Here is a 72,089-nt window from a genome sequence, read left to right as displayed (position 1 = left end):
TCCAATAAAGATGTTAAAAAAAAAGTAATCATAGGGTCCCAAACTCAGAGATTCTAATTTCGTTTGTTATAATTATATTAAATAACTTGTTTGTGTCATGTTTCACAGAATATTCAAAGGTAAGTAGCCATTTTCTCCAAAGGGAAGATTGACAGAGACTATCCAGGAGAATTCTAATAGAAAAGTTGGTAAGAAGAACATGAGAATACTTATGAACACCCAGTGGGTGGACTGCAAGTAGCCCTTCTAGAACTGGGGACAAGAATGAAAACTAGGAGGTAGAGGCATAGAAAACACATTCTTCCTATGCCTCTTTTTTGCCAAAGGCAGTTAAGGGTGTTCCTGGCAATGAGCCCTGGTAGAAGGGCAACGATGATGACAATGATAATGACGATGAATATAAAGAGGAGAGTTAACAATGATCAAGTTCCCTCTCTATAGTGGGAACTGGAGTTGTTCTTATTCAATTCTTACAACATTTCTAAGAAACAGATATCGAATGAGCATATCTAGTTTCCGGTACATACTAGTCACTATAATTTTTCTCCTCTCCCTTGTAGAAACAATTTGGGATACTTTGGTCTTTAATAACTGTTGAAACCAGGAGTCAACCAGATGAAAAATTAATGGACTTTCTTGGGAACTTAAAAGCTGGTTCAATTATAAAAATTATTTTTCTAACTACATTTCCTTGATGCTCCAGAAGACATGACTGAAAGACAGATACACACACACACAGACGCACACGCACACATACCCCTCTCTTGTGAACTATTGACATTGTTATTTATGAAAGCCCTCAGGAAGAAGTCGAAGAATTCTTTTTCTAGTTGCCTGGATTCCAGGTGCTCTCAAAATTAGAAAGATGTTCAGCTACACCAGGCATGTGAGGCACTGACCCCATATCACGTGGAACCCGGTGGTCAACCAGAACACCTGAAGTGAGGTTTGAATCCAGATGGCCAGAATGATTCACTTTAGGGAAAGGCATTCTGGCTTATGTCTAATTGTTAATGTCTTTATATAGTTATCATAGTAGTTAAAAGTTCTCAATTATTTTCTGAAAACTTTGTGTGAAGGGAGCCATGCCTGAAAGTTTGTTCATTTTGCCTCTGAACCACACAGACCTTCCAGACAATCCATTTAGGAAACGTCTCTTAATTTTCTCACTTACCACTTTTGAATAATATAAAATAAATCTGTGCTCAGCTTTTGCCAAGACAAGGCACTGAGGGCTACCAGTGTTCCCTGGGAATCATTACTTTGTTTTGGTTTGCTTGGGTTCAGACCCCTTGAGATGGCCCTTGAGTTTCAGGTTCATTTAAACTGCTGAGTTGGGCCTGGTTTCCATCTGCAACCATAAAATTTATTTGAATTTCTCCAAACTCAGCCCGGGTTTGCTGAAAACTCATCTAAGCGTTGGCTAGGGTTCATTGAGAGGTTTGCAGATCTCCTTGATTAGTTAGCTGTTCAGAGCCCCAATTTTCAAATTGCCAGGTGAGAACTTTACCTGGTTGGAAATACTGTCATCTGGAGTCACTTGCTTGCTATTCAAGCCCAAGTCTAAAAGCTGCCTTTTTTTAAGTGTTAAGATATCTGAAAGGCAAATACATGTCTCCAAATCTCAGAATGCTTCTTGGATTTTTCCCCAAATGAATAGTAAAAACATGCATTTATTAAATCCTCCTTGTATACAGCATGTGCCTTTATTCCCTGCTAGGGTCTCCTTTTTCATTGGAAATTACTGAGATATGCTTTCCATCTGACTCATGTGAATTACAATTTAGCAAATGTGAATGAGGTGGAAAATGTCCTGATTTCAAAATCATTTAGAGACTAAAGAGTGGGTGGAGACAGTGGTACACGTGGAAGTATATGTGTGCCAGTATGGGTGGACGGATGCAGCTTTATGATTAAAGGCAGAAGGATGGATAATGGAATACATTTTTGAGTTATGGAGGGACATGCAGGGCAGTTTCTAGTGAAGTGCTGTGTCATAGATGAAAAAAATTTAGTTCCAAAATTTCAGAAGATTTAATACAATTTAAAAATTTGTCTTTTCAGATAAATTTTAGGAACAGTGGCTGATTTTATTTTTTCTCCCCCTCCTTCCTCCAACAAGCCTTGCTAAATCTAACTTAAACTCAGATACTTCAGAATGACTTATATCCAACACATTGTCATTATTTTAAAACATGTTCTTTACTTGTAATAACTTTTGGAATACTGCTAATCAGCTACTGTTTCTCCATATCCAGAGCGATACATATGGCTAAAATGAAAACTATAAGATTTAAAATTAGTTTGAGGGGCTTCCCTGGTGGCGCAGTGGTTGAGAGTCTGCCTGCCCGATGCAGGGGACACGGGTTCGTGCCCCGGTCCAGGAGGATCCCACATGCCGCGGAGCGGCTGGGCCCGTGAGCCATGGCCGCCGAGCCTGCGCGTCCGGAGCCTGTGCTCCGCAAAGGAAGAGGCCACGGCAGTGAGAGGCCCGCGTACCACACACACAAAAAATTAGTTTGAAATGATTATAGCTAACATTTTAAAAGATCATTTTGATGGATCTCTAGTAAAATTCAGGTTTGATGGTGCCAATATCTAATTTTACTTTGTCACTAAAAATTCCAATTAGGTATCATTGCTATAAATTTCACAGTCCAATAATAATTATATGAAAACAATTAGAAAATAAGGCAAAAATTAGAAGGTAAGGTAATGAGTTACATGGATAATAGATTATTTTATTTAATTATTTTCTGGTACAGAGAAACCGTTTCTCTAAATGTGCTTATAACACAAAACTGGCATATATACACATTGTTGCAATTTTACACAGTGCATCCTGGTGAATATTCCAGATACCGTTAGAGACACCTTTTAGAAGTTTCATAATTCTGCTATTTTTGTTTTTGTTGTTGTTCTTTTGTGGTACGCGGGCCTCTCACTGCTGTGGCCTCTCCCGTTGCGGAGCACAGGCTCCGGACGCGCAGGCTCAGCGGCCATGGCCCACGGGCCCAGCCGCTCCGCGGCATGGGGGATCCTCCCGGACCGGGGCACGAACCCGTGTTGCCTGCATCGGCAGGCGGACTCCCAACCACTGCACCACCAGGGAAGCCCAATTCTGCTAATTTTTATCTTCTCTATGAAACTTAAAAATGTTTGCTACTTACAAAGTGCATATTAGTCCCAATGATTCACACATAAAAATTCACTATTAAATCAGGGCATACTCTATGAAGCCTGTCTTCAATGGTAGTTCTGATTCTAGAGAAAAGGTATTTTTCGTGGCATAATTATTTTCATCTATTTAGCCTCACTATCCACAGTTGGTGGAAGCATCCACAGCTAGATTCCATGCCTTTGCCGTAGACCAGATTAATCCACTGATTTCCTTGGGCACTTTGGAAATTAATGGCGTTGTCTAACATTTTCATTCCTGATGTGGCTTGTAATCATTGCCCTCCTGGTTTGTGTGATGCTCCCCAAATGAATGCAGACCTCAGGTCATTTAACCCTTTCCCAGCTTAGCCATCTCTGGATGCTTGCCACCCACAGTCTACCCCCAAGACAGGGACCTACAGTGCTCCATTTTTTAAGCTAGTTTAAATGTGAACTCACTTGCACCAAAAGAGATTAGGGAGGAGATGTCTGAGATTAAAAATGTCAAAGGCGTTATCTTTGTCTCAAAACGTGTATAACTGCTAAAGGACCTAGCTGGAAAGTATTTAAGCAAAGAGGAAAACAATTCACAATATTTGTGTCTGGTCCTTTAATCTTGTCTTTATCATTCCAGGAAAAAAAATAAATAAGAATTATATGTTAAGAAATCTGTGTGTAAAATTCAGGGTTACTGAATATGCTTATCTCATAAAGATAATTCTAGAAGTTCTAAACACAAAAGTAGATGTTTCCTCTGAAACAAAAGTTTTAATTTACAAGTTTTTTAAGGTTATAAAAATTTATTTGCATATTTAAAAGCCTCTAGTTTGGCCGACCTTTTAAGGAGTTATATACATTCTGTATTCATCAAACATTTATTCATTCCATCCATGATTTAGTCAATGTTATGGGTTAAATTATGTGTGTCCCCCCTGCCACCCCACTCAAAATTCATGTGTTGAACATCCTAACCCCCATTTCCTCAGAATGTGACTGTATTTGGAGACAGCCTTTTTACAGAAGTACTAAGTTAATATGAGGTTGTTAGGGTGGACCCTATTCTAATCTGAGTGGTGTCCTTATAATAAGAAGAGGTACGGACGCAGACATTCATAGTAGGACGATGGTGTGAAGAGACAAAGGAAGAAGATGGCCGTCTATAAGCCAAGGAGAGAGGTCTGGAACATGTCTTCCCTCACAGCCCTTGGAAGGAACCAAACCTCCTGCCACCGTGGTCTCAGACTTCTGGCCTCCAGAACTGTGAGAAAATCAATTTCTGTTATTTAAGCCACTCAGTCCACAGTAGTTTGTATAGCAGCCCTAGCAAATTAATACAATCAATGAAACTGCATTGGGCAATCAACCATACGGAAGGTGTGCTAGGTCAAGTTGTAAAAAGAATGCCAAGAAGATTTTAAGAGCTAGGGATACTAAACACTGACACACAAAAATGAGACAGTGAAGGGGAAAGTGATGTGGTGGGGAATGGAAGGGAAGCAACATTTGTGGAATAGCTGTAGATGGCAGCCCTCTGCAAATTGTTTGACACGGGTAACCCAATATAGAACATACCAACGACCCAAGGAGGCTAAATGGTCCTAATGATAGTGGTGAATACAGAAGGTCTCTTGGCCAACCCCACACAGAAATACAGGAATTCTTTTTAAATCTCTCTCTTTCATTTCCTTAAGGAGGAAAGAAGATCCGGGGTGAGGAGGGAGCAGCTGACACGAACTTGCCGTTTCGGTCCTTGTGATTTCTGTACAGCAGCATCTTCCAAGTTGATGGAAGGGCTGGGTGGCCTTGAAGATTCTCTCATTTTTTATGATGTACAGGGTGTGTCCAGAGATGATTTCTTTTCTAATAATTAAGTAATAATGTTTTCCTTTGGCCACAGAGTATTTCCTCCTTTTACTGCTGTATTTGCCCCCAAAGGCCATTTCAACAAAGAAGGGAGGTGACATCTTTCATCACCTGCATGGACTAGGTGTTCTCCTGACAAATCCACTTATAGTATGGATGCAGTCTGGCCTCTTCTCTAGTACCTTCAGCAGTCAAGTTGTCTTAGTTAATTCTCTCTGCAGCCTTCTAAAAATTGTTCAGTCTCTCTTTTATAGGCAAGATTAAGATCATATTTTAAGTAAATAGCAGAATCTGGATTTGAACTCAGAATTCTGTGAATTCCCAACACCTATCCTCTGTCCACTCTCTGCAGTGGTGGAAAGTGGGTAGAATTCTGGCCATTTAAATGAGCATAAGGCTATTGGTCCCACAACAATATTTTAATCGAATAGGATTCAACTTCACTGTGCGTTAGAATCACCTGAAGAACTTTTAAAAGCACAGATGACCAGGACCACGTCCCCAAAGATTTGGTTTCAGCTGGTGTGAGGTGAGCCAAGCATCAACACTTTTATAGGTTCCTAGAAAATTCTAATAAACTTTCAGTGTTGAGAACTTCTACCATAAACAGAAGCTCTACACTATTGGGGGAAGATAGGAAAAGGATATTTCCTTAAATTTTCAAAGCAAATGAAATCTGTTAAATAGAACTTTTATAATTAGCTGAAGAGTTTCAACTGATTTAATAGAAATATACAAGGAAGGGACTTCCCTGGTGGCGCAGTGGTTAAGAATCTGCCTGCCAATTTAGGGGACACGGGTTCAAGCCCCCTGGGAAGATCCCACATGCCATGGAGCAACTAAACCTGTGCACCACAACTACTGAAGCCCCTGCACCGCAACTACTGAAGCCCGTGCGCCTAAACCCGTGCTCCACAGCAAGAGAAGTCACCGCGGTGAGAGGCCTGTGCACCTCAATGAAGAGTAGGAGCCGCTTGCCGCAACTAGAGAAAGGCTGCACACAGCAACGAAGACCCAATGCAGCCAAAAATAAATTAAAAAAAAAAAAGAAATATACAAGGAAGTAAAAGACAGAAATCAACACACAACTGGACATTTTTTCTCAGAATATTCAATTTGTAGACATTACTAATCATTGTTACTAATTTTTAAAAATATTTATATCTTTGTCAAACCCCAGAAAAAATACTTAGAAAATCAAAACCCAGATATGTATGATCCGTAGCTAAAATATATGTCTTTGTTCCTATAAATTTTACTTCTTCAGAAATAATTAGAAACGTTTTGCTGAGAAATTTGTACAGCCTGTCTTAAGGTCCTTCATCAAGACACAGTCCATCCTACTGCACAGTTCTTTCTCATTGTTCCAGATCCAGACTATTCATCTAATGCTTCGCTGAGAACTAAATGTTTTCTTTCTTCCTTAGGCTTCAAAATGGAAGTCATGGTTTCACTATTTGAAAAATGCTAAATTCAAGCTGAACATGGATTTTAGTTCCACTGCCATGTTTAAACATTTTTTGATAGAAAAAGCTTTATTGCCACTGATTCAAAGCCACAAACATGCTTTGAATCCAATTCAATATACTTCTTATTTGTTTCTGATTTTCTTTTTTTTCCCTTTTAATTATTATTAGAAGGTATAAATTTCCAGAAAAGCTTGGTCCTGACAAGGCTCCATTATTTGCACATGACAAGGTTTATCAAAAACAGTTGGATTTTTCTAAGAAGGCTTTTATGTTTCCTCCATAAAATATAAATAAATGAAAAGGATTAGACTGAGGAAACGGAATAATTCATCACCAATGTGAAACAGTCAACCGGTTGCAGATGGATAAACTGAAGAACTTGGGACACTGCTCCAGGCAAGTGGTTTTGTGATGTCATTTTAATTTATTAACCTTCTTTTGTTTTTTAGCATTTAGTATATACGTCTAAAGCTGGTTTTGACTCTTTAAAATCTATCGTATTCTAACATTGACTCAAAGCTATAGTAGTTTCCTCTCTCTCCCCTGCCCCTTTTTTCCCTCCTCTCCTTCCCACCCCCAAAAAACGAAAAAATAAAACAATACGAAAACATACAAAACACTGGCCACTGCAAAGCCTGTGGCTCTGAGCTGCCTAAAACACCATGTTTAGCAGAGTTTGTATTTCAAAACCAATAATTACTAATTTAAGAAAACATTCACTTTTATGTACACAAATGTTATTTCTCCCTACCCAGACAAAATCACATATTTTAGCTAGTTTAACCTAAAATATAATACAATTACTTTGGTTTATAGATCTGTCTGTAATATTGTCTGCACTGCTCACCATGCAGCCTCATTCTTGGTGAAATAGAGATTCATGGCACAATTTCCCCTTAAAATCTGTCTGAACTTTCGGAAATAAGAGACTTTTCAAGTCCCATATTCTTTCCCTGCACTTCCATTCATATCTAATAATAATAGAGTGCTTTATAGTATATAAATCATATTTCTGTTTAAAAGCGACCTTCTCCATGACCTTTTTGTCTCTGCCTGTCAGCACGTATTCTTCTAGTAATAATAAGCTCTAGCCAGGAACGAGGACTCAAAATTAGACTGATTCCAGGAACCGCCCTTATGAAGGCTGGGATATGGCTTATTCTGAAGTGAAATAATTTACCAATTTTCCCCCAAAGTAGACGTGAACAGGATGAGTCATTTTAAAAAGAGAAAATTTTACTGATAGTTTTGAAAAGGAGAAGAAAAAGCCAATAGTTTGCAGTTTCAGACAGCCCCCTGAAAATAACGAAGTACATTTACATCATTTTTTGTTACAACCAAATTGGGAATCTATTATTTCCTTTTAATTCTAGCACGGTTCTTAGAAGCCAAAGACATTAGAACCTTAGTCGGCTATCTTTTCACCTGGAGTTCTTTTGGTCCTAGAATTCTTCAAAATTTAAAATACTATACTATAATGATTCATTTTAGCAGGACACATTATACACTGAGCTGGCACTTTTTCAAGGTGTATTAACATTCAATTACCAAGCTTAATACAAACACCCTAGGCACACAAGTTTCTAATTTTAATATCTTCCTCCAAAAAAGGTTCTCCTTATGGCTGTCACAACTATATTATTTATTTAGAGAAAAAGGATACAAGCGAGACCCCCAGAAACATTTGAAACTGACTATCTGATAATAGATTGAGAGACCTTTTTTTTCCCTTTCAAGTAAATGATTTCATTTTAAATCACTGATGTAAATTTTACACAAACTTTATTTTGGAATGAATCATAATAAAAAATGCAGCTTTCTTCCATTAGGTTAATTTATATTTCAACTTATTCTACATTCAATGTTGGCTTGTAACTGTGAGTTAATTTGTTTTACCTAAATACACAGTTAGGAAGGCACGGGAGACCAGGGATGCAGTGTCACAGAATATAAAGGACCTCCCCACCACTGAAGCTTTTTAGGACAGTTCTATCAAGGAAGAAATAAAGGAGGAATATGGGTTGCCTCCAAGATCACAGAATCAAGAAATGTCAGCCCAGTCACAAATCTTGCAGATCATCCTCAAGAGCATCCCTCAGCTTGAACCAGGAGATGTGGCTTTATCTACCACAGTCAGGGGCAACCTTGGTCAAGGATCTGGGGAGATCCAAAAAGCTGTGTCTTTTCTTGGATATTCACCTTCCAAACTGACACGTAATAAACACTGAAATGTTTTGAAGGAAAGTAGCCCATTTACCTGTCTTGAATCCCATGTTCACCCCACTCAATTGAACATGAAAAGCTTTGTACATGGTGAACCCTCACATCTTTTCCTTGTATTAACACTCGATTTCCTAGAACAGTGTTTGGTGGGACAATAATTTGAAATTCATCATTTTAAGAATAATGAAATGAAGTCCAGAAAAATTAAATATTAGCCCCAAGTCTCACAGGGAGCAACTTTATAACCCCAGCTTCATAACTCTCACATACCCTTAATGAACACTTTCAACAAAGAGACTAATTTATATACTACCTGAACACAGGTGAGTTCATTGCTCGTGATCCACCCATATTCTCATTTTGACTAATTGATACTTCCTCATGAGAGGAAGTTTATCTGGGTACCCACTGACTCTGGGCTCCATGAATGGTCATGGCAATTGTCAAAACATGAGCCTTTTAATAACATCCTATCCGATCACACACAAAGACACATGGCTATACTCACTGGTAAGCTGAGTGCGATAGAAGATAAAAGACCCTAACTCATATGCTTAGACCCTGCCTTTAATAAATATCATCCTGACATCTGTTTCATTGGCTGAGTTCCCCTCGGTATCTTCAAGTGGACCCGGCATCTCATTTTCTTTCCCTGGACTTAAGGTGGTTTGGGAAGCAGAGACTGTGGGGAAGTTTCTTTCTTCTTCTCTTACTCACATCTGTGTATAACTTTAATTTCTCTCAAATAATAGTGAATGAGCTCACAAGTCAACCCCATTGCTCAAAGTGTTGTAGAGTACTGAGATCTAGAGATACTAACTACTCTGGCATGGGATTTTTCTGTGAGCCCAAGATCAAAAGGAACCCTTGATGGATTGGAAGAACCCTTAATGGTAAGCAGAAAGAAGGTGCCAACAATTGCTGGGCCATGATACTCATCACTGTCCTGACTGCCCCTATGAACAACTTTCATCCTAGTCCTTTGAATGTCCACCAGGGACCAGGTGGGAGAGAGTCAGGATCTGTGGAGTCTTCAGGGTTGAGTTTAAAAGGAGGATCAGTTGGGAGGTGGCAGTTGAATTATTGAGCTGTGCTCTCTTGTTTGTGTCAGCAGCAAGCTATTCTTCTTTGTCTCTGTCTCAGAGACAAACTGCAGGCCCCAGGCCTATCAAAAACAGTGACGTGAACCACAAAGAACTCTGTGGAGGAAAGAGAAGTGGTGCTTCTTTTTCTTATGGAAGTGATTGTTGATCACATCACCATGTTTAAATACCAAGGCAAAACAACACAGATGCAGAAACATCTATGGATCCTTAATCATTTGTGGTGCTGTTTCTCTTCAATGCCAACTCTAAATTTCTGCAGGGTGTGTTATTTTTCTTTATTATTTTCCTTTTAAGTCAAAACTTTAGTTCAGTGTTTCTCAGAGTTTAATGTGCATAGTAGCCACCTGGGGATCTTGGTAAAAAGATCCTGATTCAAGAGGCCTGGGCTGGGGTCTGAAAGATGCATTTCTGGCAAGCTCCCATGTGGTGCTGATGCTGCTTTTCCACCACACATTTGAGGCATCAAGTTTCCAGTATATTATAACCATGGCTGAGTTGCTGCTACTGTTAGGGTTACATACTTGTAAGCCAATCATGGAGCAGCAGGTTGACTTCCCAAATAGTTGTTTTGAGTTGGTATTAAAAGTAGGGAAGCTTACTCTTCTAAAGTAGAAAGGATCTTATTGAGAATAAATGAATGAAATGAGGACATTTCAATTCAACTCCTTTCATTTATCATCTTAGCTCATGAGCTTCACAACTTTTCATTTAAAAATGAATTGTAAAACACCACCATCGCAGGCAAGTTTCAAGCGCCACTTGCCTGAACTTTTGCTCTCCTCTAAAAACCAATACTGATATTATATCCCAAGGGCACCTCAGAATTCTCTTTTTGTCAACGTTACCTTTGCCAGAAGGGGGCAATTAAGTCAATAGTCCAATGAGTTTTGTATATTTTTGAAATTTGATCCATTTTTATTCACTTCCGACAATATAAAGGTTAAACTCTGCACCTGAAAAATACAGTTGAATCGTGATTACTTATCCCAGGAGGTCATCCTGTAGATGTATTCTAAGGCGCTCACTCAACCTCTTCATTTTGAACAGGTAAGCACAGTTTTCAGAAACCAAACAATGCTTCTGGCTAATTAAGTCACTGAATTAGTCAGACGTTTTTGTAACTTTTGTAAGAAAGAATAGGAACGGTGATGGAAAACCTCAGAACTTCTAAGGATTCCTGATAAATATGGCCTTAGTCATTGCCAAGAAGTAGCATAAGACCCAAGACCTCTTTCACATGTGTCAAGGCAAACATAATGATCCCAATCCAAGATAATTTTCAAAACCTATTTTCATAATGTTCCTGATCATCCTGGGTGGCATCAATCTTGCCTTCCTACTATTACAGCATTTTTTATCTTTTGTAAGAAAGAATAGGAACGGTGATGGAAAACCTCAGAACTTCTAAGGATTCCTGATAAATATGGCCTTAGTCATTGCCAAGAAGTAGCATAAGACCCAAGACCTCTTTCACATGTGTCAAGGCAAACATAATGATCCCAATCCAAGATAATTTTCAAAACCTATTTTCATAATGTTCCTGATCACCCTGGGTGGCATCAATCTTGCCTTCCTACTATCACAGCATTTTAAAAATTTTATTTATTTATTTATTTATTTTTGGTTGCGTTGGGTCTTTGTTGCTGCACGCGGGCTTTCTTTAGTTGCAGTGAGCAGGGGCTACTCTTCGTTGCGGTGTGCGGGCTTCTCATTGCAGTGGCTTTTCTTGTTGCGGAACACGGGTTCTAGGTGTGCAGGCTTCAGTAGTTGTGGCACACAGGCTCAGTAGTTGTGGCTCACAGGCTCTAGAGTGCAGGCTCAGTAGTTGTGGCGCATGGGCTTAGTTGCTCCGTGGCATGTGGGATCTTCCCGGACCAGGGCTCGAACCCATGTCCCATTCATTGGCAGACGCATTCTTAACCACTGCGCCACCAGGGAAGCCCATATTACAGCATTTTTGAGTTGAGTTGTTATGAATGTTTCTGCCTCTTTTTCTAGACTGTACGTTGTTCAAGGTCAGTAAATTAATCCTCTTAATCCAGGCATCTCAGAGAACCTAGAATGAAATCTTAACATAAAGAAAGGGCTCCACAAATGTTTATTGAATTGAAGCTTATCCCAAAAGATATTTTTAAAATAATCTTTCTGATTTGTTAGAGGGAGAAATGACTTTGAGTTAAACTAAATACAAAGCAAGATAAATCTGCAACAGTATTCTTTACATAGAATTCTATTTCTTCTCTACTTTAGAAAGATCTTGGGAAAACTTTTGGTCAGGACAAAACACTTCCCAAACTGACCTGAAGTGACTGAGACACCATTAAATAGGGGACTGAAGGATGAGAATCTTCCTAGGAAAGGAGAGCAGGGATAGGACTTCGAATTTGTTGGGAGGCCTTGAGTACTTAAAGCTAGACCAATGATTATTAAACGACGCTATATCAACAAGACAATATCTTCTATGTATCTAATTAGAAGGTATGGTGGTTTTACTTTTTATTTTCATTGGCATTTTTATTAGAATGCTAAATACATAGTGAGAAAAGGTAAAAATGCCCGTGACTTTGTTTCCCTTGTTACTTTTCAATTGCAATCCAAATAGAAGAGTCTTACTGTTATCAATGTGAGCTCTGTTTAAAAATCAAAATTTGTTCAAATACAAAATTGCATGGTGAGTATTGGGTTCCAACAGTAGGGTACAGTAGGGTGTGTTAATTTGTTTTAATCAAAAAGTAACAATCACATTGCGGGTATTTTAAACATAAATGTTTAAGTCCTTCCCTCCTCTTCTCTTGAGCTCTGCTACCATGAACGACCAATTCCCCACCTGCTCCCCTCGCTTTGATCACCCCCTGAGCCCCTTCCCTCCTCTGTCCTCTCTTCTCCCACTCCTTCCCTCTTTCTCTTTATCAAATAGAGATACTCTTCCATCATCTCCTTTTTTATTTCAGGAGAGACCTCTCAATGGGACATTTGATCAATTTGGGATTCTTTACCATGGAGCCTTCTTAGGAGCCCCATTGTAGAAACATAAATTGTAATGAGATCGAAGAAAGATTTAGATAAAAGTGATAATTGATAAACTGAGAAGCACAAAATGCTATCAATTAACTTTATTATCTTGAGCATTTAAAAAAATGCATTGTACTTTTTGTGTTTGCATTTGTAGAACACTGTTGGAAAAACAGGCCAATGTTACTGTTTTTGTTGACAGATTCTTTGCAGTTTATCAAAACACATATATACAGAGAGGATCCAACAGTTTAAATAGCATGTTCCTCGTGTGTTTATGTTGGATGCAAACTCTGTTCTTCACGTATCTGGAGACTAGAGTTTATATTTGTTCAATCTCAAGCTTTATTGACTACCTTCTCTAATTCTATTGATGGTTTAATGAAGGACTAATCTGTTATATGCATATAATTTCTTTAATTCACTACTAAAATGGAGCAGTTTTCTTAATATAGTTTTTTGAAACTAGAACATAATTTGTCTTTACTTTTCCTCATACTCTTGACATCACTGGGGTGTTTGACATGGATAGAGACACAAAGTGGCATGAATTATTTCAAATGTCCTAAAAAATTAAAACAAGCAAACCTTTAATAATCCACAAGTCAGATATCATAAGGAAACTTACTTCTTGGTAAAGGTATGACCTCAGAGCTATAAACCCTTAGCTTCCAAGGGTGTAAAACAAATTATAAAAGGACTAGGCCTAAATTCTCAAGGGGTTAAAACAAGTTTATGTCCTAAGAATTGATTTTATTTCTGCACTGAGTCATTAATTCAGTCTTGTTTTACCTACTGAGATAGTTCCTCAGTATGAATTGTTTAATGACATCATCATTAACTTGGTCTTCATTTAGTCTTTTCATTATGTTAGTTTTTATAGAGTAAAAGTTATATTTAGAAACTTGTTAATGTCAGAATCCACTGATATTCTTTTTTGGACAAACCTCATGGTAAATTTTTCTTTCTATTGGGAGAATTGCATTCCTCTTTTTACTTTACCTTTTCCCTCTAAGTCTGGAGAGAAGAAACAGCTGTCATTTCCACAAATTTGTAATATTAAAGTCTATGAAACATGCCTTATAAGTAAATTCATTGAAAAATCTTTGAGAAGCAGTAAAGCTTTGCTCTGATTCTTGAGTCTAAACCAAGAAACTGGATGATTTACAGCTGACCTCAGTTGAAAGCCACTGCAGTTTTGTTGTTTCTCTTTCAATCATTTTGTAAAGCTCATATTCATATTCAGAGTTGAATAACAAAGCTCGTTAAGATCCTTACATGTCTATTTCCCTAGCAGTTGTACTGAATAACTTATTTAAGTCACTGCCCATATTTATTGCACGACTGAAAGCCTGGCATTTGTAAATATTTCTTATTTTTATGGGGTGATTATAAGGTGCTATGCCTTACAGAAAATTCTCTTACAAGATTTTTCTATTCGTTGGCTAATACGTAAAGTGTTTGGCATCCTCATTTTTTTAAAAAAATTCAAAAGATCAAAATTAAATTAAAGAGGAACACAAGGACATTTCCAAACTAATAATACATTAATAAATGAAAGTTGCTGTGCTTTCTTAATACTAAAGTTGACTAAATTCTCTTAAAACTGTCCAGATCTCTAGTCCCTCTCAATTGAGAAAAAAAATCCACAAAATAGTTCAAATTTACCCAAGTTAAAATTCAGTCACATCATAAAGAATTACATACTATCTACTGCAAAATGCTGCCTAGAATTTCAATAGCTACAGACACAACCAGAGCCTTGACCTCATCTCAAAGACAAAGTTTCTAAAAGCATGATCTTCAAACTGAAAGACACGTCCTAAATAACCAGCATTAATAATGACTTTAGCAATTTAAGATATTCTGTCCTATGGATCAAGCACAGATCAAGCTAAAATGCATTTATAACATGCTGCAGTTATCCTTTAAAAATATTTTTTATCTTTTAAAAAGATTTTTCTGGTTATTTATTTTTTAATATATCTTTTTCCTTCTGAGATAATAGTCATAAAATATTCTTTCCTTGTAGTTTATATATTCACAATTATGTATTCATTTTAATTTGTTCAGTTATATTGATTGTGCTATACTTATTTTTATATAAATAAATTTATTTATTGTTATATAAAATTATTTATTTAAAAATTTTTAAAATGTATTTAAAAATTTTTTTAACTTTTATTGGAGTGCAGTTAATTTAAAATGTGTTAGTTTCTGCTGTACAGCAAAGTTAATCAGTTATACATACACATATATCTACTCGTTTTTAGATTCTTTTCCCATATAGGTCATTACAGAGTATTGAGAAGAGTCCCCTGTGCTATACAGTAGGTCCTTATTAGTTATTTATTTTATATATAGTAGTGTGTATATTGGGATTGACATATACAAACTTATTTATTTTTGATATTTACACTACATGTATTATGTATGTGTGTATGCTGGACATTTTTCAGGCTCAGTGTGAAGAGAAAGTACCAAGTCAGGATTGGAAGGTGAAATCAAAGAGGGCTAAATGAAAAATACTCTACAAACAGGAATCAAATTATGTACAGAAAGCAAAACACCTGTAATTAGATTTCATTTTTAAATAAATTTACACCATAACTCTTTGTTTACCGTCCCCTCATCCTCAGCTTCCCTGTTATCTGCCTTTCTTGAAGAAATGATACACTTCTCAAGTCCTCGTATTTTTAATATGGCTTCTCAATGGTGAATGATAATAATAATTAAAAAGAAAATGCTCATGATAAATCAAGTTAGTGTATCAGCCAAGTTATTGTATCAGTCAGTGTTCCACAGGGAAACAGCCCACTCAAATGGGCCAACTGAAGAATAGTTTCTTAATGAAGGAAATGTTTATGAATGTGTGGGCTGGGTTCAAAGACATCAAAAGGGAGGGTGAAACTAAAACCAGGAAGCAACTACCACATGGCAGAGGCCTAAAGAGAGAAGGGAAGGACAGAACGGGTACTGGGATCTGGAGAGATAATTTAGCTGGGCGAGAGACATCTGGGACAGAAGTCTTGGCCCTGGATAGAGGAACACAGCCATGGTCAGTGTGACCCACATCCAGGAAGGCAAGAAGCTGAGGAAACAAATGCTTCTCCTATTCGCCAAAGTTTGTGCAGTGCTTCTTGAGAACCACAGCCAAGCAGAAGCCAGAGGGGAGGGGCACCCCATGAGTGTAGTCCATGGACATTCATTTTCTGAGGTCCAGAGCTGAATAGAGAAGAGTGAAGAATGGATCCTGAAGGGCAAAGACTTTTCAGCACAGTTAGACTAAAAATAGTAGTTAGCAATAAATAAGTCCTGGGATATAATGTACAGCTTGGTGACTACAGTGAATAATGCTATCTCATATATTTGAATGTTACTTAGTAGATCTTAAACATTCTCATCACAAGGGAAAAAAATGTAACGTGTGTGTGGTGATGGATATTATTAGACTTATTGTGGTGATCATTTTGCAATATATACAAATATTGTATCATTATGTTGTACACCTGAAACTAATATAAGGTTATATGTCAATTGTGCGTCAATTTACAAAAAAAAAGAATAGTCCCTAGCCACAGTAGGCAAATCTATAGGGAAAGAAAGCAGATAGGTAGTTACCACAGTTTGGGGAAAGGGACAATGGGCAGTAACAGCTTAATGGTGTTTTCTTTGGGGATAATACTAAAGTTCTGGAAATAGATAGCAGTTCCAGTGATGATTGCAAAATATTGTACATATTGAACTCGTTAAAATGGTAAGTTTTATGTGTATTTTGAAATAAAAGAAAATAATAATTCCTATAGGACAATTTGCAAAAAAAAAAGTGAATCTTTCTACCTCAAATATAAGACAATTCTATTTTGTATTTGTCTTGAAAATTGAAAATTAGGATTTTCTATTTTAAGTGGATCAAGCAAATCCAATTAAAAACTGCTGCTTAAATTGACACAAACCCCCAAACAATCTCATTGACCTAGTTAAAAACATTTGCAAATTTGTGTACTCTTTACAAAAAGTTCATGTGCACATCTCAAGCTTAGAGATTTTGTTTAAGAAGATAGCTCTTCATCATAATCTGTACTTTCTTTACTGATTTTCACTGGTAGTAAAAACAATCATATCACTGAAGTGTCCTTTTAAAAGCCTTAGAATTCAGTAGCTGGTTCCAGCATGGGAATAGAGAGATTAGACATATTTGAGAGCTAAGCTCCAATTTACATGAACTCAATTGTGGTTAAAGCAACTAAATAAAAGTACCCAAGTATAAGACTTTTTATGGCTCACATGAGGAAACGATTCCAAACCACTGTTTTCTCTAACAAGGAATTCCTTTAGTGTATTTTGGAAACAATTCTATAAACGTCAGTATGTTTTATGCTAATTCTTCATATACAATGCATTAATTTTATAGGGATTTAAATCACCAGGGGTTTTATTATTCCTTTTACACTGTGTGTTTCTTTGAGAAGAAACATGACTCCTTGATTTACCTTTATACCATGCTTTAATTGTTGAATGGTATAGAGCTTTTAATAATGGGTCAGGTTCCTTCAGAATCGAGTTTGCTGATAACTTTTGTAGAGGTGTCAAACCTCGGATCTCCAAGTGTGTATGCCTTCATTAGATGAATAGTTTCCTCTTGATTGGGAGATGGTTGTAAATGGCTTTAAGTTCCCTTCCAGGGCTAACATTCTATTTTTGACTTATAACTTTACATTTTTAATGCATACAGACATACACACACCATCTCATTGGATATTGAATCCTTGAAACACTCCTACCCGCAGGGCAAGTGTTTTCCCTGTTTTGCATTTGAGGAAACGAAGGTTTAGAGGGATTATGCAACTTGCTCAACATGAAGACAGGACTCAAGTTTCCTTCTGATTCTAAAACTAACACACCATCAAATCTAGAATTGTATCCTGTAGGGATGGATAAACATTCTCTACCTGTATTCCAGGGCGGATAAGCCTATCATACATAAAAGTTTCACTTTTTGGATCAACAAGTTAATTTAATCTAACTTATTGGACAAAATTAAAGGAGACTATCAAATGTCATTTTCATTTTGCCAGCATCTGTTCCTTACAGATGAACAAATATTAACTTCAGTGAATTATGGAAGCTACTATCTTCTAACAGTCTTTATACTAAGATGATTTATTGTTTGTTAATAACTGCAAAAACCAAACGTTACCACTGCTTAGATTTTAGTGTATGTCCTTTGAATGTTGTATCATTTTCTTTTTTACAAAATGTAGAATTTTGTTTTCACAGAAGAAATATATTGTGAACATTTCCCTTAGACAATATATATTCTAGTGATGTAGTTTATAATATATATTTTTTATATTGTTTATTTCAAAAGTGTGGTGTAATTTTCTTAGCCAATTTCTTCTTGCTTATCCTTTCAGATGTTTTCTTCACTTTTTTTTCAGAGAAACAAATTCTGTTATCAAAATCTTTATATGGTTTAGATAACTTCCTTAAGCTACAGTCCTACAAAGGAAATTACTGGTGAAAGAGTTTGTACATTTTTAAGACTTTTAAAAGACTTTGGCCATGAGAGTCATGGACATATACACACTAACAAACGTAAGGTAGATAGCTAGTGGGAAGCAGCAGCATGGCACAGGGATATCGGCTCGGTGCTTTGTGACCGCCTGGAGGGGTGGGATAGGGAAGGTGGGAGGGAGGGAGATGCAAGAGGGAAGAGATATGGGAACATATGTATATGTATAACTGATTCACTTTGTTATAAAGCAGAAACTAACACACCATTGTAAAGCAATTATAGCCAATAAAGATGTTAAAAAAAAAAAGACTTTGGCCATGTTTTTCCCCAGAAGTTCTATGAAAATTTATACTCTGAAATACAGGGCCTGAGGTTTCTTAATTCCCAATCTCTGTCAATATTTTTGAATTTTTAATACTTGCCTATTTGATCATTGAAAATGGTTTGTTTTTATTGGCATAATTTTGAGTGACTGTGATAATGAACATTTTCCCTGTATTTATATTTTTCCTAGTTTTATATATGTATATTTATATATGTATATCTGTATATGGTATATATTTTATATGTGTATATATATTATATATGTGTATGCTGGTTGTGTTTGTTTTTTGGGTATACATTTATTTCATTTCCTTTGTGAAAAATTTGGTTTTATGTTTAGAAAGGTCTTCCCTAGTCAATATTATATAAATATTCATGTACATTTCTTTTAGTTCTATGATTTTAATTTGATGTACATATAATTTTAATACTGCTGGAATACACGTTGTTGTATGATATAGTTCTCATTTTTCTTTCTTTTTAAATGTATTTTATAGATTGCAATGCCAGCATCATTTATTAAAAAAACCATTTCCCCGGAATTCAAAATGCTATATTTATCATATATTAAATACTTATAAGTAATTTGTTGGAGTGGATATCTATTCTTTCCCATTAATCTCAGTTATAATTCTGGATCTACTTCCACACTCTTTATAGTTGCTTTATAATGTATTTTCTTCCTAATGGTAAAAGTCTTGCAGCATTATTTTGCTTTTTAATCACTTTTAGTTTTATTTTCATATGAAATTCAAAACCATTTTGTCAAGTTTCAAAAAAGCTCCTTTGGGATATTAGTCTGAATGACATTAAAGCTAAAATTTGATTTGAGAAGCTTGATAATCCTCTAGTTAATTAGTACTAACTTAGTCATATTATTTGTTCATTTATTCATCTATTCATTCAACAAATATTAATTGGTCTTTTTTCTATTCTTCCAGGGCTATATCTGACATCACAAAGGGCAGCAGCCTGGGAAAACAGGCTAGTCAGCCAAGAATTTTAGGATAGCCCCTCACATCCATCAGTAGTGCTCTGATGGAGTCCCAGTAGTCCACAAACTTCTGTGGGCATCAGATCCCTCAAGGAACTGGATGAAAATACCAGTGCCGGGGCTCGTTCAGTTTCAGTGAGCTTGGACCTCTCTGTTACTTTATCTCTCTGGGTGCTTCTTAAACATACCGAAGTTTAGGGCTTCCCTGGTGGCACAGTGGTTGAGAGTCCGCCTGCTGATGCAGCAGGACATGGGTTCGTGCCCCGGTCCGGGAAGATCCCACATGCCGCGGAGCGGCTGGGCCCGTGAGCCATGGCCGCTAAGCCTGCGCGTCCGGAGCCTGTGCTCCGCAACGGGAGAGGCCACAACAGTAAGAGGCCCGCGTACCACACACACACACACACACACACACACACACACAAACACCCAAGTTTAGAACTACTGCCCTAAACAATCTCTAAAATAAATTTCAGGTGGTTTTAAGTTAGTTTCAGGTAACTTAATAAGGGTGATAATTAATAATATTTATTAAGCACTTTTATAAGTGCTTTTTCAGAAAATAAATAATTTAATTCTCACAACCAAATTATGTGGTGGCCACTATTATTGTCCCTATTTTACAGGTGAGGGCCGGCAGGCTCAGCAAGGGGAATGCCTGGGGCATTTGGCTGGGGAATATCACATGCAGGATGGAAACCCATGTCATCACCTCATTCACCTTAATCTCTCTGCTATCCCATATCATCTCTACACTTCTTCATTTAAAGTTTTATATGAATACACTTTTTAGAGTTTAAATACATTTATTTATTTATTTTGTGGTACGCGGGCCTCTCACTGTCGTGGCCTCTCCCGTTGCGGAGCACAGGCTCCGGACGTGCAGGCTCAGCGGCCATGGCTCACAGGCCTAGCCGCTCCGCGGCATGTGGTATCTTCCCGGACCGGGGCACGAACCCGTGTCCCCTGCATCGGCAGGCGGACTCTCAACCACTGCGCCACCAGGGAAACGCTAAATCCATTTATTTTTATAAAAAGCTTTATATCACTTTCTAAATATAGAAAGTGCTTGTAAAAATAAATTCCACACATGAAGCAATGATTCTTAATGTAGCTTGATGCTATTGTTTGGACTTTGAGCCCAAGGCCTCCAGTTTGTTTTTTAAAGGAGATTAGCATGTGTGTAAAAAGTTTCAAAGACTCACTAACCTCCGTCTTAGACTTTCTCCTTGATTTAATTGCAAGGGTTAAAAGAAAACTAAAAGAATAAATGTATCCCTATATTGTTCAGGGAAATTTAACTGTGTACCTGTATCTGAAATTATATTTATATGTGATATAGGAACCACACCGCATGATAACAATGAATCAGTGAGCTAACTAAAACAGTCACAAAATAGAAAATGTGGTGAATATTTGTCTAACATTGGATCAAGCAAGGACTTTATAAACATGAAAACAATAAAACTAATCATAGAGGGAAAAAAGTCAGTCTTATAATTACAAAAAGTTTTAAATAGTATGTACCAAAAACAAAAGTAAATAAGCTGGTGACACAATTAGAAAATATTTGCAAAACATATAACAGATAAAATGCTGGCAACTTCTAACGGAATGACCTCATACAAATAATTTCAAAAGTACTAAATAAATGGAGAAATGAGCAAATCAAAATATCAACAGTGCTTTTTCTCTGGATCATGGCTGATTTATTTTTCTTTTGCTATATTTCTATATTTTCCAGCTTATTATCTGTTAGCCTGTATTGTATCTATGTTCTGGGAAAAAAAACTTCTCTAATAAACAGAATTTTTAAGAGTAGAAATATAAATTAGCTTATAAATAGAAAACCGCAGAAATAAGATTTATCTTATTTATCTTATCTGAGCACAAGGTGCTCAGACTAGCTGGAAAAACATGTATCACATATTACATCTATCAAGTATGGTTTTAAAATATCCATTAACAGTATTTTGTTCTGCATGAAAAATAAGGCAAATCCACAGAAAAGAAATGACAACCAAATTGATGAATAGCTCTCCCTGTCTCTCTGTGACTCTGTGTCTGTCACACACACACACACACACACACACACACACACACACACACACACTGCAGCACTCTTATAGAGCACCACTTGGGTCACTAAAGCAATTTAACAGAGCTGAAAGGCCTAGCATTGAAAGCTGACATAACACATGTATATATCTCATTTGAGCCTCCTAAAAACCCCGAGAAATTGGTTAGGTAGTAATTAACATCATCCCATTTTGCAGAAGAGAATTCAGCATCCGGAACTTGACCTAGTGTTGTGTTTCTCAGAGTATGCATCTAGAATTGCCTCCGTTGAGGGTGTGGGAGCGGTGCTTGAACAAAGCAGCCCAAACGTCACCGATTAATTCTGCATCCTGGGAGGGTGCCCAGGGAACTGATATGTCTTAACAGTGTCTCAGATGATTCGAATGTGCAGCCAGGATTATAAGTAAAACAGCCAAATTTTGAAACATGGCTTTCTGACTTCGGTTTCTGTGCTAATTTTACTGCACGTGTCCACAATGGCTATACACATATACAAGTCTTAAAGTATGTAGTTTTTTATAGGTATCTGATATTTGTCATCTTTAAGATATTTTCTCATGTCTGTAGTGGTACAGATTTAAGAACTTATGTTTCTTGTTATGAATCTCTTAAGAAAGTACCTGTTTATGTATAAGGCTAATAAAGGGGTAAGTCTAGCATCTCTACTTTATGCAACAGATATAAAATCTGATCAAGAATTTTCATTGTAGCCCTTCTGTCCAGACTCGGAAAATAAAAACTTTTGACAATTTAGGAGTTAAGAGAAATAAAAATATTTGCTAAAGTTTACTTAAATATGTTGCTTTAATATGCTTTATGTATTCCATACTCAATTTGAAGACATTTATTACTTCAAAGCAAAAATATTTGATGATTGTTTACTATCCTGACTTAGGGTTAAATTTTCAAAAATTTCAATAGTTTTCAGATGTTAATTTTTAATAAGTATATTAACAATGAGTTAATGACCATGGTTAATAATTAATATATTTAATTATACATTCAAGCAAGTTTCTTTATACATTTATTGGGCAAGTAATAGTAATATTCACATTATCTTAACGTATGTCTTGCCTGACTAAATTCATGAAGCCCATTTCTGTGTCATTTGGAAGCTTTCTGTGGAAGAGTTGATGTTTGCCCATGGTGCTTCATTTCGTTAAATGTTCTGTAGTACCAATTAACTAGTCTCAGAGGGTAGAGACCATAGAATTTATTATAGATGCTTGGAAGACTTTCATTTCATCAGCAAAATATTAAAGATGCAACCAATGTCTTGTTTATGTTGCTAAAAATGTTTAATATGTACTGGCACTTGCAACAGAATTTTGTGTAGTGAAAAGATGAGTTAAAAATACTTTACATAGCTGATTCACTTTGTTATAAAGCAGAAACTAACACACCATTGTAAAGCAATTATACCCAATAAAGATGTTAAAAATAAATAAATAAATAGTTAGTGTTATGTAATACTTTACATAACAGATATAGGTGGAAAATGTAATCTCAGTACAAAAGTTTAACAATAGTAAATTGATATAGTACCAAATAGAATTTTTTCTTTTATTTTTCCTATTAAAAATATAATCTCATATCCAAATTTCACAAAGAACCACTATAATATAGGGAGGATTCCTAAGAGAAGGAGGGAATTTTGCTTGGTGGAAAGTATCTGGATTCTGAGGTGAGCAAGAGCTACGTTCAAATCTGAATCAAATGTTTGGCAGGTGAGGGAAGTTTAACCAAGTTTCTTCAAGGCTCTAGACTTCAGTTCCTTAGTTGCCAAATGAAGATACAAATATCTACTTTATGTGTTTGTTGAGGATTACAAGAGATGAAAAATTTAGAGCAACTAACATAGGGCTCATAACATGATGCCACAAAATCGTGTAGAACTTAGATTATAGTCACTTATCACCTTGCATTATATGTTACTTATTTCCCATTTTTCTAAATATGTTGAGAGCAGAAGCCATGTTTTAATATATTTTTAGTGTATAACACAATAAATATGATAAACAATACTGAGCTAATAAAGAGGTGAATGTACTTAGTGATGTATTTATGTAAAGGATTCTCTCTGTATGATATTATTGAGGGCAATACAGTAGAAATAAGTTTTAAACTGTAGTAAAATCTTGAACTTATTAGGAAACTATGATATGAATTTTGACTTCAAATGGAGAGACTTTTTTGCATCTATACACTGTTTTAGTTTTTTATTGAAGTATAGTTGATTTACAATGTTGTGTTAGTTTCAGGTGTACAGCAAAGTGATTCAGTTGTGCATATATGTATACATGTATATATATATTTAGATTGTTGTCCATTATAGGTTATTACAAGATATTGAATATAGTTCCCTGTGCTATATAGTGGGTCCTCGTTGTTTATTTATTTTATATATATGCATCTCTACCCTCTTAATTAGATTCTTAGCTTTGGATAGTGATTGCCATTGATCCAATTAACTCTAAGTAGACGATAGGAGAGACATATTTAACTGTTGCTTCCAGGGACCCATTCTCATGGACGGGAGCCATGCTGTTGTGATAGATTGCAATGCTAGCCCAGTTTCTTTCCTTGTCCCCATACCCACACCCTGTGACAAGGAACTTTGCTGTACAACCTTTTTTACCAGGGTCAACTACGTGCATGACTTGCTTTGGCTAATGCAATATTAACAGATAGGATCCAAGCAAAGGCTTGAAGTACACTTGCATTCAGGCTTACTCTCTTGTGCCTCTGCCATTGCCATGAAAACATGTCAGATCCAGCTAGAAGAGGATAAGAGAAATGTGGAGCAGAGTAACCCCAGATGCTTGAGTTGGCAGCTGACGGACACCCAAACACCTGAGAAAGCCCCGCTAGCCCCGCTAGACACCCAGCCAATCTTCAGCTTTCCCAGACATGTGAACACAAATTAATTGTTGTATGCCATTGATGTTTTGTGGCTTTTAACATACGTGGCATTATTATGGCAACAGGTAACTGTGATAGTCATTCTTAGAAATATTTTTTTTTAAAAAACGTGGTGTGTAATCTACAAAGAAATGTGTTATATGCCTGCTGGGTTTTTTTTACAAAAGATTATAAAATAAGTATAATAATGCCAGATTTTAATTTACAGTTATTTCAATAGAGGTATAGAAGGATGGCTCCTGAGAGGAACATCCATCCGATGTGCAAGGTTAATTATCTCCACCTGGAACCAGAGCAAGATGCTCCCCAGTGCCCCAATAATCTCACGGTCGTAAGATGAGCCTTTGTGTAAGAGCTAAATAAATATTTTCAAAGGATTAAGTCACATACAGTTAAACTTATGGACATGAAACTCTTGAACAGATATCGATGCCAAAGGCATTTTTCTTTTACCCACCTTTTGTAGGTTTGTCTCCTTTTCTAAAAATAGCAACATATCAATCCATTAACATTCACATTCTCTCATTACTTTAAATACCTCCATTCCCCACAACTGCAAGTCCTGACCACAGTCTTGAACACCAGACAAATATATTCTACTGCCTGTTAGACATTTCCAACTAAAGGTCTGTCGGGCACCTCCTACTCAACATATCCAAAGAGAAATCCACTATTTTTCACTGAAAACTGACACTTGGATTTCCTGTCTCTCTCAATGACTCCACCCATCATGAAGCCAAGACTTGAGAGTCATACTTCATCCTTTTTTTTCCTTCAGCTCCCCTCCCCCAAACCTTATAATGACTAAAGTGGTCCACACACTCCCAAAAACTATCCATCACAATTTGCTTGGCCTGCAGGAGCCCTGCTATTTGTATTTTAGTAATCCATATTGATCACTAAAATATCAGAGTCATTCATTTCCCATAATAAGCTGGCTGGGGTTACAACACAGCCCCAAGGTAGAAAAATGTGGGGTCCTATTTTTGAACAATAATGCCAAAGCCATTGATTGTTTTAATGTTCCTGAAGCCATGTAGGGTTTTGAGAAGAGCCTTCCAGAGAACCCCAAGAAAGAAAGATTTCCCATCTTCTCTAACAACTGATCAATCCTTTTGAAAATCAAGTTTTTCAATGCAAGGGTTAAGGAGAAGAAAGGGGCTTTAAAAGTTAAAACACACCAGCAGTTATCTGGCACGAGACTCTTGAAGAAATTGTTAATGCCTAAATGTTCCATGCTTTTCAGTGGCCTGGTGCCTGAACTTAAACAGAACTTCAATAAAAGTCATACAGAAAAAATAAATGGAATGGAATCTAAGGAGCTCAGCAATTATGTTAGAAATGTTTATCTAAGGAGAAAAAGCTAAACATCAATTTTTAAATCCTTTTTTATTATAAAATATAAAGGGATTGAAAATTTATCTCTAGATAGTGCACTGGGCAAATGAAATTCATATGTGTTGAATATACACAAATTTTTCCCAAATAATGAATCTGCCATGTGGGTTTATTCAACTCTGCTCTTGGTGTGAAATCTTGAGTGCACAGTCTGTATAGCCTTGAAAAACCCAGGAAGCTGGGCATGATGGTCTTGAGAGTGATATACCTTTTTCCAAACAGTTACCCGTCTGCACATGAAAAAATCTTGAAGAAGCAACTAATAGAACTAACATACTTAGTTTAACAGATTTACTTTGGGTTTATAATGAGCATCGAGCATTCAAACAGAACATCCTGATCTAGGGGGTGGGTGTGTGGGTGTGTGTGTGTTGGGGGGCTACATAATGAATGATGACATGGCCATTATTAGTATGTGGGAAGAGGAATCTAATTTTAGCCTGCATGCTAATCAAGAAGGTGAAGTTTGTACACATCAAACCCTGTGGCTCCATCATCAGCAACGCACAGAGGATGAAGTATAGAAATAGTCAAAACCTTGCAGAGACATAACAACAATAAAAGGAACTTGCCCCCCAAAATAAGTGATCTGAAGCAAGAGACATTTGTTCAGAAGATATTACAAAAAGTAAGCTGTAGATTCTGTATCTAAAGTACAATGTGAATTCAAAAAAGCAAAGACTGATCATTTTCTTAATGTGATATTGGTCCTAGTAAAAATAAGAGAAATATCAAGGCAGTGTGGGACCACCAATAAGACCTTCAGCAAGTTGGCTAATACAGGGAAACCAAGAATCCAGGTAAGATCTGAGTAAAGAGATCTCTAGGAAGAGCTAAACAATTGATGAGATAACTGAAATTAAACATCAAAACACCATTATTAAATATAATTTGATGAATATAGTTGTGACTAAAAATGCCCCTCCCCAAAGTTATGAGGCTTAAGTGTTAATATTTAATATTGAATGTGGAAAGAACTCAGTATAGTGATTGATTGGCATATAGTAAATACTGTTCAGTTAATGGTAAATATTAAATACACACCTTGGGCTTCTCTGGTGGCGCAGTGGTTGAGAGTCCACCTGCCGATGCAGGGGACGCGGGTTCGTGCCCCTGTCCGGAGGGATCCCACATGCCGCGGAGCAGCTTGGCCTGTGAGCCATGGCTGCTGGGCCTGCGTGTCCGGAGCCAGTGCTCCACAACGGGAGAGGCCACAGCAGTGAGAGGCCCACGTACTGCAAAAAAAAAAAAAAAAAAATTAAATTAAATACACACCTTTTATTTTAACATGGGAAATCAGTGATTCTCAATAAACCCTTTGAGTGCTTAATAAAACCTTGAGATTAGTATGAGTTATTTCCTTGGGTAAACCAAGGTGTATTATCCTTCACTGCAAAATTATACCAAAAATTAGTGGTTTAAAACATTAATATTTATTATATCATAGTTTCTGTAGATCAGGAATTTGAACGTAGCTTAACTGGGGCCCAGACTCAGGGTGTCTCACAAGGCTGTAATCAAGGTGTTGGTTCGGGCTGCTATAATAAGTACCATAGACTGGGAGATTTATAAACAGCAAAAATTTATTTCTCAAAGTTCTGGAGTCTGGAAGTCCAAGATCAGGTGTCAGCATGGTGGAGTTGTGGCAAGAGCCCTTTTCTGGGTTGCTGATGACTGACTTCTTATTGTAACCTCACATGGCAGAAAAAGTGAGAGAGCTCTCTGAGGTCTCTACTTACATGAATGGCACTAATCCCATTCATGAGGGCTGCACCCTCATGATCTAATTACCCCCTAATACCATCTCATAGAGGATTAGGAGGTCAACATATGAACTTTGGGAGGACACAAACATTCAGTCCATTATACATCTTAAGGCCTGGATGGGGAAGAGTCCACATCCAAGCTCACTTATACAGTTATTGGCAGGATTCAATTCCTTGTTGGGTGGTTGGATGAAGCACATCAGTTCCTCATTGGCTGTTGGCTGGAGGCTGCCCTGTGTTCTTGCCACGTGGGCTAGCCATGTGGGCTTCTTCATAGGGTGCTCACAGCATGACAGCTTATTCTATCAAGCAAGCAAGTAAGAACTGCCAGTCAGGAAGAGTGCAAACAAAATTGCAGACATGGTCTTTTATTTAATCTAATTTTGGAAGTGACATCCTCCCACTGTTGCATAGTCTAATCATTAGATGGAAAGCCAGGTCCAGCCCATACTCAGGGAAGGGGATTACACAAGGTTGGGAATACCAGAGACTGGGGACCATTGGGAACCATCTTAGAAGCTGTGGGTCACAGGGCAAGTTGAGAAAACACTCCACCAACAGACTGAAGATCTTGACTTCACTTCAGAACCTACCACCACCAAACTGTTCCATTTAAACAAGCTGCTTGACAGAGCTGTAGTGTTGTAGTCCAGAGTATGGGTTTTGGGGTAGACCACTTGGGGTTGAATCAGACTTCGCATGCTGTGTGACCTCAGAAATTTACCTGACCTGAAGTTCCTTGTATGTAAAATTATATTTGTATAATACATACTTCACATAGTTTTTGTGAGATTTAAGTGAATTGATATGCATAAATCACTTCGAAGACTGCTGGGGAAATAATACAAATAATATTACTTGGCTAGTAAGATTGTTGAGAAGATTAAATGGGATGATGGATGGAGGGTCTTAGCACAATCACCACGTTCCACACATGGTGTCCACTGTCATCAATATCTTCATCCCCATCCCTAGAGAGAGAAGCCTCCTCCTGCTGTAAGTACTGTTCCCCCTTCTGCTCTGTAAGGAGGTCAACAGCACAACCTAAGGTATCTCCAGTGTTCACGGCAGTCAACCTGTCTCAATATGGTTGTCTAACCCCCCATGCTTCTGTGCCACCTGGCCAAGTGCTAATGAGAAAGTTGGACAGACATGTCAGCCTCCCACTGTAGGTAGAGGAAAGGAGTCCACTATCCCTCTGGCAGATTGGAGGGGGTGGGGAGGACTTGGGTATTGGGCATGAATATGACACCAGCCAGGGAGCTCTAGCCCACTTGGGCCTCTCAAGGGGCGATGACTCTTCGAACACAGTGGGGTGAAACCCATCTCTAAAGCCCTGGGATGAATGGGAACATTTTGCAAGATTTTGTTTAGGAACACAAGTTTCAGTAGACTCCTGCTGAGTTCCCACTGGGACATAGTGTTTCTGAGAAGTACGAATGGAAACAAAACAGTGGCATTTTTAGGGAGGGAAAATAAACTTGGGCTGTTTCTTAAACCCAAATACTAGAATAAATATTAGAATATAGGGTCCTTTTAAAGTTGTTTCAAAGCTGCCAAAAGGAACACAATACAAGTTGAATAAGGATTTGTTATATAGTCTACACAAGCAAGTTGACTGGTAAATGTAGTATACTGTGATTATTATAATGTAGGTCACAGACAGTAAAAGTATAGGAAATTTCCTGCATTAGGGAACTAAGCCTCTTACATTAAGTGAGGCACATTGAATATTTCATACGGTTTTTACAAGCAAAACAGAGGTCTGTAAATGGAAAGTCCTGGGATGAGAGGGGCAGGGGAAAGTTCAACCTGGCATTGAATTCCCGGGGAAGGTATATTTTATGGTTTCTTTTACGGAAAAAGAACATCTTTCCTCTCAACTTCCCTAACTCAAACCCCTCCCACGAACTTACTGGCAACCTTTGGTTTTAGTGGCCTGGCATCAAAGATAATAAAGACAGATGAGAACTAAAGGACAGCCAACTATAAAGCAAACTTTTCAATATGACCTGTTGAACAAACAAATGTGGATAAAACAGAAAAACCCATAAAATAAATCTCTTTGGGAAAAAATTATATATACATATACACACACACACACACACACACACATATACACACACATATACCTCCTATAGATACATGATACTAGCTCTGAAAGAATAAATATATTTTTTAATTTTAACATTAAAAGACAATGATATATGATACCTGTCACAACACCTGACTGTTGCATGTTTCACAAGGAGGGGACCTGTCGAGGAAGAGAGGTGAGACAAGATGCCTACTTTGGAGGAGTCTTAGACTGGAGGAATTAAACGTAGAACCAGAAGCACAGTCTTACCTCCAGAACTTCTAGACCCTGAGGAATAATCCTAACTCTTACTGCCTCAAGGAGGTCCTGGGTATTTACTCACAACATGACTCTCTTTCCTTGAGTACATTTTTTCTAGTCATCCCTGTGAGCTAGATGTAGTTATCTATGAAAATAAATCTCTGTTCAAGATAAATAAGGCCAAATTTTTTTCTTGTAAAACCTGCATTATCATTAATGTTTCAGCATTCAAGTAAAATTGGTCACATTGTATTGTTTTCTTTAAATGATAAACGATATGATTATTTTACTTTTTGTGGAAATTCATTTAAATGAGTTCATTTAGCTTAATGTTATCTATTAAAAAAAAGGTTTATGAGGGGAAACCAATTAAAAACAAATGAAATCATCTCTTCATAAAAAAAAGAAAACAATTCCATTGTATTACCTGAAGCCAGCAGAAAATAAAGGTAGAAAGAAAAATGACATAGTCCTATATGTCTCTGACAAATATGGAGAGCAATTTTTAGATGAAAAACTTCTTCCTAATTTATTTTTATTTTATTCACATATCCTCACAATTATTATGCCATATTTGTGCCTAGTTGGAATCATTCATTCATACAGCCAGTCATTCATTTATTAAATATTTTTGAGCATCAACTAGTGATTAATAGGACAGAGCTAGTTCTTGCTTATATGGAGTTTGTTGTCTGATAGGTATAATAAAATATAAACAAACCAAAAATACACATTTTTTTTCGATATGGGAATCAGGATGAGAGCCATGATGAAGTACAGAGTTCCACAAACACATTTAGCAGTAAACCTAATTTGGACAGTGGGATTAGGCAGGGCTTTTCTGAGAAACTAACATCTAAGCTAGGAAACAAGTGTGAACAGGAGGTAGCTGAAGGCAGAAGCAACTGTAAGCTTGTAGTCTCTGATGTGGGAAGATGGGAAGGTCAGATTTCCAGGCAACAAGATACAGCATGTGAGCATCAGGAAAAAGTTCTAGATGAAACTAACAAAGTAGAGAGGATTCAGAAACAATGGTGGCTTGGCTGCTGGTGGTAGATCTGGAAAGAAGTTGATGGATCAAGAAATATTTGAGAGACAGAATCCACAAAACTGAGTGATTGAGACTCTGGGGCAAGATGGTGAGAGAAAGATGTCAAGGATAACTAAGAAAATGACAAAGTCCTAGTGAACAGTTGGATAGAGCACGATGCTCTTTGCTGACAGGGGGTGCCTAGAAGAGCAGATGTATGGTGGGGAAGGTGAGGGGTGTGGCGGCGATGGTGGAACTGAGTTAAATATTAAGCAAAAATATAAAGAAAATACACAACAAAGATTTTTTTTAAAGCAACAAAATGTAAAATGCAATAGTTAAATGGAAGAGTTAAGGAAAGAGCATGACAAAGCATTACTTACTGAAAGCACCAATGACTTTAGAGGGAGATGGGGGTCTGTTAATATCATAAAGTAGTTGAAGTTTTCTAAAGAGAAAACACTTGCTTAAGAGCAAGCACAAAGCTTCAGAGTTATTTTTAGAAATGCTGGGCAACAATGCTCCCCATAGACCAAAACAAATGAAACTAGTAAGAATGCCCACTGAATGTCAGTTACCGAGGAAGCTACTTTCACATATTATCTAATGCAATCCCCATGATAACCTCAAGAGGTAAATCTATTTTGCAGATGTGGAAATGGAAGCTCAGAAAGGACCCATCGCGCAGATAGTAAATTCAAGTGGTTCTGACTCCAACACCCGTGCTATTTCTCCTTTATTACTTTGCCTCTTTTTGCAGCAGGTCTCCTAAGAGATTTCCAGAGGCTCCTATGCCACTGTCTTCAGTAAATGCATGATGCTTACGCTTGCTTAGTAAACAGTTCCTCATCTCTCTCTCCAATAGCGCCCTTATTTCTAGTTGGGTAAATTCCCCTCTAACATGAGATGGAACGGTTCAAGGGCTTTGTGCTCCTTATGATAAGGAAGTAGGAGGGCTAGTGGCTCAGAATAAACCAATATAAAGCTTTCTTCCCGGAACTGAAATTAGGAGCAGAGTGAGGCAAAGTCTGAAAACAGTGGGAGCTGGACCATCATCAAGCAGGCTGTTAAGCAGTCCCTGCTGCCTTGGTCCCTGTGTTTCCAAGCACGTTCCTTGGGCGGCCCCATGATCCTGTTAGGCAGCCCACTTTTTTTCCCAAGAATTTCCCTTTTGGCTTACATTAGGTAGATCCAGTTTCTGCTATTTTCAGCCCCGAATTGTCCACTGCAACAGTAAGCCCATTCCATGTAGAAGATCAAAGAGCTGTGTAGAAGGAGCTATCCCAGCCCTGCGGCTCTGGCCGCAGTGTGTTCTGTTCTGGGGTGAAAAGGGAGAAGCAAAGAGGAATCATGTTCATTAACTCATATGGGGTGCAGGAGAAAGGGTGTTTAATAAAGTTCCACGGGAGTGGTCCCGGGCAGCGGCTAACCTCTCTCCAGCCCAGTGACTAAAGAGAAGTTTTCATAGTGAAAGTTGGATTTGAGCAGAGTTTGGAATTAAGTGGTAGAAGGGAATCAGTAGATGATTGGTAGGAAGTTGCTTTTTAAGCACAGAGTTGTATGAAATTCCTATGTCAGAGGTGTACTTTTACTAGGTACAAAGGCAGTCACTCAAATGAACCCATGTCTAACGATTGCTAACCTGCCCTGGATTCAAACCAGATGCTTCATAGCAAATATTTTATATGTTTGCATTTACCATAAGCCATTGGCTTTTTGAAAAATATTTTACCCTTAAAAAAGGTATGGTTCTTCAAATAACTTCATACTTTTCTATAATGAATTAAATCAACCTCAATCCATGAGACAAGGTATTTTTCTGAGTTAATATCCAGTCTTATTGGGAAGACCGTTCTATAATTCCTAGTTTTTGAAATAAGGAACCAACGCAGAGTATGTTTAAAAAATAAAACAAAAGCTCTAATGATGCTCCATTTAGCTATGCCGAAGGGCTAAAAATTCCTTCTGCTGCTGGTGGGCTGATACTAGTGGGCCATTTGGGGAATTGGGACCAAAAGTAGTAATCTCTGTAAAAAGAACACTTCAGAGTGCAAAGAGAGAGGGCAACTAATGGAAAAATTAATTACCTATTATTAATTATGTTTTCCTAATTGCACACGATTTGTGTATGGCACGGGTATATGATTACATTGCAAGAATGTGCTACATTTGGAATCTTATATTCAGCGTAAATGGAGAATTTATTTCTACACAAATCTACTAGGAGCTAACTTTTGATCAATGTTTTGAATCACTTCTATGTATAAAACACTCTTCCAGTCCCACTTGAGGGGATACCAAGGTCCCAGGTCAGTAAGAAATGAATCTTGCTCTCCAGAATCATACAGTCCAGTTATATACCTAACCAGTGGTGGGAAGGAATGGTATATGGTAAATGAAATTTATATAAAACAGGGAGAAAGTCGTTACTTCTAGAGTTGGAGATCAAAGAAAGCTTTATGGGGAAGTTGGCATCTGAGCTGTACCCTCCAGCTCCTTACACGTTCCCTGTGCCTCCTATGAGGAAAAACGTCAACTGCTGTGGAATGAGTGACCCTTACAGAAGTATCTGAGGAAGAAGGGTGTGTGAGCCCAAGAGGACAGAAAGAGAACATGTGGGACTTTTGCATGTTTGGCACCAACACCCTCCAAGGAAAGGGAATGTAAGGCTGCACATTCTCTCTGCCTTTGCAGAAGGAGGTACAATGACTGCCTGCGAGGCTGACAGTGTGGGAGAAGCTGACACCCAACATGGCTGTCAAAAACGCCTGAGGTTCCTGCTGAGAAATGGGCTCACACTGTTTCTGAGTTGAAAAGTAGGCACTTCCCTTTCTCCTTTCTACTCATCTTTCAGGTTAAAATGGTCTTTTTGTGACTTCTTCTACTTTCAAGAGTGTTGTTAAAAGGTAGACATTGACCTACTTTCATTTTACAAAAGTATTTCAGAAAGTGGGAAATGCAACGTTCTCAACCTATGTTAGGGATGCTCTATTCAGAAGAGCCTGAAAAGTACACACACAAAATAGAAGCAAAAAGAAACATGACATTTGCACTTTTGCCTGGTTCCAGGGCACAATGCTGCGGGCATCTGTGACAAGAGCAGAATTTTCACATGGCTTCTATGGGTATCCCTTAAAATGCTGGGAACTGCCACCATCTCTGAGGACCTAATATTAGCCATCTCTGATGACTCACCTCCAGACCCTAACATGGCACCATCACTTAAGGGGACCAGCTGCCAATACACAGCAGAAGGTAAGGAACTATACTGAGCCCTTTCCATCAAGCCGAGGACAGCAAAGTGTCCTCCTTGAAGGAGAGTCAGACCTTTGCACACACCAACCTCTAAGGCAACTCCAGATCTATTTCATAACAGCTAACTGTATTCTATGCAGCCAGGACTTATATAGGTCTGGTCTTGTCTTTACCTTTGGAGGGTCCACAACCAGTTGTTCTCAGAGAGGGTGGAATGATCTACTGAACTAAGTTTTGTGCCAACCGGATATTCTTGTTTGTGGAATGATTTGTTTGGAACCACCATATCAGTGGTTCATCTGTGCCAAATACAAGGATCTTGAAACCAAGAGATGGAGTTAATAGAGAGACCAATGCAAAGTCCATCAGGAGAATGAACAGAAAATGGAATCATGGGTCAGGCTAGGCTGACTGATTCCTGAACAGTGATACCAGATTTTGTGAAAGAAAAAATAGAAGACAGAAGTACGTACAGAAACTTGAGACATACTTATACTAAAATGTTTTCATTGTTTATTTGAATTTCAAATTTAATGGGGCATCCTACATTTTATCTGGCAACCTTATCTGTGAGACAAAGGCTATAGTGGAGGAGAGAGTGATTTTATAGAAAGCAAGCTGATGGCAAGCAACTCAGACAAGAACAAGTCTCATTTGGGGAAAAAAGTCTTCTTCATCAAATACGAGTGGCTGAGGCAGATCTGACTCCAAGAAATTTGTCCCCTGAAGACTACATTCAGAATCCCTACCATAACCTCTTGGTTAGTAATTTTGGCCCATTTTCCACTTCTCCCCCCACCCCCACTCCATTCTCCACAATGCTTGGGTCCTCATTGCAGATAGAGTCTGTTTGTTTTCTCCTGAGGGATCCTGTTGGACTGAAGGAACTCGCAGGGCATCCTTTCCTGTCTCTTCCCACCACAGATATTATTATTTCCTGTTTTCCTAAACTCGACATTAGCTGGATCCTGTCCTCCAGGGAAGGGAACAAAAATTAAGTCATAGTCAGCGCACTCTGGGGACGGAGAAAAGGAGACTGGAAGGGCTGCAATGATCTCATACAAACCCAGCCCAGAGATGGAGGATGGGAGGGAGAGAAGAAGGGACACTTTCTTCCTCCCCACTGTGGCTGCCTCAAATTCAGTGAGCATCTACTCTGTCCAGAATGGTGTTTGGAGGGAAGATAAAGCTTTGACACGGTATCAAGGTTTCTATGTTACCCAAATGGAGTAACAATGACTTTATAGTCAATCAGTCCCGAGAAATTTTACCCTCACCTCAAAAGGGAAGAGATAAAGAGGAACAGTGGCAAGACAAACTAAGTGTTGAAGGATGTACAGGGCTAGAATTTACTCATTCAAGAAATATTAGGTGAAGAAATACTGCAGGGCTATTTTTATTATTTAGGCAGTATAAGCCCACTGTCCTGTACCTAGAGAACATTCAAGAGCTAAGAAAATATCTGAGACCAGAAAAAATATATATTCATTGGCTCTAAGATGTAGAAGAAAACTAAAAACAGTAATATTCAATGTCTTATCAAATATCTAAAAATATAATGTTATGTCAGTTATGCAGTTCAGCTTGTGTCATTACATGAAAAATTTAAATCAAAAGAGCCAACTCAATAATTTCTTCTTTTAAATTCCCCAAATGGTAAAAGTTGAAATCTTTTCCATTTTTTTCCAGTAGAAATATATTTAATATGTAATGCAACTGTGGTAAGACAAAGGGTAGTTTTTGAAGTTATAGTCCTTTGTATATTTTGTATTGATGCCCCAAGTTTTCAGTTACGTCTCCTCTTTATTTTTCTCAAATATGGGAATTAAGTCATATTTTCCCTTTTGTATATTCATTATATATGGAGTCTATGCCATCTGTAGTCCTTTGTTGTTGTTATTAAGTTATTCACTGATAGATAATTTCCATTTTAGATTCTCGATTTTAAAATATATTTCATAAACATTTAGAGTTACCATAACAACAATTAGTTCTGAAGGGTCTTTGAAAGATTGTCTGGTACAATCTCTTCATTTTACAGATGAGAGAATTGAGCCCCAAATGATTGAGCTGACATAGGTCACACACTGCATAAATGGCAGATACGGGACTCCAAATTGGGTTTTTTGGTTCCACTTCCAGAATTCATTTCACCCCAGCACACTAACTTTGAAACATTTCCCAGACACTTTTCCCTCTTTTGCAAAATAAAAAAGCTGATGTTACATGCAAACTGGTGTTGGTTCATCCTATTAAGATATAATAGCAATATTACCCTTACCCTTAATTCTTCTGCCCATGCACGCAAGTAGCTGTCCCAACTAACCTGAATGACAATTATCCATGAGAGGGTAAAGATAATCACAGTGTTTACCTGCGAGTCCTTCTCATTTTCATTCTAAGTTTAGAGTCACGCCAAATGAATTTGGACATAAATGTATTTATTGTTTCAGTTTGAAATTATTTGAAATTATAAAAGCGGATATTGAAATAAAAGTCCTTTTGGGGGTGACTTATCCTTTGCTTCTGAATTTTCTTACATAGAAATCTATTTGTCTAAGAATTTCTATAGCGCCTATAACCAGAGTAATTAAGAACCCTAAAAGGAGGGCAAGATTAGCACAATAATAGCTTTCTTCTCTCTATAAGACTATTTTAATGTAGATAAAATGAGAGCATACTACAACCAGAATTATACAGCAGACTTTTTTAGTCTGAGTTTCAGGTAGGCCTGTTTCCACTTAGAGTCTTTAAAATCTTAAAAGAGTAAAAATAAATATCTTATTGAAAATACATCCTACATCTTTTTTAGTCTGACACTGGGATTGTTTCTTTCCAGGTTTAAATTTAAACCACCTTGATTTCTTTCTGTGCTTTGTTAACTGTTTTAGTTTCTTTCCAGGTTTAAATTTAAACTACTTTGATTTCTTTTTGTGCTTTGTTAACTGTTTTAGTTACCTTAAAAAAAATGTGTTTGTGTTCTTTTTTATATTAATTAATCAGAAAGATCATATTCTTATTCATAGAAAATATGTATTTTAAGATTTTAAACTTTTAAAAAAGTCTTTCAAAATCATGATTTAGTCTTGTTTTTAATATACAAGGCTAAATACAAAACCTTAATTTAGAAAAATCTCTATTTCTGATCTTAGTGACATTTCAAGTTCAAAGTAGTTTAAGAACATTATTAGAATAGGCCTTTGGTATAATATTTGACAGATGGTTGTGACTAAGGGGAAGCTACCTTTGGAACTCTTCCACTAATGACTGTCATAAAAGAAATGTCATCCCCTTATTCTTTTTGCGGTATGCGGGCCCCTCACTGTTGTGGCCTCTCCCATTGCGGAGCACAGGCTCCAGACGTGCAGGCTCAGTGGCCATGGCTCACGGGCTCAGCTGCTCCATGGCATGTGGAATCTTCCCGGACCGGGGCATGAACCCATGTCCCCTGCATTGGCAGGCGGACTCTCAACCACTGCGCCACCAGGGAAGCCCCCCCTTATTCTTCATTTTGACTCCATTCCTTAAAATTTGCCTCTCATTTGTATTAGATTGTTAAGTTTCCTCAGTTAGTCCTTCTCTTAGGCCTCATTACCCCAATCTGTGTTTTCAATATTTAGAAAGTTCAGGAAATTCTTTTTTAAGGTTGCAGGCAAGCCTTTAGGAAAACAAACATGTGCATGCAAAGAAGATACTTTTGTTTCTTAATGAAGTGAGCAGATCCTTATGATGCAAAGATGTTTGGAGAATTAGGAAGCACCTTGGGAATCAGTAAAATGATTTGTGTCTGACTAGTATGTTGGGGAGGAATGACAACCAGCTTTCTTGTCCAAACATCTTTCAATTAGTGATGGATTTTCAGTCTAACAGAGAGACCAAGTTCATACACTTCTGCCTCTTCAGAAGATGAATAAATAATGATCTTTAACGCCACCTAGGCCCCATCTCAGGGTAGTTATCAATCTCTTCTTCCTTCTCATCTATTTTGCTCCCCCTTGTCCTATGCCGCTTTGTCAACATATGTAAATTTACAATGTGACCTGTTGGAGCAAATGCATTTTCTCTTTGCTGTATTTGCTATATTCTCTTTCTAAAGCCTGAATCCTCCTGTCTTGGTATGAGGCAGTTTCCAAGTAAGTGTTTCCAAACTGTGTTTTGCCGAGGCCTAAAGTTTTCTCAGCATCCCCCCAGGGTTCACAAGGTATATAATGAAGGTAAGCAGGTGGGACTCTGTGTGTGTGTATGTATGTGTGTGTGTTTGTGTTGGGGGAAATCGTTAAACTCTTCTCCACTCAAGGGATTATCAGTATTACCAATTAGAGTTCCTTACATTAATTTGTTTAAACAATGAATCCACTTTTTAAATTAAAATAGTAATATAATGTTTGGAAGCCAATGGTCTAAGGGGATAAAATCATTCATCAAAGCACTTTGAGAACCAGGTTAAGTTTTAGCTCTAATCTTAATTAGGTCTCAGACCTAGGGTAAGTCACTTGATGCTCTTAATCTTTAGTACACTCACCTACAAAGTAAGGAGGCTAGAGAAATTATCTCTAAGTTCCTTCTTGGTCCAGCACTAAACAATTATATGAGAAGTTCAGTATTTTGTCCTTCCAATCACTCATTTTGTCAGGCTGCCTGTTATTTTTTTTTTAATATTTGAATTTTATTTTATTTATTTTTTTATACAGCAGGTCCTTATTAGTCATCAATTTTATACACATCAGTGTATACATGTCAATCCCAATCTCCCAATTCATCACACAACCATCCCCACCACCCCCCGCCACTTTCCCCTCTTGGTGTCCATATGTTTGATCTCTACATCTGTGCAGGCTGCGATTATTTAAAGTTATCTTTACGAAGGTGCTTCTCAAATCTAGGACCAAGTGTCCTCATTTGTAGAATTGTTGTCTAGATTTAATTATTTCAAAAGTCCTTCTCAGGCCTTCCCTGGTGGCGCAGTGGTTGAGAGTCCGCCTGTCAATGCAGGGAACACGGGTTCGTGCCCAGGTCCAGGAGGATCCCACATACCATGGAGCATCTGGGCCCGTGAGCCATGGCCGCTGAGCCTGCGTGTCCGGAGCCTGTGCTCCGCAACGGCGGAGGCCACAACAGTGAGAGGCCCGTGTACCACAAAAAAAAAAAAAAAAGTCCTTCTCAGATCCTAAATTCTAAGATTTTACTGTCTTTTTATATGCTCTTACAAGTCTACAGGGATACAAATGATAAAAGTAAAATATTTGCCATCTATGCCTTTCCTCTGCATAATACTATAATAGGAGAACTTTATCTTAACTCTCTCATGCTCTTTTGCTTCTCTATTCTTCTAGAAAGTTCTTGCATTTGTAACTAAAAAATATATGGTGACAGGACTCTCAGGAGGCTGTTAGGTAAAGCACAAAAGGAGTTTTTCTTGAAACAGGTCATTGGAGCAAGATGCACGGGGATAGCTGTGGTGTGTGGGAACAGTGGACCAGAAAGGAAAAATAAAGATATTTTTAAGACATTTCTGGGATCTATATAGAAATATCTTGAGATATTTTGAAAGGATTTCTTTGCAAGGGTTAATATTCTTTTTACTGAGGTACACCTTCAGGATTAAACTACAGGATTCATAGCTTCATATGTGTTCTAGAAGGCAATTTTGTTTAGTGAAATAAAGATTAGGCCAGAGTCTAAACTGTAAAATTATTAAAAACATTTGCGGGCAAACGTAGAGAATGGACTTGAGGACATGGGGAAGAGGAAGGGGAAGCTGGGGCGAAGTGAGAGAGTGCCATGGACATATATACACTCCCAAATGTCAAATAGATAGCTAGTGGGAAGCAGTCGCATAGCACAGGGAGATCAGCTCAGCTCTTTGTGTCCACCTAGAGGAGTGGGATAGGGAGTGTGGGAGGGAGACGCAAGAGGGAGGATATATGGGGATATATGTATGCGTATAGCTGACTCACTTTGTTATACAGCAGAAACACACCATTGTAAAGCAATTATACTCCAATAAAGATGTTAAAAAAAAAAAATTGGAGGTTTCCAAAACTCATGACAGTAGTCCTTCTGCTATTCTGTGAACTGCTCCTATCTACCTCCCCACCCACAAAGAAAGCCATGCAAGATTTAGCTTCTGAGTCCATAAGGAACTGAACCATTACTCTCACAGTCTCTGCCTCCCCATCTCTCATCTCTCTAGCTCTCTCCCTCTCCCTCTCCTTCTCCATAATCTATCTCTGCTACTCTCTGAATATCTAATTCACTCTTCTGTCTCTGCCAAACAGCTTTCTCTGGGTCCATTTGGATACAATTTTCTCATAGCTCCTGTGTTTATATACCCTTAGGTCCAGACATCAGCAAAGATTAACCAATTTCTTTCAGTTCCAATTCCAAATCTGTAGCAGAGAGAATTTGGTCAGCCCTGCTTTATCCAGGTGTCCACACCTGGTGTCAGCCTTGGTCAGGTGGTAAGTGTACGAAAGAGCCTCCTTGACTACGAAGCTCCAAACAGACACAGGGGACTATTAGTAGTCTTCAATCCTGCAAAAGTCTCCTATTTCTAAAATTCTAGGATCCTGTGATCTTGCCACACACAGGTTGGGAATGCCCTGTTCTTCCACCATCCTCCAATTTGCCACGTCATTAAGAATGACACATAGCCCATTACCCCAGAAGCAAACAAATGAATGTGCTGTAATGGGCAGAATCTGGACACTGAATCATGCATTCTCTCACTGCTGTAGCCCAACTCCACTGACACAGGTTACAAGACCTTATAATGTAGGCTTCTGTTTCTAAAAGTAGGAATTCTCTAGTGGCCACAAGATTCATCATTGCTCATCTTTCCCCTCTGGTGTCCTGAGTGTTTTCTGCCTGTCTCCAGGTGTTTTGTCAGTAACAATGTCAAAAAAAGCATAGACAGTTTCTGAGCAAGCTATGAATGCCAGCTAATAATCCTGCCCAAAGAGAGCTGACTAACAGGTATCACTGTCACAGAGGTAATGAAGGCATCTTGTCTAGAAAAAATGAGGTGTCACCTTACTTGCACAAGCAGCTTTCAACAGGTCTTGCCCTATTTAGTCAGTGGCTGATATGGACGGAATTGTGCCCGCCCAGAACCCCTGTGTTGAAGCCCTAACCTCCAATGTGACTGTATTCCGAGACAGGACTTTTAGGGAGGTAACTAAAGTTAAATGAAGTCACAAGAGTGGGCCCTTAATCTGATAAAACTGGTATCCTTATCTGATAAGACAAAGAAGATACACAGAGATGTCTCTCTTTCCACTGTGCACTATGTGAAGACACAAGGAGAGGGTAGCTGTACACAAATCAAGGAGAGAGTTCTCACCAGAAACTACTTCTGATGGCAGCTTAATCTGGAACTTCCAGCTTGCAGAACTGTGAGAAAATACATTTCTGTTGTTTAAGCCACCCTGTCTGTGGAATTCTGTGATGCCAGCCCAAGCAGAGTAACACAGTGACACTGTTGACAAATGCTTGCAAACAAGAGAACGGATATTCATTTTTGGCTCCTGCTACCGCCAGTGGGGACAATCAGTTTCTCTCCCTAGGTTGATTGCTCTGGTTGCATTAACATCTGATTTCCACTTAATTGATCTGATCAACTCTGCCCTGATCTGAACTGGTCACCAAGACAAGTGAAAGCCCCTGCCACTGTCTGCTGTTTTTCAGTTGTCTAGACATAGTCATAAATAGCTGGATGACTGCCCACTATAAATTTTTAATGAGAGATTTTGAAATTAGAAAAGGAGGGAAGCAATTGCGATTTATGGCCTGGAGTGACTCACTAAGCAGGGACCCACCTGAAAAGCCAACACCAGACATCCATCAGGTCCCCTACATCATCTGCATGCTTGGTTATGCAAGCCCAGAGCATCAATCCTATTTTTACTTCCCCTGTCACCCTGGACTCTTCCCAGAAAAATCCCATGATACTTCCTCCGGTTTTTAGCTTAGGGAATGAGAATTTTTAAATCAAATGAAAATGATTTGGGAATTTTCTGGCTAAGTAGTTTCTAAAGCAGTTTGGATCAATGAACAATCTTTGAAAATATGAGGTAGATATCGACCTTCTCCCCAGAGAATATCTATGTATTGCAAAGAATTTTGGGAAGTTCACAGGCATCTGGAAGCCCGTTCATGCACCTGCACATGGTAGGTTAGTACCCCCACAACGTAACCTGTGTCACAGCTCTCTTTTCTGCTGTGGATCTGGGTTTTCTGAGCTGTTTCTCTATAAATTTGGGTATTCAGAAAACAATATACCTGGACTATATTCTGTTAAAATGTGCTTACTGAATTAGCCTATACAACTGTGCAGTCAAAGAAAGATAAAACATATTTCAATCTACAGGCAGAACGTGTGTGTGTGCATGATTGTTTGTGTGTGTGTCATTTTCTTTTTCTTACAAAACTGTAGTAGAAGACATTGTTCTTGATATTACCTAAGGTGTCTTTTACACAATGATCCTGGTGATTAAACATTTTTTTCCCCTGGTTTTTCTCTGCTGAGCTTCCTCTTAGAGGCAATAAAAATTATACAACTCAACATGTTTACCTTTTTTCTTGGCTCCCAGAAATCTTATAACTAAATCTTACTGCCAACAGCAAATTTATTTTAAGTTCCTGGAAACTGTCCTTTAATTTTAAACGTTTATTTAATTATTTTAAACTAATTTAACCCACAAAACATCTTTCTTTTTGGAATAGGCAGGTCGTAAATGATAAAACAGAAAAAGTTAAGCCAGCAGACAATTACTCTAGGCAGCAAGATAAATGACAGTTTTTAGAAGAAAAAAAGTTACTATTACTTCTAATATTGAGTCAGAAAAGTGAATGATGCTCTTCTCTTGGTGCATGGATGATCTGAGATGTTTCACTATCAATGGGATATCCTTTTATTCTTCCAGCTAACATGTCCTTGGAATGCAACTCGATGGCAAAGAGTCTGCTAGATGGGCATTGATTTATACATCAAGCAAGATAAAGTTCTGCCTTTAAGAGCTGGGGCATTCATAACTTGGGAGATAGCCAAATAAATAGACAAATAAAGCAGTGCAAAAATGCTATGTTGAGGTACACACAGGAGAAAATTTTTTATGTGATTCTTTTTTCAGTAGCTGAGCAGATATGCAACCCCTCTATTTAAATCTCAACAGCACAATCAGTCCTTCATTTTGTTACAAAGTCAGTCTTCCTAAAACCTTGCTTTCCCACTTAGCTTCTTTGATCAAGAGGTAGAGGTTCAACTTTGCATTTGATAAGAAGAAATATAAATGACCAATAAAAATATTAAAAAGGTTAACATCATTAAAAATAAAAGAATTTCAAATAACAGATACTTTTTCTTTGGCTACATATTTTACGAAATGAATATGATTAAACATTGATTAAAGTGTGGGGGGAAAAAGCACTACCATCTACTATCAATAGAAGGCAAATTGTCCATAGATTTCCAAAGCCTCAACCATGTAAATAACTTTTGAGTTGACATCTTTCTATAAATTTACTGTAAAAAAATAATTTGTTATATATGAGATATATGTCAATAGTGTTATTTATAAAGGTAAAAAAATATCTAACACATAAAATGCAATAGCTATTGGAAAAGGTACTGTAGAAGCATATCCTTTATCATGCAAAAACTTTCATGAAATTACTGGGTGAAAACAAAGCAGGTTATAAAAAAGAACATCTAGTACATATCATGTATGGATATAAGGTAGGTAGACATATTGGTTGATATACAGCTAGATAGAAATACATAAAGGTATACTGATACAAAAGTCTACAGGATATATATTGAAACATTGTCTCTAAAACAGTGTTCCTCACATGTTTTCTGTGGCCCATTAGTTTAACAATCCAGCCTACATTTTGTTAAAGTGTAGATTACAGGGTCCCAACCCCATCCTCTGAATCAGAACATTGGGAGTGAGGACAAGGATTATATTTTAACAACCCCCTCAGGGGATTATTATACTGTAGAAAAGTGTAATCTATGATTTAAAAGAAACAATATTAAGGCCAATTTCCAGTAAAAATTGCTTCCTGATATAGGAGCCAACCCAAAGGACTTCCCAATGACAAAAGTGGAACAATTAGAGAAACAATATAAATAATGAGATCATTGGATTCTAACCCACTGAATAGAGCATGAATATCCATAAGTCCATATCGATAAAGTTAAAGAACAGAATGAATTCCTCCTTACAAAACAATTCCAAATGATAAATGTAGAGAGAAAGAGAAAAATAGAAAATCACTATTCGGCAAATACTATAGTAATTATTGCAGATAAGATCAGATAAGATCAACTAATGGAGTTAAAATTGATGGATAAAAGTTTGACAGGCGGGGGGTGGGGGAAGGATGTTTGTGTTGTCTCAAAGCAGGTCCCATAAGATATTTATGAATTATGAAGGGAAAGATTATAACTTTGGAAAGAAACCAGCAGATCCTACCTTACCTGAGGAATCAAGGTTAACATCATCAAGCATAAGAAAATTCAGCACCATGAACCACATGATATGATGCACTAAGAAGGACACAACATCGCTTTTGCCAAAAGAAAACTATAACTTCATTATAACTCGAGAACACATCAGACAGACCCAAATTTAGGAACAAAGTAAGTGACCAGTACTCTTCTAATGTGTTGGGATCATGAAAGAAAATACTGAGGACTATTAGAGAATAGAGGAGTCTAAGGAAAAGTAAGGAAATTTGGGACCCTGGAAACAGTCCTAGAAAAGAAAAAGTACATTAGTGGAAAAACTATGGAAATGCAAATAAGATGAAGTGTAGTTAGTAGTACTGACAAAGGTTAAGTTCCTGGTGTTGATTATTGTATGATGGTTATGTAGGATGTTAACATTAGTGGAAGCTGGATGAGGGATACGAGTGAATGCCATACTATTCTTTGCAGCTTTTCTGTAAGTCTAAAATGCATTCAAACAAAAAGTAACAAAAATGGCTAAGCAGTCCTTTGATTCAGCACCTTTCAATTCTCACTAACATATTTATAAATCACAAAGGCCAAAATAAAACCACCAAAAACTCTAGGAGTGCCATATTCTCAAAGGTATTCCCTCTAAATCAGGCTGATGATGCTAAATGGAGAAACTCAGCTGGTACCTAACAAATGTTTACACACTAAAAGACAGTGAATAAGCCAGTAGGACTAAAAGAAAGGAAGAAGACCCATTATCGTTTTCCCCACCGTCTGCACCTGGCTCAGAAACTCAAGGTCTGTTTGAATGAGAAAGCTGGACAGCCATATCTCCATGAGGGTGTAGCTTTCTGAGGCAGCAGGAGCCATTGACTTGGGTGGATGCCTCTTGGGTCCTCCACTATCTGCCTGAAACACAGGGAGGCTTTGGTATACTGAGGGCTCCAGAGCCATGGCTGAACCTGTGATGGTAGTGTCCCCAACTCACCAGAAGTTTAGGGCAAAGCCCTCAGGGTGGAAATGAAGCATCTTCTAATGCAGGCAGCCAAACCTCTATAGACAACTTCAGCAGCCAACATCACTGAAGGAGCCTGAAGCAGGAGAGGAAAAACTTGGCAAAGATATCAGCTCGTCTGTGACCATACGTGAGATATCTTGGAGGATTTTCAGAAGTTACTAATGATACCGAATGGCAAATGCTGGTGACAGCCACAGGAATATAGTTTATGTCTGTGCTCCTGGCATATAGGAAAGACTCAGTAAGTATTAACTATTATTTTTATTGTTATCCCACTTGCACCCACTGGCTAGAGAAATCTGATCAAGCACTGCTTAAAGTCGGTCTAAGTTAATAAGAACCATTTTCCAGGTTCTGTGTGAGCTGAAGGCAGTTGAGGGACAAACATGAATAGGGGTCCACATCAGGGTGTTGGTTCCAGATTTGCATTAACTTGGACCAGCAGCTGCTCTTCTCTGAGCTTCTTATCTCTTCTATAAATAACCCCCAAGATTCTTTTCAGTCATAGAATTCTTTAACTCTGCATTCTTTAACTTTCTTTCATTTCTCTAATTCCTGAACAAGATTGCACATGTTGTTGACCCTCTGCTAAATATCAGAAGATAGACTGAACTCATTAGAAATGCAGATTCTCAAAGCTCACTCCAGAGCTGCTGAATCAGAACCTCCAGGTGATTCTGATGCTGGATAAAGTGGTTTGAGAACCACAGAGCTCTTGACTCTCCTCTCCTTTTTTAGGGAAGAAAACTGATGTCCTAAAAAAGAGATGTGTTGTGCTCCAGGTCTAGAAAACATGCCCCCATTGGGGCAAGACCAGAATCCAGATATACTTATTACCCTAAATAGTAACAATAATAGTAAGAGCTAATATTGAATAAGCCCTTCTTTTATGTCAGACACTGTGCTGAAGATTGAACACAAATACCACATTTACTCCTCCCAAGAACTTTATTAGGTAAATATTATTTGATTTTTTTCTATTCAGATCTGTAAACAAAGGTTTATATACAGAGGTTAAGGAACTCTCCAGAAACCAGCTACAGAGCTAACAGTGTGGAACCCAGACTGAGCTCAGTTAGTGAGAGTCTAGAGCCTCCATGTTGACCTTTTTTATAACAGTGGCTATAAATAATGTCTTTTGTTTCTTTACTACAATGGTGATTCTTACACTGGCTACACACACTCCAAGAGAAAAACAAAACGAAAGGACAAGAATGAGCTCTCTTTGAGTATTAATTTTACTTAAAGTTAATTTAAGGACATTTATTTCCTTTAATAAAATATTAATATTTCCTTGAATATTAATTTTTTTCTTAAGGATGTTGAGGATAATTTTTTTCTATAAAACAAGCATTATGCTTAACAAGTAAAACTTACATAGCATTTTAAGATAAAACACAAAACTTTAAATCACATCTAACATGTGGGTAACTGCTTCAGCTCATCTAATAGCCAAATAGCGTTAAGTAGCCAATCTTCTCTACATATGGAAATTCTACTTGGAAAACGTTTGAGAATGAAGCACCATATCACTAAGACCATGTTATTTCTATAATCAAGCAAGGACACTTAATGAAGCATAGAATATATTTAGTAAGTTTCTGCCATTGCATATTTTAATTGTTAGCAGAAAACACTGCAATGCTTGACATACAGAGCAGGAGTTGAATAAATATCTGTTGCCTCTTTCATCAAAAGCTCTCACCTGTTAGTTCACCTATTATCTTACACTCTGTCCCTAGCTACTCAAAGTGTGATCTGCAGACCAGCAGCAGCATGAGGTCAATTATGATACATACAGAAAATCTCAGACCTCACTCTCTTTCTACTGAATCAAATTCTGCTTTTTATCAAAGCTTAGATGATTGATATGTGCATTAAAATTTGAGAAGGATTACTCATCTCTCCTACCTACTCCCAAAGTTAACAGTGTAGTCTACAACCTTGGTTCTTAAAGTGTGTCCTCTGGACCACCAGCAGTAGCATCACCTAACAGCACCTAAACCTAATAAATCAGAAACTCTGGAGGTAGGGCCAGAAATCATGCTTTAACAAACCCTCTAGATGTTTTTTAAATTTTGCTTTATGTTGAATATAAACAACATTTTCCCAGAATCTTCTCTCTGGAAGGAGAGAGGATTCTGGGAAAATGGTAGAGTAAGTAGTAATCACCAGGAATCTATCTCCTCACTTAGACAACAATTGCACTGGCAGAATCTATCTGATATAACTGTTTTGGAACTCTGGAATCTATTGAAGCCTGACAATGTCCAGTGGAAGACTTGGAGGGTATGTTGAGGCTTATTTTGGTCAATTTCACCTCTTAGCACTGTAGCAGCTACCTATCCCCCACCTCAGCCACATGGCAGGCAGTTGTTCGTGGTTCCTGGAGCAGCTTATACACAGCTTACAGGAGCCAGGATGGGCAAAAAAGGACTTTATCTTCCAAATATCAAGAATCTGTGCTCTGATTGCTGATTGCTGCTTTTGATCACAGAGATGCGGATGAAGAGACAGGTGGCCGATTTTGTTGCATTTCCCCTCGTTGTTGCAAACCCCTCTCTCACGGGCTGAAGTGACTTCTAAGGGCTTTAAAAGGCCAGTGCCTTTTAGCCTCCCTTCATTTTTCTCTTTTCCCCTTTTGGGGATCAAACATTAAAAACTAGGACATTTGAAAACAATTGCATAAACAAGGAAACTTGATAGAAAGTGACTGTCCTTGTCCAGGAAAAGACTCAGAAAATACCTGAGAAGACCTTAAGTTTACCCCTCAGGATGATCCTCAGCACAGAGACAGCCTACAACAATCAAAAAAACAAAAAACAATAACAAAAAACAGAAAACCTTGGGGAAGGGAGATACTCTGACTTCCAGAGTTACCATATTATTAGATTCTATTGTTCACTTTTGAACAAAAATCACAAAGCATACAAAGAAACAGGAGAGTATGGCCCATTCAAAGGAGAAAAATAAGACATCAGGAACTGTTCCTGTAAAAGATCTGATGTCACATAAACTAGACAAAGACGTTAAAACAACTGTCTTATAAATGCTCAAAGAACTAAAGGAAGATGTGAAGAAAGTAAAGGAAATGATGTATAAATAAAATAGATATAGTAATAAAAAATCAAAAGCCTAAAAAAATTGGAACTGAAAATGTAAATAACTGAAATTAAAAATTCACTAGAGGGATTCAGATGCAGATTTGAGCAGGCAGAAAGAATCAGCAAACTTGAATATAGGACAATGAAAATTACTGAATCTGTGGAACAGAAGGAGAAGAAGAAGAAATATTAAAAAAGCCTAAGTGACCTGTGAGACATTATCAAGTGGATCAGCGCACACATTTTGGGAGTCCCAGAAAAGGAAGATAAAAAGAAAGGGACAGAGAGAATACTTGTCGAAATAATGGCTGAAAACTTCCCAAATTTGATGAAACACATGAATATAAATAAGCAAGAAGCTCAACAAATTTGGGAATAAGATGAACTCAAAGATACCCACACTGAGACATATTATAATGAAAATCTCAAAAGGCAAAGACAAAGAGAGAATCTTGAAAGCAGCAAGAGAGAAGCAAGTTGTCACATGCAAGTGTTCCTCAATAAGATTATTAGTAGATTTATGATCAGAAACTTTGGAGGCCAGAAGAGAATGTGTTTATACAGTCAAAGTGCTAAAAGGAAAAAAAAAAAAAAAAACTGTCAACCAAGAATCCTACATATGACAAAACTGTCCTTCAAAAACAAGGGTGAAATTGAGACGTTCCCAGATAAACAAAAGCTAAGGAAGTTTGTGACAACTAGACCTAACTATAAGAAATGCTCCAGGGAGGCCAGAAGGGTAAAACAAAAAGAAACTCAAAGCCATATGGAGATTGAAGATCTCAATAAAGGTAAATTATGGCAATTATAAAATCTAGTATTATTGTAACAATGGTTTATAACTGCACTTTATTTTCTACACGATTCAAGGGACTAGTGCACTTAAAAAAAACACAATTACTAGTCTAAAAACTAATATTATTGTAACTTTGGTTTGTAACTCCAAATTTTGTTTTCTATATAATTTAAAAGGTCAATGCATTTTAAAGAATTAACTTACATTTGGGGGCACATAATGTATATAACTGTAATTTTGTGGTATCACCAACAGAAAGGGATGGGGATAGAGCTGTAAAGAAGCAGAATTTTTGTATATTATTGAAGTTAAGCTGGTATAGATTCAATTACAGTGTTATAACTTTAGGATGTTAAATGTAACCTCCATGGTAACCAAAAAGAAATAGCTGTAGAATAAACACAAAAGGAAATGAGAAAGAAATTTAAACATTTCACAACCGAAAAAGCAATGAAACATGAAAGGAGACAGTAATGCAGGAAATGAGAGACAAAAAAGCTATAAGGCATATAGAAAACAAATAACAAAGTGACAGAAATCAGTCCCTCCTTATCAGTAATTATTGTAAATGTAAGTGGATTAAATTACCCAGTCAAAAGATAGAGATGGGCAGAATGGATAAAACACATCATCCAACTATATGCTGCCTACAAGAGGCTCACTTTAGATCCAAAGACACAAATAGACTGACAGTGAAAGGATAGAAAAAGATATTCTATGCAGATATTTCCTTTTTAAGTTATGTGTATTTTCCTACAATTAAAACCATTGAAAAAATAATTCTAGAAGACATTTCTAAAATCCTAATGCTTAGGATTGCTTCACACCAATTAAAATATAATCCCTAGACCAGTGGTCCTCAGCTCTGGAGACATATTAGTGTCACCTGGGAAGCTTTTGAAACATGCTGAGCCCCACCTCCCCAAAATTACCATTCAATTATCAGGGGCAAAGCCTCAATGTGGTGTTATTTTTTTTTTAAATCTCCCCAGTACTACTTTGTTATTATCTGTAGGTGTACCACTTCCAAAATCTTAATTAACCGATTCTACTCTCTATTTTCTCCTATATTTTCAGCTCGCTCCTCCTAGTATTCACGACACCAGATTCTCTGGAATCTGAGATCCATTGATACCTATCATCACGGTGGTACCCCCACAATATCACACATACACACACACACACACACACCACACTCCTCCTCACATTCTTCCCTGTCTAGCTGAGATGTCATAGACCATTATTGTAAATGCTCCCTTACATTCATAATCCATTCCCTTGCCCTTCTCTTCTTTCTTCTTCTGTGCCTAGAAAAGCTCCAACCCTGATTCAACCCAATTCCTTTCAGATTCTACAACTGTACTCAAATAGCTGGGTTTCACTGAAGGAAAACACTAGCCATGTTGACTAGTGATTGACCTCACTTTGCATTTATGATAGCAGATCTCCAGTGGACCCTTAGCACTGACAGGCAGCCCTACAGTTGATTTACTCTCCCATCTCCCATAGGACCAAGTAACATGTTTTCCTCACCCCTCAAATCTCAAACACCCCTTCACTCTTAGTTGATGACTTGGCTTCTCATTTCACTGAAAAATAGAAGCATTCAAAAGGGAATCTTTTTCCCTCCTCACCACCAACATTTCACATGGCCTGCTTCTGTACCCTTATGCTCTGCCCTTCTTCCTGTTATGCTGGATGAACGGTCTGGGCTCCAGTCTAAGACCAAAATTTCCACTTGTTGTCTGGATCTCTTCCTATCCTCTCACTCCAAGACCTTGCTCTTACAATTTTCTCCTTTCTCTACAGCATCATCAATTTTCCTCTTCTTTTGATCATTAAAATGGATACACAAATATGCTATAATATTTTTGCTAAAAATCTCTCTTTTGAACCCACATCTCTCTACACTCCTGAATCATTTCTCAGCTCTGCTGTAAGACAAAACTTTAAAGTGTTGTCTATATTAGTTTTCTCCATTGTCCCATCACCCATTCTCTCTCAAAATCACTCGTATGAAGCTCCATCCCAACACCCTCACTATTCCCCTCCTACTGAGACTCTGTCAAGTTAACCAATGACCCTTATGTCGGCAAATTCAATGGTCAGTTTTCAGTCTGTATCCTTCTTGACTTCTGAACAGCATTTAGCAAACTGACCATTCTCCCCCTTGAAACACGTTCTTCTCTTGGCTTCTGGGAAAACAAAATTCTCTTTTTTTATTTTTACTTTTCTTCTCATATCCTTTTCTGGATTCTTCTAACTTCTAAATTTTGGAGGGCCCCAAGATTTAGTTTTCCTCATGTATCTTCTCTAGATACACTTATTCCATCAGTATTTCATCTAATGTCATGGCGTTAAATACCATTTACAAGATTGATGACTCCCACACTTGTTTCTATAACCCCAGTATCTTTCCTATATTCCAGACTGCATCTCTAGCCGCCTTTCTGTGTTGCCCCATGGCTATTTAAGAGACATCTCAAACCTAGCGTATTCAAAGCCAAACGCTTAACGTTTCCCCATAAATATGTTCTTTCCTAATACTTTCCAACTTACTCTATGCCCAAACCACTAGCTCAGATAATCAGATAAAATTCATGGAGACATGACTGACATTTCTCTTTCTCTTGTCCAGATCTAATCCATGAACAAACACTTCTCATTCTAGTTTCAAAATATATTTCAAAGCTCTTACCAGACAGTCTTATCTTCAAGCCCTGGTCTCGTTCAAAACAACCCCACTACCCCATTAGTACTTCATCCTGAGCAGTACAGATGTGGGTTTGGCATCAGTCCTGACTTTGCCACTTCTGGGTGTTTTACCTAAGGCAAGTCACATCATATCTGGAGTTCAATTTCCAGAAGTTGAATATGTATATGTATGTTTGTATGTATGAATATGTATATGCATATGTGTATATATCTATGTGTGTATGAAAGATAGATTGGTCTCAAGTATAACATCTCACCACCTCTACCATTTTCCATCCCATTCAGTTCACCACCATCTTTTGCCTGGGTATTTGACAAATGCTTCCAAATTTGTCTCCCTGCTTCCTCTCTTGTCCATCCCTACCCCTATATTCTGTTCACTAGCAGTCTGAGTGATCCTTTTCAAACATAAGTCACATTATGCCAAGCCCCTGTTCAAACTCCTCTAGTCACTTCCCATCACAGTTTGAATAACATCCAAAGACCTCAAGATGGTCTACACAGCACTTCATGATCTTGGCCTCACCTACCTTTCCCACTCACTCTTCTCCAGCTACCCTGGCTTCCTTGATATTCTGCTAACTCATCAGGCATGGCCATGCCTCAGGGCTTTGCAATGGCTGTTTCTTCTGTCAGAATACTATTCTCCCATAGATCTGCATTGCTCAGTGCCTCCCTTTATTTGAGGTTTCCTCTCAAATGTTACCTCTTCATAGAAGCCTTCTCCATCCACCAGTGGTAGGCTGGAGCCAGCTTGTATGAGCTTGCAAGGGGCAACAGTGAGCATTTCTTCCCGTCTTTGAATTCAGTAATGGCATGGGGGTAGCCCAAATTGGCCAGAGCAGGAGTGTTTACACCATGGAATCAGAAAGGCTATAAATAAGATCTCCCATCTTTTTTTTCCAGGACATAAAATCCTATCTAAAATAGCACATCTCTTACCTTATTACTTGGTTTTATTTTTCTTCATGACACCTGTCACTATCTAATACTATATTAAAATGTATGTAAATATTCATTGTTTATTTCTCCCATTAGAATGTAAGTTTCATGGAGGCAGGGACTTTGTCAATTTTGTCCATCATTTTATCTCCAGTGTCCAGAACAATGCATGACACAGTAAATACTCAATAAGTATTTTTTGATTAAACAAACGAATGAACAGAGGTGAACAAAATCCTTGTACTTAAAAGGTTGATATTTGCAAGTTGCTTTCAGTTATATTATCAACTCGTTTCTTCATTTCTTTCCTTTTCCTTTCAACCTTTCTAGTTTCCTCAGGTTTCCTACTCCCAGGATGGCATTCATTTTCTTCTCTTCCAAAGATTCAAACTTCTTTAAATGTCAAATATTGCTGAGAATTCTCAAGGCCAGCCCCCTTATCTCTTTAACCAAAAGCTTGGGATCTTTGTAATCTCTAATATGATCATGCCACTTGGTTTTCTGACCTATCTCTTTGACACCTGAACTCCAGAATTGAATCCATAATTCTTTCAATTTATAATGTGATACAACTCAGAATCATTCCTTCCTGTCTTTGTGGCATAATTCTTTCAATTTCTATTCTGATATAATTGTTAACCACAAGTTTATGTCTCATGAAACCAAGAAAATGGACCTGCGAAGAGATAGAAGCAAGGAGGGCTAGAGCTGGTGAAAAATACACTATGGAATTGAAAAGATGTGCCTGCCCAATTTTTTCTTTTGGATGGGTTTCTATAATTAAACCAATTTTGTTCCCCTTAGTTTTAAATGTATACCTCCCATTGTCAACTTTCTGTACCATTTCTCCACCTTGGAAAAGTCCTTCTGCAGTAGGAACTCCATGTTTTAAAAGCCATTGACCTAAAACAGATGCTATTGAGTGGTTTCTTTTAATGGACTTGAGGCATACAGGGAACGACATTCATGTTACTGGGGTTGATCACTTTGTTTCACTACAGGGGCTTGCAGACAATCAATACAGAGTCAGACTAAGATGTATCAAGGTGAATAACAAAGCATGTTTGGATTTCCTTGTATTGTGTCAGCAGAGTCTGTGGTGGCTGAGCTTTTCTGCAATGAACAGCTATCTATGAATGACCACACGGGTCACAAAAATTTGATTGTCAGAGGCTAAACCACAGAGAATGGCTCAAAAAAGTGAATTATTTCCTCCTGTCTTCCTGCTTTGTTCCAAAATGGTGACATGTAAGAAATTAATCTATTGCATTTGGTGTAATTTTATAAGTTTAAAGGGAAAGACTTGTATTAATTTTTTAATAATAATTTGACAGGAAATACAGGGGATTAGTTACCTCAAAACTGAATTGTGAGATGACTCATAAATTGTACTGTCATTTCTTTCTCCAGCCTATAATCCCTCATATGTCAGGAATGGTCGCATGATTGAACAGGTGTTTCAAGACTGGGGGACTTCCTGGTGGCACAGTGGTTAAGAATCCGTCTGCCAATGCAGGGGACACGGGTTCGAGCCCTGGTCCAGGAAGATCCCACATGCGACGGAGCAACTAAGCCCATGCACCACAACTACTGAGCCTGTGCTCTACAGCCTGCGAGCCACAACTACTGAACCCACGCTCCTAAAGCCCGTGCTCCACAAGAGAAGCCAAGGCAATGCGAAGCCCGCACACCGCAATGAAAAGTAGCCCCCGCTCACCACAACTAGAGAAAGCCCACGCGCAGCAACAAAGACCCAATGCAGCCAAAAATAAATAAATAAATAAATAAAATAATAATAGACTGGAATTTGCTTTAAAATATATTCCTGAAATGCCTTTTTGAGGGGCTTAAAGCTAACATCCACATTATAAGAACATCAAACTGAAAACCAACGCATCTAGGGAAGGCCTGTCTTTGGGCATAGGTAGAACAGGTGACAGCCAGGCACTTGACCCCAGGAGTGTTGAGAAAGCTCTCCTGTCCCCAGTCCCTCCCTGACCTGGCTTGTAAACCTCAAATTGTCTCCAATTTATTAATAGGAGATCTTCCTTTGGCTTAATACTTTTAAAATATCCCTAGCCAGATAATTTTCATTCATTATGTATTTTTGTGTGTATGTTTGTGTCTATGTGCCTGTGTGTGTGTGTTTTTTGTATGTGTATTTTCCTAAGTTTCCATCTTTAGTATGAATGGCCCTTATTCCTAAGACAGCACACACCAAATGAAATAAAAATATTGTAATCAGTGGCTATACATAAATTCAGGAGGCTTCCTTTAAAATGTTTTCTTCCTATTAATTGACGTTTCATGTGAGAGTCCCTTCCTGACCTTCCCACCTAAAACAGCCACCCTCACTCCCTTTCCTTCACCCTGCTGCACTTTTCAGTTTCCATTATCACCGCTTGATATTTGCTTTTTTGTTTGATTGTATGTTGGGAGCCTCTGCCCACAGAATATGAGCTCCTTGGGGAAATCTGGAGTCAGGAGGAGTCAGGAGGAACCCTCCTGGGACACCCAGGTATTCCAGCTTTCCTGCCCAGTCCCTAGGTACCTGGCAAGTCCCAGGGCTGTGCATCTGGACTTGAAGGCATAATCAAAGAAAGAGAGGTGGTCCTGGCTACCCATGGACCCTCTGATGTTGGACTCCTACGACAGCTCCAGGGTAGCTAGTTCAAGGGTCAGGGAGTCCAAGAGGTTTTGCAGGAGCAAGGGGAAGACAGAACCCCAGGACACCCCAGGACATGCTTGCCCTTTGTGATCTGGAGGAGAAACTTGAGAGACTGAGGCATAGAATAGCTTACCTATTTTATGGTGGGTTCTGCAGTCAGGCCTTCTGGAATGTAATACTGATGCTTATGGACTACGAGACTTTGGACAGCGTTCTTAAGTTCTCTGCTCTTCAATTTTCTAATCTGTAAAATTATGTACAATCTGTAACAACAACAAACATGCTTATTTGTCTGTTCTTATTAATGTTATATGTAATCATATACATATGCCTAGTGTAGGGCTTGACATTTATAAGCCCTCAATAAATGTGTTGTTACTGTCATTATTATTATTAATATCACCGCTCAAATTTGTACTCTTCATCCTGCTGCTACTTTCATTCTACCCCACGGGCTTCCTGGATCTGGAGAAATTATTAGCTTTTGAAATCAATTTGTGAAATGTATTCAGGCTCTACTGTACAAGGTACAGAGCTAAATGCCATGGAAAAATTGGACATGAAGAAAATGCTGCCTGACATGCATTTATGATCCAGTAGGGAATGTAAGAAATACAGACCAAACCAAAGCAAGGCAACATTTGATAAATATTATGGGAGAGATGTAAACCAAGGGTTATGAGCCCTGTGAAAACAGAGCACTTCAGCTGGGGCTTTGTTTACTCACGCGGGCTCTGATCTGGATAGTGAAAGGGCAGCAAAGAGGGGAATGGAAAAGTCATTTCAGACAGAGTCACAGACCCATGGCACAGGGGGCTACGGGAAACGTTGAGGACAATGCCTGGAAATCTAGGCGAAGACTAACAGAAAAATGAATGAATGAATAAATAAACAACAAACTTGTTTGGGAAGAAAAATGATGCTTACTCGTGCAGATGGGCACTGGACCAAACTCTATAAGCACCCTCTAAACTGAACTTTTGCCTTAGTTGAGTTCTCCCCTATAAGACCATGGAAGTGTGGGATCGTAGTTGTTCCCTTTTCACCTCAGCTTCAGTGTCTACTCAGCATGTGTATGCTGGGTTTTTTCTATTCTTATAATATTGCCCTTGGGAATGGTCATCCATGAGCTTGTTTCCTCACTGTGTGAACTAACCCTGCTCTGTAAATGAAAAAGCACATCCTCCCCATTTCTCCTCCGGCCAAACTCAAAGCCATCAGTAACCTCACCAAACCCAAGGTAGCACATGAGGCTTTTCAGAGCCAGCTGAATAATGCTTGCCATAGATCATTCTTACTACTGGGTAATAGATAATTGTTATGGCTGTGATCTACTGGGGGGTGGCTCTGGTATTTCTTTTTTTTTTTTTCCTTGCTTTTTAATTAATTAATTAATTTTTGTCTGTGTTGGGTCTTCGTTTCTGGGCGAGGGCTTTCTCTAGTTGCGGCAAGCGGGGGCCACTCTTCATCGCGGTGCGCGGGCCTCTCACTATCGCGGCCTCTCTTGTTGCGGAGCGCAGGCTCAGTAGTTGTATCTCACGGGCCTAGTTGCTCCGCGGCATGTGGGATCTTCCCAGACCAGGGCTCGAACCCATGTCCCCCGCATTGGCAGGCAGATTCTCAACCACTGCGCCACCAGGGAAGCCCTGGCTCTGGTATTTCTACCTCCAACTGTGTTGTGTGCTATTGTTAGTGTCTTGGACAGGAATAGAAAATATACTGTAGAAATACCAGCTAGCTCCTGTGTAAGACATTCAAGTTAATTTTTCTTCAGAAACTGTGTTCCTTTGTTCACTTGGACTAATTATTTTTCTGTTCAAAACAAAACAAAGAGCATGTTCCAGAAAAGAGAAGTCATCCATCTTCTGCACAAGCCTTTTGGGCTATGGTTAAAGAAAGTTGGGGGTCCTGGGAGAACTCAGACCTGGTGTACTAGGCATAATCCCATAATTTATAGATGGGAAAATGTGATGGAATGGTGAAATGACTAGCACACAAGTTATCTTTTTTTTTTTTTTTTTTTGCGGTACGCGGGCCTCTCACTGTTGTGGCCTCTCCCATTGTGGAGCACAGGCTCCGGACGCGCTGGCTCAGCAGCCATGGCTCACGGGCCCAGTCGCTCCGCGGCATGTGGGATCTTCCCGGACCGGGGCACGAACCCGTGTCCCTGCATCGGCAGGCGGACTCTCAACCACTGTGTCACCAGGGAAGCCCAAGTTATCATTATTATAAGTGAGTTAGAGGGAGCGTCACAACTAGAATCAAGATTTCTTGCACTGGGGAAATCCTAAGTTTAAAAGAAAGAGAGAAACATGCAGAGAAGAGAAAGCCATGGAGGGTAGGTAGGAAAAAGGGAGCCAATTGTTTGGAAATATCTGTACTTAGATACATTTATAGTCAAATTCTTGTGGCTGAGATAAGATGGTAACCCCAGACCACTGGCGACCTCAGGACCCATCAGCATGTGCTAGGGCAGGAAATCCCACCAGGATCCTCTGATAGACAAATGGTTTGTCTTTTTGTGGAGCAAGAAATGTAGGTTAGGAAAACTGGCTGAGTAACGGAACAGTTTCTCTACCAAATTTTACAGTAATCCATGTCATTCCTGAACTTGCTTTTCTAAATGTACAGAATTGCTGACGGCCTCTGTTCTCTCTGCAGTTTCACTGTGTTTTCTAAAATTGAGGTAGCAGGTGGGAAGTTCTTGGAGTATCTATTAAGACCTTCACTAGCCCTGATTTAATGGATCTGAGATAAGTCAAGTCAGGGCTCTCTGCCCTTCTCCCTCAGGAGATTAATGCAGAGGTATAGGCCCATCTGGGCAATCAGAATTCACCCCTTATTCTTATTCTCCCCTTCCCTGACCTGTTTGAATTTGGTCTCCAGCATCAGCTTCTAGGGCCTCATGTTTTTCTCTGCAGTGTTGTAGGAAAAAGGAGGCCAAGAAGTCCAAATGTAGGCTTCCTGGGCATCCCAATTTTTTCCCCCAGGACCTCCTCATTCACCTTCAAATGATCATGGACAAATAAAAACCATGTGCAAATGTATATTGACCATCTTTGGGGCACACACAAGCAACATAACAGAGCACAGCTGTTAAGTATCATTATCTGTAAAGACGCAAAAGATCTAACTATTTAGGTATTTGGGGGTTTGGCTATAACCGGCAGTGGCTCTTTCTTTCAGATTAATGTCTCCTAATTCCCAGTCTACTTCAGCGTAATGCACAGGAGATTTTCCAGGATAAATAATTTCTAAAGACATTAACCTACCCTAACATCTCTTCCTGTGATAAAAATGAAACGGCCTATATCTTGACAATGATGGCCTTTTGTTTAAAGCAGATCTGAGTAATTCGCTTGGATGTGGATTTTAGTTCTGTTTAACGGAAAAACCAGACTAGCTCCTTAATTCAACATCAAGGAAACAATAAAACTGGTTTGTTTTCTTTTAGTGGAAGCGATGTCCTATTTATACCTGTGATTATTCTGGCTGGTCTGCTTGATTACTTTCAGGGATAACAGAAGAAGCAAAAGGGCAGGTTTGCAGCATCGGCGAGCCCTCTTAATTAAAGATTAAATCAACCCATTAGTCTATTCGGGGTGTAAGGGATTTTATACACTTACCTTTTCTTTCCCATGTTTCTTAAGTCAGAATTCAGCATTATTTTTGGGCTCTCTTGTACTACCTGCTGGGATTGTATGTATCCTTCAGATACCAAATTTCCCTTGTGGTGGATTAACAAAGACCACAAATTCTTTCCACTTCTCTCATAGGAAGTGAAGTCCATTCTCCTGCCTTTGAATCTTGGCGCACCTTCACACTTGCTTTGACCAATAGTATGAGTAACTATCAACATTATTTTTGGAAATAGCTTTCACCAGATCCATGAGTTCATCAACTACCTTTTCTTCCAAGCCTCTAAAGGCAATAGTTTCACTATCTTCTACCAGGACATAACTTGGTTCCTCTTTTCTCCAACTTTCCAAAACAATGTTCTTGCTGTACTTTTCACCTTCACCAGCAGTCTCCTCGAGGCCTTTCCAGCTTCTACTTGACACCAGTCCCAAAGCCAATGTAACCTTTATTCTTTGTCATGGCAGCACCTAAGTCCAGCACAAGTTCGGTTTCAGTTATTTTCTGCTATGGAAAACCAGCCTAAAACTCAGCTTGCTTAAAACAGCAACTTTTAAAATTCTCTATCACAAAACATGGGTTGACTAGATTCAGCTGGGTAGTTCTTTTGATCCACGTGATCTCATGTGGAGCTTGACTGGGCTGGAAACTCCAAGATGGTCCCCCTATAGCTGGCAGGTGTTGTGGCTGTCAGGCAGGAACTCAGCTGGGACTGTCTGCTGGGGCACCCAACGTGGCCTCTCCATATGGCTTGGGATTCTTACAGCCTGCTGGCTGGGTTCCATGAGGAAGTAACCCACGAATGAGTGTTCTAAGAGGGAGAAAGTGGAAGATTACAATGTTCTTAACCCTCTAGATCCAGAACTATCATACCATTTCTTCCACCACATTCTATAGGATAAGGCTTAAATGTCCACATTTCCAGGGAACAGAAAATAAATTCCACTTCGTTTATACTCTAACCTACAAACATTATTTTCCTTTAGATTGCTTTTTCTCGTTTTACCAAGCCCTTTGCTTCTATGCATGCTCTCATTTTCTACAATAGCAATCCAGACATTCCCTTCCCCACCCTAATGTTCTTAGATCATCTGGAAAAATTATATCATCTGGACACATTGTCAGTCACTAATTTTATAAATATAAGTTTTCAATAAAATACATGTAGGATATAGATAAAGTAAAGCTGTCATCAGGTAATGGGTACCTGAGGGTCTGCTATACTGGCTCTTGTACTTTTGTATATTATAAATTTTCCATAGTAAAAAGTAAAAAAGGGAGATAATAGTAGGGATTGGGATATATCCTTATATAATAATCTGGTAGCAGCCCCTAGATGACTAGCAGCACTCTTAACTACTTAATAACATTTTTTTTTTTTTTGGTGATACGTGGGCCTCTCACTGTCGTGGCCTCTCCTGTTGAGGAGCACAGGCTCCGGATGCGCAGGCTCAGCGGCCATGGTTCACGGGTCTAGCCGCTCCGCGGCATGTGGGATCTTCCCTGACCGGGGCACGAACCTGTGTCCCCTGCATCGGCAGGCGGACTCTCAACCACTGCACCACCAGGGAAGCCCTACTTAATAACTTTTTAAACAAGTTTTCAAACTCCCAGAATACATAGAATATAGACAAAGTCACAGGGAGCCTAATTAAATGCATGAATTTACCTGGTTTTGATGATATAGGAGGAGGACACACTTCTTAAAATATGTAATCGCCAAATCTTAGGAGCCATATCTGTGCAGTTACAGATAGAAACATAAACACTTGCAGCAAACAGAAATGGTCTTGATGAAGACTATTATAAAAGCTAAACTTTGAGCTATTTTATACAGAGAGATTTAGAGTGCCCTTCACACTATGCGAGACCTAATATGTGTTATTTATCTAACATGGTTAAGAATACTTCTCAGGGTATCATAAGCACTACAATGCCATTATTTATCGTTATTAGCAGCAGCAGCAGCAAGAAGTGACCTGGCTGACACTGGCCAGTGTGCCTCAGTGTAGAATCCTAACTATTTTTGGGTGCAGTAGTGGAATAACAGGGGTCAAGTCACAGGAACAAAGTCTCGGTAGATGATCCCAGATGCCACTGCTGCGATGTCTACTTGCCAGTTGCAGTCTGCTTAGCTGATCAAACTTATAAAGTCAACAGGAGAATTCATTAAAGAGTCACAGCAGGGTTGAGAGTCCGCCTGCCGATGCAGGGGACACGGTCCAAAAAAAAAAAAAAAAAAATGAGTCACAGCAATGTGGAGAGGCATGGACCTGAATCTCCTAAGAGCCTGTGTCCTTAGGCCTCTTACTGCACCGTGAAGTCACCATTACCCTTGGATATTTTTTTTTTCTCTTTTGACTTTTTCATCCCATTTAGTGACTTGATGGAGAACTGGAGCCTAGAAAATTGCAGTTATTTTCTTTAATGTATTTGTTTAATGTTTCTCTCCCCTATTAGAATACAAGTTCCTTGAGGTCAAGGCCAATGTCTGTTTTATTTTCCATTAAACCTCCAGTACTTAGAACAGTGTCTGACATATTTCCTGAATGACTATGTGTAATGACTTAAAGTTTACAAATGTTCTGACTTCAGGGAAATTTTTGGGTAACAGGTTCCCAGATGGCTGGATAGAATCTATATTTATTCATCATCTTGGTTTCCAAAGTTGATAATAGAGGTCATCTTCCAAGACACTACCGGAATAGGAACCATTTCTGTTTGGATACTCTTCGCAAATGGTCGAGTTTCATCAGTTCAATAGTTTCTTAATATATCCTGGCATGAGTTTTGCTTATTTTGAAAGAAAATAGAATTTTAAGATATATATGTATATATATTTATATATATAAAAATATACATCTATTTGTATATCCGTATCTATCTATCTACATACATACACACTTAATACTCCTCTCCCCTTCCACCTCTGTTCCCACCAAATAGTAACTGGTTTTTGAAGTGACTAAATAATCAATTTAGGTCTAAAAGGAGACAGAGTTATGAATATTGTTTGGAAAATTCTATCAAAAATCCAAAGCATGACATAACCCCTTAACAACATGTCTGCAATAAAGTTTTATATAATACAGTCATTGCCATTATTTTAATCTGTCCACAGCTGTTAATACTAACTACTGGAATATTTTTATAGTACTTTATTGTTTGAAAAGTACTTTCATACGGTAATTACCCATTTGGTCTCACAAAAACTCCACACCTAACTTATTGTTTCTGTTCCAATAAAACCACACTTATGGAATTATTGTTTCTGTTCTCCAGATGAAAACAACTGAGGATGGAGTTTCTTGATTGACTTGCCCTGGATCATTAAGCTATTAGAATTCTTGTATATTCAAATGTAAGGGATTCCAAGAGGTCTTAATTACATGTAAAGCACATTTCTGAAAGCATCCTTTTGTACTATGACCAGACCCTCTCTCTACATATCAAGAGAGACAAAGGTGATTCTAAGGTCACTTGGACAAAACAGGGTCAAACACAACTTACTGTTTAGAAGCTATAGGAGAACGAAGATCTCTTTTGACTTAGTTTTCTTCTTTCTGAACTAGCTTTTAAGAATTCCACCCCTCTAGAATTCACATCTGTTCATGATGTAATGCTGTGGGTCCGCCTGGGTTCTGTCAAAATGAAGCCGATATTACCAAATTCCAAATTACAGTATGTTTTACTAACCGGTTTTATAGACTAGACATTTCACTCAGGCAGAAAGGAATTCCCACTGCACTTGAGGGGTAGCAGAGCCTCCAGAACAGGCTACTGGTTCTGCCTGACTCTGCCCTGCCCACCGTCTCCAGGCACCCCAAAGATAAAGGCGCAGGAGAAATTGGGTGAGGGATGAAATTATGAAACCAACCTTCTGGATTTTAATTTAGCCTCTTCATGGGGAACGTCAAGTGGATGGCATGACCTTATACTTCATTATAGCAGTGAATGCAAATCTCTCTCATAGTTTTACAGAAAACTAAAGTCCTGACAGTTAAAAGAGTGAGAAAGCACATCGGAAGAGAAGTCATGTTTCTGTTTGTTTGTTTGTTTAAGACTGTTGCTCCAAAAAAACTTCTGCAGAATTAATATAAGTATTCTATGCAGCTTAAGTTTTACCTCTTCTCTGGCTTTACTTAGCAAAAATCACATCAAATATGCTATCTCATTTCTTAGTCAACCCCATCAGCTTAGTCGCCATTCTGGGGAGAAAGGAAAATCAGTAAATGAAGCAGAAGGAAATTAAGGGGAGATGCAAGACTAGTAACGTGATACAAAATGCAGGGCATGGACTGAGGTCTTTTATAGACATTTTTATTCGCACATTAAAAAAATTGCAGGTGGATGTTTTACTGAACATATGTTTATGTTTGTGTAATGAGGGTCCCAGAGTTATGCTCTAAGATCTGCTCCTGCTATAATTTTGTTTGCTCACTTATTTATTTCTTGACACAACTAATAAATAGTTACTGCATGGCTAGGATGTGCCAGGCACTATTCTAGGCACAGGGATGCAGCAGAGAACAAGAGAAAAAAATAATCCCGTCATCCAGCTCCTTGTAACGTAGTGAGGGAAACAGAAAATTAATAAGCAAACAAACACATGTGACATCATTTAAGGTAGAAATAAGAAAAGTAAAGCAGAATTTAGAAAGTGAGCAGAGAGGGGTGCTGTTTTAGGTCAGGTAAGAAAAGGTTACATGAGCAGGTGACACTTGAGCAGAGGGTAGAGACCTGGCCTATTGACTAGAGAACATCAGAGAACTTCATGGAAGGTCAATGAACGAACACAAGGCACTGCTGTTGACAGCCAGTCCCTAGGGCTGGAGGTCTTAATCACCAGGACCTCTCTGGGTACCTGCTCTGGGAGAAGGGATTAATGATGAGAAACAACCTCCAAGGGAAGAAACTCAGAACAGAGGCAGCTGCAATTAGGGTGTGATTGTTGAGTCCAGCATGATGTAGTCCTTACACTCCACAGGTTTTCCTTGAGCTCAGCCCAGGGACTCATTTATGCCAGAGCCCTTGGGAGATGCACTCCAGATAAAGAGCTATAATATCCATGTCTCCAAAAATTCCTCTTTCACTTCTACAACTAGTCAAAGAAAGTAATACTTGTAGTGGGAAAGGACATTTTATTTCATTTTATTTTGGCACCTGGAATAACTAAGTCACTTCAGAAGATGCACCATAGTAACATGGTTGTGGAAACAAGTTTGTCCTCTCTGCTACCCTCTTTTCCTCCTTCTTCTACTAATAGGACCCCTTTCTCCTGGAGGGAACCCATCAGTATGGATCAGGAGGAGCTAAACCCACTCCCTGTAACAGCGGCAATTGTTTGACCCAGTCAGAACCTATACACCTCGATAAATGATGGGCATGTGATACAAACCAGACTTGTTAGAATCCTCAGCAGAATGTTTTTTTAGGAGCCATTAGAAAATTCTACTTAGAGCTGAGTATAGAGCCTTCCATTACCATTTGTGATTGCCTTTGAAGAGAAAAGTATTAAAGAAGGAGAAAGAGACAGAATCCTTGATAACATTTGTAAGCCCCTGGATCCAGCTACATCTGAAGACATTTCTTTTCATCTATGTCCCACTATAAGGATCAATTAATTCTTGGGTTGTTTAAACAAGTTTGAGTTGGGTTACTGCCATGAACAATTGAAAAAGACCCGCATAATGAGCATCAGGCAAACAGAGAAAATATGAGCAATGACAATAGAGATACCAGGAGCATACGCTGCTGGCAGAAGTCAACAAAAAGGACCATGCTGGAGAACAAAGAAAACGCTATAAGAAGAAAGAGGGCTGTGGTTGCCTGCAGTTACACATCAGACTCCCTAGGAATGTCACGAAAATGGCAAGAAATGGTGAATGGCATTCCAGGTATTCTGCCAAGAGTCTGCTGCAAAGGGTTGCTGTTGTTTTATCATCCCTCTGAGATTATATCTCTCAGATTGGTGTGACCTAGACGACTTGAGTTTATTATTTTTGAATAAAAACCCTTTCTTTGATAGTTAACATTTGCAGAGAGGGCCAGCAGCGAGTCATGGGGTATGGCTTTCATTCAGCACACGTGTGAGTGCCAATTTTTGCTAAGTCTATGTCAGGTAGCCACTGGAAAGACAACAATACCATAGTTGGTGTGTGTTAAAGTCAACCAAAGTGGCTGTCAACATAGCACACTCCTTCTTCCCCCTGAAAAATTATAAAGGTAAAATCTGGGGGCCAGGAGGTTTCCAGGGAATAAGAAAACAAAACATCAAATGTTTCCTGAAGAATGCATATGAAAGCAATAAGGTAACTTTGGTTAATTTCAGCTGACTTTTCCTGTCTCACTTTTCATCCACCTGCAGCATGGCCTCACAGAATGGTGGCATAGGGCAGGACCCGTGCAGGAATCCTGTGAATTCCATTCCTCCCCATCCTGTAGGGACAGCTCTCTTTCCTTGCTGGAGAGATTGCGCTAAAACATCTTACATTAAAAGACTTTCCCTTAACATAAGAATGCTAATAATATATACTAGTACACATGCTTTATGTGATGACACACGAACACTTTGATGAAGAGTAGCACAAGTCATAGGAGACACTCTTTTTTTTTTTAATTGGAGTATAGTTGCTTTACAATGTTGTGTTAGTTTTCTGCTGTACAACGAAGTGAATCAGCTATATGTATACCTATATCCCCTCCCTCTTGGACTTCCCTCCCAGCCCCCCATCCCACCCATCTAGGTCACCACAGAGCACCGAGCTGAGCTCCCCGTGCTATACAGCAGGTTCCCACTAGCTATCTATTTTACACATGGTAGTGTATATATGTCAATCCTAACCTCTCAATTCGTCCCACCCTCCCCTTCCCCACCGGTGTCCACATGTCCTTTCTCTACGTCTGCTTCTCTATTCCTGCTCTGTAAACATGTTCGTCTGTACCATTTTCCTAGATTCCACATATATGTGTTAATATACGATACTTGGTTTTCTTTTTCTGGCTTACTTCAGTCTGGATGACAGACTCTATGTCCATCCACATCTCTACCAATTACACAATTTTGTTCCTTTTTATGGCTGAGTAATATTCCATTGTATATATGTACCACATCTTCTTTATCCATTCATCTGTCGATGTACATTTAGGTTGTTACCAAGTCCTGGTTATTGTAAACAGTTCTGCAATTAACATGGGGGCACATGTGTCTTTTTGAATTATGGTTTTTCTCAGGGTATATGCCCAGCAGTGGGATTGCTGGTTCATATGTAAACCTCCCTCCAATTCCTTCCTTTCCCTTACCTCCAGATATGCTACCTGGAGCTACCATCCTGCCTTGAGCACGTGGGGATTTGATGTAGAAAGTGCACCTGGCCAAGGTTTACAAAGCAAAGCAGAAGGTAGGGCTGGGATGGGGAAGATGTGACAACTCCTTTGGGGATAAAACAATGACAATTCTGACGGAAATGTCTGGGGTCAAGAGGTTAGTTCTGTGAGGTAAAGTAGCACATACAAATGGTACAGGATTCCTACAAAAGGGATATGAATAATCCATCTTCATCTGGATTTGATTCGTCTAACTCTGCCCCTGTCTCCCCCTTACACCCACAATCTTGCCCTTTTTCACAATGCACTGCAACGCTCAAGAGAATTAATTTTGCTGCCCCCATTGCAACCAGGAATGAGGTTCTTTGGGTAGCTTTGGGCCTGTGACCAGCCACCTCAGGAAATGGAGGAGGGCTCCCTCTTCTCTGCATCTGCAAAATATGAAAGAATGCAAAGGCCTGAATGTCACTGAGTCCTCTCCCAAGGGGACAAAGAACAGAGCTTCTCAGAGTCTCCTGCAGACATGCACACAGTTCATTTAAACACATTCAAATGAACAGACTGTGTTGACTGAAGGGTGCATTACTTTCTGTTTTGGATAAAAACTGATTTGAATGTGGTGGTACCAGGCTGTGAGCACATTATGAAGTAAACAAATGTCATTGCCTTCACTTAGACAGTCTTGCGCAATTAGGTTGATTATAGTGATCACAGCAATGTCTCCTGAATGCACAAGAACGTAGTGAAGCTCAGATTTGTTATATAATATTTATAGACTCTGTGGTATAACTTCAGACAAATTAAAATATACAATCGTATATTTCCATGGACCAGGGGAATGGGATTCACGTTTGCCAAAAGCAGGAGACAGAGCCAGCAAATTCCCTGACGTTTACATTAAGAAGACCTCTGAGAAATTGTAAACTCCTGCTGTAAACTGCTATTTTAAACAACAGAGAAACAGCTCATCTCTGTCACCTGGTAGTTTAACCCCAAATGACAATTTGCTCTTTGCTTGACTTTAGAAACTGTCTCCATCATTTTCTCCTAAGTGAATCAACTTAAGAAAGCATACTCCATGAGAAAATAGCCTATGTTACTTCCTATTCAGTCTGATTATTTTATTATCAGACCCAAAGTGTTACTAGTGAGCAGATTTACTTAGATATCACCAGGATTAAATATGGGCTTTACCATGTTTCTGTGACTGGTAAGAGGTGGGTCAAGGTCACTAAAAAAAAAAAAAGAAACACAATTTTTAAAACAGCTGCTCATTTTACCAGTAGAATTTGTTTGTGTTATAACTGAATTGATGAGAAAGCATGCATAATAAAAGGGCAGTGTTGATGCACGGTGAAATTTTGGATGAAGAATTTAAACCCCCCCGGGCCCCCGTTTCCTCATGTGAAATGATAGTTATCATAGATGACCTCATAGGTTTTTCCAGTCCTCACAATCTGTGGTATTTGATTGTTAACACACTGATGCTGTGGGTGATAGCCAGATTGGGGGGACCAAGTCTGAGAAGGCTAAGCTGTGACAAACAGTATTTCAGTATGACAGCCATTTGTGGTTATTTGAGAAGAAGAGTAGGGAGTCTTCAAGGACAGGGACACAGACAAGATTGGAGGAGCTGTAAATGAATGAAATGGAGATACACACACACACGCATGCACACAAACACATATACATACAGTTTGGAAGAAAATACTTGCTGTTCAAGTAGACATTTGTTGCAGCTTTTTTGCATAATATGTGTCTTGGGGGAGACAGCTCATTGTTTAGGGAAAAATGAGCCTCTTCGGGTATAAAAACTAAACCTGGTTGTGGAATAGAAGCGAATCAAACTCTCTTCATCCCAACTCCACGCATGTCCTTCGCATCTAAAAATGTGAGCAAGTAACCAGTATCAAGAGAGACTGTTTCCTGACCAACTTTGCAAATCTGATTTCTGTGCTGTCTCCTTCACTTTCTAGCTGTGTGAACTGGGGCAAATGCTTCAACATTTCTGAACCTCAGCTTCAGAAAGTGATGGCTGTGTCTATTATCAGTGTTTATGAAATGTTGGTGACAATGCCTACCTGGTCTTTCACTTGACTTAACTATGAAGTTGGAAAGATTCACCTATGTGGACTGAGGAGCATCCATGCTGAAATCATAGATGAAGCCAGACCATGGAATGTCTTTTGGTTTCTAAAGAAGGTAGAACACACAAAGTGGTAGAACATGAAAAACCAACTTTAATAGCATTCAGCTTAGTACCAGACATCCTTTTGTTGATGGCATCCCTCATTGATATGTTGTCTTTCATTCCTAACCTGAAGTTGGATGGCTGAGAGATTGCATGGTTTTGATGTTGGTATCAATACAGTTTTTTCAGTTTTTCCTTCATTCATTCAATAATCATCTACAAGCGGCCAGACATTCTGGAGACATTTCATAGAGATTTTGATTGAGTAGGGTAGATAGGAGCAAAATTTTTTTTTTATCATGCTTTCTAGATAACTCTGCTGCAGGTGATCTGAAGATTCCATCTTCAGAAACTCTGACTTAGAATTTCCCGTGGCTGAAGTCCACCAGCTTCCCTGGAACCAGAGTTTTCCAGTCCTTTCCCGGGCTTGACTTTATTCTGCCCAGGTTCTTGCCACCTCTGCTGCTTCACCTCTGTGCACATCCCTCAAGATGCCTACAGACTGGTGCTGAGCATTAGTGCGGAATTACACAAAGAATAAATGATATGTGGATTTAGCTACTCACCAAGATGAAATAAATTACAGAACTTTTGGGGAATAAATGCAACTGAATCTGTGACTCATCATAGCACACAGTGAAGTGGAGATTGGGTAGCAAACTGATGAATTTCATCAGGATAGACAGTTCACTTAGGTAAGGCAAATCTCAGTGTGTTTCAGAGAACTTTCTAGACTTGAGCAGATGTTTACAATAATGAAGCCACCACTACTTGCTGTCATTTTGTAGGTCACTTTGCATGTAAAGGCACAATTAGTATTTAATTGGGAGCCACTAGTTCACGATGATATAGATCATGTAGAATAACACAGAGATTAGATTCTACCTGTTTAATAATAAACTATCATGCTTAAATGTTTCATGATATATAAGAAATTAAAAAAAAAATACTCAGCTAGTAAAGCTAGGATTAACAGTGGCTGATGATGTTAATCAGATTGAGGCCAGATTTTGAATCAAAATAATCAATAAATCAATTAATCAATGCATCTACAAATACGTATTGAAGATATGCACAGGGGTTCCTATCTGTATGTACCTAAGAAAACTATTCCATGCATAGAAAAGCACAGCTGGAAAATAAATTGGAAAAAAAATTTCTGATCTTTGAGTATTTTGTTTGATTCATTCCTTTCCATAATTGTAAAATGCACTTGGGAGTGAAATTTATGATCCCCCTGCATTAGAGAAGCATAATGTTAAGTTAGGGAAATGAAGGGACCAACTGCTGGTTTCTAAAATGTGGTGAGGATGTGTATTTAAAGAGGACCCTATCAGGCCTTTATTCTATAAAATAGCTAGACAAATAAATCTGAGGCATCTGAGGGTAATGGCATCTTGAGAGATAATGGATATTCAATCTGGGAGATGAGAAGGAGATAAAGCTTTGGCTGGGGTATGTTAAAAAAAAAAAAATCAGACTGCCTGTTAAACTGCGGGATAGACTAGTCCCTATAAATTTTCAAAGGAGTGTCCTGGGTTTCATCCAAAGGCTATTGCAAATGAGATACTCAGTGCTAAAATTCTCCACAGCTCTTCAGAAAGTTTAGGGCCAGTTCATGTAACATATACCTTATGCCTGGGGTTAATCACTGGTAGTTCTTGGCAGAATGAAATCTTTAATACTCTTAAAGCAAACCCATGAAAAAGTGGAAAGAACTCCACCAGATTTTAATTCAAAGATGAGGTAGATCCCTAATCTTTCCACTATCAGATATTTTCCAAATGTTAAAAGGAAAATTAGGAGTAATTCTTACTAGTATTTTTTCCTTGTTTGTTTCCAGGAAGATTGAACTTCAACTATTTCATTTACTGAAAGCATCCATTGTCAACCCATAGGACACAGGGTTTCAGTGTGATGCATTAAATGACTTCTAGGACATTCATAATCAATAACATTATCCTTTGGATGACTCACATTTACAGAAAAAGCAATTTTTCATAAGTACTTTTCCCCATAACAATTTTTGTTAGTGATGGAAGGGGGGTTGTAAATATGTTCTTCCCCACTTTATAGTTGATAAAGTGCAAAAAGTCTTCCCTCCTCCCTGTGTTCATGTTCTTTATATCAACATGACTTGGCTCTTTCTCCCCTTAAGGGGTGGAATCTATTTCCCCATTCCTTGATTCTGGGCTTGACTTGTGAATGCTTTGGCCCAAAGGGATGTGATTGAAGTAACAGCGTGACAGTTTGAAGGCTAGGACTCTTGAGGCTTCGGAGACTTCTCCTCCTCTTGGTCCCCTGACTCTGCCATTAGATTAACCGGGTTGATGAGTCAAGGATGGGAGACCAAATCGAGATGTCATCTACCCCAACCAACACCTTCCCAGACAAACCTATAGGCAGCTGGCCTCCAAAGATGTCAGAAAGCTCAGTCACAATCAACAGAGGTTCTATCTGACCTGTAGCCCATCACAAACACACTAGTATGTCTAGCTGAGTCCAAAAGAACAACCCAGTTGACTAGTAGACTCATGGGCAGTAATAAATGCTGATTGTTTTAGGCCACAAAGTTTTAGGGTTTTTGTTAAGTGTTAGGTCATTAATATAGTTGGTTGCATTAAAAAATAAGAAAGGAAAGAATCAAAATATGATTTTTCTCTCCTTAAGAAGCAAAATTATCTATGTTTTGTTTTCAGACTTCACATCATATTTGGGGAGGGCCTATGCCTTGTGTTCTCTTAGCTTTGGATGTGGGAAGTATGCATGGTGATG

This window comes from Neophocaena asiaeorientalis, unplaced genomic scaffold, assembly GCF_003031525.2.
Source record: "Neophocaena asiaeorientalis asiaeorientalis breed wild unplaced genomic scaffold, Neophocaena_asiaeorientalis_V1.1 scaffold86, whole genome shotgun sequence".
Classification (NCBI taxonomy): Eukaryota; Metazoa; Chordata; class Mammalia; order Artiodactyla; family Phocoenidae; genus Neophocaena; species Neophocaena asiaeorientalis.
Note: the sequence above shows the minus strand (reverse complement) of the source record.